Here is a 72,089-nt window from a genome sequence, read left to right as displayed (position 1 = left end):
ACACAGCATGCCATTTCTGGAGCATCCATTCAGTATGAGTTCTTGCCAGTCTTAAAAGGAGTCCATGGTGTTATGGTGTGTGACGCGGTGTCCTCCATCATCGTAGAGAACGGAGATTCGCATCGTCCAATCGCCTCCTAACAGTTTGATGCGATAAATGCTGTCCTGTAGCCTCTTCGCACGTCGAATTCAGTTCTAGAGCACCCAGTCCATGATTACTGTGACTCAAAAGTCGTAGATATCGATCAACCGATGCACCTGCCAAACATGGACAGCCTGTGAGGTGTAAGTCGTCAGCACTACTTGTAAATTGGAGCCGATTCCACGTTGCATCACATCATTTTGACTCCGTTGCAATTACGTGGCATGATGGCTGTTTCAGTTTACTGTTCCACAGACGTCTCTAATGCCTTCCTATTGGCGCTTCACTTTCAACTGAAATGCTGCAATCCATTCGAGTGCAGCGTTCTACTCGTAGATAACGATCATCGTAATTGTGTTCATATTAACGAACAGCCTCAGGGGTGACAATCTGATCGTCGTGCCAGCCCAGAGTCAGCCATAACTTACGTATTTTCTGGCCTGCTTTGTATTGATGTCTGTGTTTCAAATCAGTACAGAGTTCAGTTCCTACAGGCCCTTTGTCACGCTGATCAACAACGGGTAGAGCTTTATGAGTTCACTTTAGGATCGAGGATTTCCTTTGACGTTAAGTGTTCTGTGCCGAGTCTACATTTCATTTAACTGGGAAAGTAAATCTGCACAACGTTAGAATGTAACACACCAAACACGAACAACAGAGGAGTTGAAGAAACATTTATGTGTTTTGCGCTTCGGCACAGAATAATAAATGTGATCAGCACACGACTCTGCGGGTCTTTCTCACGTCAAGGTCATAATCGTTCGAGTAACTCAGTTGGCCTTACGATGCTAATGGCACACCGTAAGAGCCCTTCCCTCAAGAAAAAGTCCCTGGCGGCATCGGGAATCGAACCAGGGTCCTCCATATTAAAGTGAGCCGCCCTGATCGATCAGCTACGGAGGCGGGCTGTTGGAAGATAGAGCATTCTACGGGCTTGGTAAACCTCAACGCAGATCAAACACACTTCACTTTTTGTGAACGATGGTATTCAGTGGTGCTTTAAAACTATATTGCCAAGGCAATGAATGTAAGTAAAATATTATTACCACCTTCATAATGCTGTATTGGTTCACCATTGGTACAGAGCAAAGCAGCCATTCTGCATAACATGGAGTCGATAAACAGTAGGTAGGTTTACGGAGGTATACGTCACCAGACGTCTATACACAGAACGCCCCATTCCCGTAAATTATGGACTACTGGTTTGTAGTGACGGACCTGGTGCACGATAGCGTCCCATCGCATTCAGGACAGTCGAATTTCTTGGTCAGGATATCAGTGTGGGATCACTATCATGCTCCTTAAACCTACGTAGCACGAATTAGTCTTTGTGTTTCGAGCAGTTATCAAGCAGGAAAAATCCATCACGATGGGGTAAGACATCAAGGACGAAGTGAAGCACGCTGCTGCAATACTGTTTACGTAGTCCACAACTGTTACGGTATCTTCGATTACTACCACAGTTCCCATGGAAGCTCAGATGACTATCCCCCAAAATACACTAATTCCCACATCGGCCTACATCCGTGACGCTTAGATGTTTCGAGCAGCTACCCACCCGGTAACTGGTTGTCCAAATGCAACGATCACCTTGTTTAACAACAAACCAGACATGTTTTTGGACAATAGGCTGTCGTCCAGGCCATACTTTTCTGCCTAACGTTTTGTCTTACAACAATGCTGGAGACATCGTCAGAGCCACGCGGGGTACCCCCGTGGTCTAGCCGCCTTGCCACGGTTCGCGCCCCCCCCCCCCCCCACCCCGTCGCCCCGTCGAGGGTTTGGGTCCTCACCCGGGCATGGGTGTGTGAGTTGTCCTTAGCGTAAGTTAGTTTAAGTTAGATTAAGTAACGTGTAAGGCTAGGGACCGATGACCTCAGCAGTTTGGTCCCACAGGGACTTGCCACCAATTTCATTTCATACATCATCAGAGGCTTTAGGAACTCAGAAAGCAGTTACAGTCCCAAAAAAGCTCATTAAGACGAACTATTTGTACATAGTCATGCAGTGATCGGTTCGTGACCCCTTGTCACGCAACTACAGATGGTCACAGACTCGCGCCAACGTATGGATAAAAGTCGGCGCTTTTTCTCTATGGTCAGATGTGACACATTTTGCCACCTACTGAGAAGGCGTGCAACCAACCTGCACATTCTTTCATGAGACGTGGACGTCCAACACCTTACAGCCTACTAATGCTTGCACCGGCCTTCAATCACTTTGCATAAATGCTCGCGAGGGTAGTAAGCGAATAGTCGACCAGCTTCATCGCTTCCAAGATGCTCCTTTCAAGCCACTTCCCTTTTGTTAAAATCGTCTACGTTCTTGGATTTACCCTTCTGCGGGCTGTATTGTCTTTAGAATGATTCCTCATTTGCTCCGCTCCTCTTAGAAAGTTTCTTTACCCACTCACGTGCCCGGAATGCCACCAGGCGGCATTTAATCCCGCGGTCAGTAATGGTCATAATGCCTTGGTACATCAGTGTGTACTGCAATTGTCACTCATCTGAGGATGCTTGTGCCTGATGTAGGAAACTGGTGAATTAAATAATGTGGTTTTTTAGCTGTACATTAATCACAGCGATCGCTGTGTACACTCATGTGATGCGTGATGCCTGCGCTTATTGCCAACACCAAGAATCTTATGACGAACGCCTTTAGTGCCAGGCCGAAAAAGACAATGATGTTTACAACATTCGATGCCTCACATATTGCCTACCATGCAAGCAGATATTGGCTGCTAATGTCTGGGACTGGCGGTATCGAATGATGAGCACAGCATGAGGCTATGCAACTGCTAAATTGATCAGTAACTCACAATAGTGCTCCAGTGATAGTGGGGTTGTTACGAAGGAGAGCAATGGCAACGATAAACAAAGCAAACATTGCAGTATATCTACAACAACAGTTTTCGTAGCTGACGTTTACTATGAAAGAAACCCAAGGAATTTCGCAGATTGAGATAGAAGTGCCAGATGAAATATTACGGTTCTGCAAGGTGAATCAGTGGAATGTATGGTGTCGCATACATTCGACTGTGTGAAAAATGACATTAGGAGTACTGATGATGATATACAGGGTGATTCAAAAAGAATACCACAACTTTAAAAATGTGTATTTAATGAAAGAAACATAATATAACCTTCTGTTATACATCATTACAAAGAGTATTTAAAAAGGTTTTTTTTCACTCAAACACAAGTTCAGAGATGTTCAATATGGCCCCCTCCAGACACACGAGCAATATCAACCCGATACTCCAACTCGTTCCACACTCTCTGTAGCATATCAGGCGTAACAGTTTGGATAGCTGCTGTTATTTCTCGTTTCAAATCATCAATGGTGGCTGGGAGAGGTGGCCGAAACACCATATCCTTAACATACCCCCATAAGAAAAAATCGCAGGGGGTAATATAAGGGCTTCTTGGAGGCCAGTGAAGAAGTGCTCTGTCACGGGCTGCCTGGCGGCCGATCCATCGCCTCGGGTAGTTGACGTTCAGATGGTTACGGACAGATAAGTGCCAATGTGGTGGCGCTCCATCCTGCTGAAATATGAATTGTTGTGCTTCTTGTTCGAGCTGAGGGAACAGCCAATTCTCTAACATCTCCAGATACTGTAGTCCAGTTACAGTAGTCAACAGCGCCTCAAGCGAACAAATGTACAATAAATGAAACTTTATAGCTCCCTTAATTCGCCGACAGATAGTGCTTAGCTCTGCCTTTTGTCGTTACAGAGTTTTAAATTCCTAAAGTTGTGGTATTCTTTTTGAATCACCCTGTATACTTAACAAGTGAAAATGATACTGAAACAGATGTCGACCCATGTAATTCATCATTCTTGTCGGACAGGGAGCCACAAATCCCGTCTCCAGTGAGACGTAGTAAAGGACAATCGCTGTTCAGGGAGCGGGTATTAAAGATAATTACGTACATGGAAGATCGTCCGCAACATAGTAAGAAAACAATTCTGAACAGATTTAGGTTAAGTCCACAGCAGTATGACAGTGTAGTGCATAAGAAAAACTACGGATACTCAAGGGAGGACAAGGCGCACGTGTTACAGAAACTGGTGTTGGCGCGTTTCATGCATGCTCGATATAATTTTCTGCCTGTGCATAACAGTGACTTACTATGTTATGGTCAAATTACGCCCGACATAGACTACAGAGGTCTCAGGGGAAGCGGCGGATGATTTCATAACCTTAAATGGTGCTACAGGATTGGGAGACGTAAGATAACGAAATTTCAAACAAAGTGACAATTTGATCATGCACAGAAGAATTGCCACGAAAATTTATAGATGAGATAAACAGCCTTATCCCGTAGTTCAGTAAGGAATTTGCCTTCAACTCCGAGAAACGGGGTTTTGAAGAGGAAATGCATGTGAAAAGAACTTTGGAAATTAGAAGTACCAACAGAGTTGTATCAAGATGAACTAACACCAAAATCATGACGCATTCTTCTACAATTATGCCGGCTGTTAATCTGGATGGTAAATTCTCTGGGAAGTTAATTACTGTGCTGCGAGAAGTTGGAGATGCTCTTCCTCCTACGATTCTTTGTCTCTTGCATGATCTTTCAAGGGCAGTAGACAATACTGCAAGAAAGATTAGGAAAAATGGGCGTTAGAGAACTGCAACTATGGTATGAGCACTATTTTTGGCAATAGCTAGTGAAAATAACCTGCTTTTGCTTGATTTGTGATATGCGTATTAAAGTCATACTCCTTTAGAACAAACTATCCCTTCCGAAACGTGTGTGACATTGCAGTTCATACCGCTCTGAGCTGGACAATTCAGCCTCAGGATGCTTGGTTTCTTCCGTGCCTATAAAACATGTTACCGCAATATCTGCACCTATTCCTTTAAGAATAACCAGTAATACGATAAACAGACTCCACGACAGAAATTACACATTCGGTTACAGGCTATCACATTCCATCAGTTCTCATCACCTCGTTGCGCCAATATGATTCTCTATGCATTCTTTAAGAGTGGACACCTTTCTGAACCTCATGCGCGGTTTGGAAATCGCCTTCTGTCTTGATGGTGGGAACCTCTGTGATCACTGTGGTAAGAGATTTTTCATTCGGTGTTCATGGGGTAAGTTAACACTTTGTTGTAAACATTTGTTGAATGTCGACGATGTCCATTTTGTGAAGTGTAATAAATACGTCCCATAGAAGATTGATCTCTGCACCTCCGGAACAATCATTTTCTGTCGCCCTCCTGATATACGTGGTGAGTCATTAGCAGCTAATATTTTTCGTGTCACAATCGTTGACACAATTTCAATCTGGCCTTACTAAAGACTGAACTTGCGGCCATGCACTCAAGGGGTCTTGTTAGTTTGTAGCGACAGCTACTCGTTAAGACGGAGAGTATATCACGGCTACGATACTGATTTCTCCATAGCTGTAGTTTCGTTCAGAGAATTTGGCCAATAATAATCTCTTTTTATTATAAAAATTAGTTTGGTTTGTCGTTCATAATGATTCCATTCCCGCTGCCCATATTTATATGAAAATGTGTAACGGCACATTTATTGATATTATTTCTCTAAAATTAAAGTTCTGTATTAATCAGAAATAACTCAACGAAGTAATAAGCTCAATGAATTTAATTAATTAACTTACTACATCGCATATGCGCAGGATAATTAAATAAAATTGTATTACTGTTGTGTAGAGTAACTACTATGCATTATTGCACTGCCATTTTGCAGTGATTCTACATTTGTTATTCTGAATTTCTACACGGAAGTGCATGCCCGCATGTTGCGAAAAGGGAATTATTGGGCCGACAGGTATCACCTTACACTGGTTGACAAATGCTACGGAACAGAGACATTATTCGACAGGAATAATCACAGGAAACGATGGACGACGTGAAACACCGTATGTACGTAACAGGGGAAGAGTGGTAAATTTCTAAAGAAAAATCGTAAGGATTTCACCACATGGAAAAGCAGGATAAGAGACATAGATAACACTCATGTTTAATACATATAGGATTCCCAGTATAAAGCCGATATCGGTCTCTCAGTATGGAATGCACATTTAGCACCTGTCGTTCTTGCTGGCGGCCATACTGTTCAGGGTTCTGGAGGGGGATATTGTCCCAATTCTCTCCCAAAGTGATTTCGGTTCTTGCATGATTCGGGAAGGGGGCGTTCGATGAGAAATACGTCTGTCCCAAGTGCTTATCGGGCTTGCCCATAGGATTTACGTCTGGGTAGTAAGTAAGTGTTCCATACATTCAATATTTTCAGTCACCATTGTGCCCCATACCTGAGCGGTCCTTTGTCGGCGGACATTGTCATCCATAAATAGAAAGTCGTGACGTACGACAGCCATAAAGAGACGACCATGATCTAGAATAATTTCTCTGCAATACCACTGTGTTGTAACGGTACCTTGAGCAAAGGTAGGCAGCGGTGTTTGGCCATTCATTGCGTATAATTCTTGCCCACACCGTGTCCCCTAGGCCATATCGATGACGTTCATGAACATCCGAGGTGTGTAACGTGTTCCCTTCTTTCTCCACACCAACTGGTGGGCAGGATCTCTTGCCACAGTGAAGTGGAGTTCGTCGAAGAACATCATTCTGAGCCACTGTTGTTGACCTCAACCAACATTCCCCCCCCCCCCCCCCCACACACACATACACACATAGGGACTCCTCGACGTTAGCGTGATTCAAGTGGGATGCGTTTTACACGGTTTCGACATATGAACCAGCCTAATTTAATGTACGTAACACTGGCTGTGGTAGAGAAACGGGTAACGGTGACGGTTGTAATGTGTGCTGCTTTTCGCCACTAGGGACACGTATCGATATTCCTGCGGTGTGGTGGTTCGTCTACGACCACCAGCATTCTTTCGAATAGCGTTTCCACCTTCAGACGCCGTCTTTAATCTCGAGATGCCACTTTTGGATACCTCATTACTGTGGCCACAGTAGTGACACTTTGAGCGGCTTCAAGCAGTCCAACTGCTCGTCCACAGACGTAAGAACTCGAGTGACGTTACCATACCAAACAGAATGTCGAAATTATTGGTTCCTCTAGAACCTTCGTCAAACACCGTACTGTATGAACTGTCGGATGCATACAGCGTGTTTGTGCAAGGGATTCGTAGCAGTAAATACGTCCTGCACTGTACATTTCCTTTTACCATCACTGGTCTGCAGTTCGGTGTCAATTGTCAGTTGTACCGCGTCGATAGACAGTTGTTTCTAAGCATGTGTCAGTTATTTCCTAGCAATTGTCAAACAGTGTATATAAGAGATTACATTCAAATTTCATTTATATATGTGTTGTGTCTGGATTTCTGTGCGTCGTTTCATCGTTGTTTTGTCGTTTTCTCCTTAATGTGTTCAAGTAGTAATTTGCTGAGCGTTTTAAGAAGTTTTGTTAAATTATGTCTGTGAATTATGTAATCTCAAGAATTTATTAGCAATGGCACTACCTGTGTTGTTATGTGTCAGTAATCATTTTCGGTCATAAATTTACAGCTAGCAAAAGGAAAAAAAAACCATAATGAATCTATGTCTGTATTCAAATGATCGTTTGCCTATCAACAAAATTTGGCGAGAGTAGAATCGACTTTTGCCTTTTGCAGTAAAGGCTCTCTTGCTACGAGTGCGTTCTGAAAAGCAACGTCTCCGAATTCCTTATGTGAAACTTCTTAAATATTTTAAAGTAAAACAAACCTTATTATCATTCCAATTCTTTATTCTTCATGTCTACACATTTGCAGACCTCTGCAGCTAGTGGTCTCTGAGTTGTAGCTTGTAACATGGCGGTGTGCAATGTAACTATGTCGTTGCGTGAGAAACACCATGCTCTTCAAATGGTTCAAATGGCTCTGAGCACTATGGGACTCGACTGCTGAGGTCATTAGTCCCCTAGAACTTAGAACTAGTTAAACCTAACTAACCTAAGGACATCACAAACATCCATGCCCGAGGCAGGATTCGAACCTGCGACCGTAGCGGTCTTGCGGTTCCAGACTGCAGCGCCTTTAACCGCACGGCCACTCCGGCCGGCCACCATGCTCTAATCGACTTTCAAATTCGAAGAGATCGTCCACACATGGATCACTCTCTCCTTCCGCATTTTACAATGTAATGGTACACAAGAGCGCTGCGACGTCTACAACAGTCTGATGTCTTGGGTCCACTGTCATCAATCATCCTCCATACAGTTCCTAGTTGGCTCCATCCGATTTTTGTATATTCGCAAAACTTAAAGAACACCTTAGATGACTTTACTTCGATAGTAATGAACGATGCAAGCAGAGGTGACGTTGTGGTTCCGTCAACAAATACAGACATTCTACAGTGATGGTATCAACAAACTGGTCTCTCGTTGGGAGAAATGTGTTCGTCGCGGTTTAGTGTTGAGAAATAAATACGTAGACACGGGAGTATATACTTTAAGAGTTTTTACATAAAAAATTCGGAGGCATTGCTTTTCAGCACGCCTTCGTATTAGGAGCACCTCACTGCCCAAAGCGAAGATTCAGAGTGTTATGTTTATATTATAAATCACAAATTGCTGCTGGATAAAAGACTCATGTTGTAAACAACGCATAGCTAATGGTTACTTCTTTCTCTAATATTCTGTTTCGCCCAATAGTATAAGCTAGTAGCGTGTGGGAGACTGTGACAGGTAGATGAGAGGTACTATGCTACCGAAGGTTTGCGTTTGGCATACGGCCTTGTGTGGTGAGCTCAGCCAATAAAAGTCTACGTGAACTATTTCAACTTTACACAATTATTTTAAGCAGTTTGTAAACTGTTCTGTGAATAATGAAGATTAGAAACCGAGAGGTCACAGGATAGAATCTCGGTCGGAACTCGGATTTTTCACTCTGCCTTACCCAAGCCTTGACCTCTTAACCACCATGAACGACACGTGGTTCGGACTCCTCGATAGGATAACTCGGGTAGGTTAGGGACACGGAAGTCGCCAAAGTGACATCCAATTGAAAGACCATCAGGCCGTTAAGCCACACGGAATTACAGTAGTTGGAAAAAGTTTCCGAGGGAGAAGATGATAGCCCAGATTTGCGTACTGGCCCGCCGTATTAATCTGAACTCTCAGGGGAATCTTTATCTGGAATAACAACGCTACATCAGTGTTCTAATCTTGTGTAGCGAACAAAACTTCCCAGGCACAGCAGAAATTGAACATGTGGGTTACGGCATTCTTGTGTTGCGATGTCTTTCAACTTTGACATTTTTGCTTACATTTGATGTATAGTCTGAGATTCAATTTTTATGCTGTTGTAATTTTATCAGTACTATAAAGCACAGCTCCTTTAACTTTGTCGCTCACATGTTCAGACGATTTCCGACCAACATTATAGAAAGAGGCATCGTACCTCACGTAACTGTCATGTTTTCATTTTATGTAACAGAGTGTGTTCGACGTATGTGTTATGCAGTGTATTCCACTTGTAAGGTGCTTGTTGAATTAGATGAAGCATGTGTGATAAAATTTAGACGCGTCTGTTGGTAGAAATCAGTGGTGATTTGGGACCTAGAACCTCTCAGAGGCTTCTGACGTATTAGGACATGCAAAATACATTTTTCCACCAGACATCCCCACTTTTACAAAACTTCGTTGGTCGTCTACTATAAGTGCAATGTCAGCGTCGGGGGTTCTAACCAATGTAGGAATAACATAATCTCAAAAGAAAATATTCTCAATCTAATCCCGCATGAAGAAACGTCTGACTCGGTACAACCTCATGATTTTGCACTTCACAGATTGCTTCATACGAGCAACTACTACGGCACTGGGTCCGTAGGAAAGCTAATTTATAAAACTGCATAGCTAATTAACACTTTTATTCAGAATTAATTTGTATTTGATATGAAATTATCAGTGTGAATACTTATCAGTTTAACAGAATCGCTTATGTGATTATTGGCATGCTGAGTCTGCGAGTGAAGCAGGCAGCTTGCGCAAACGATTGCTGAAGACCGGTCGACACGCACGTAAAATGACAAGTATGCTAAGAGTCGTAGACATTCCACCTTATTAGTATCAAATTGCAAAATTTTATCTCATTTTAAGTTGACAAGTTTGAAAGGAACTGACGAGCTGTACGCTTATGACTAAAAGGAATACTGTATGAAGCGTCAGTATCAACAAACGCTTGTCGTTACAAAATGCACTGGACAAACCTAAACATATCACTCAACTACTTACCTTTCTATGTAATTTAAAAAACAAAACAGACATCGCTGAAGCACTGTATGCCCTGACAAACCTAGGACATATAGGACACACAAAAATTAAGAAAATTATTAAAAAATAAGTAAATAAAAGGAATACACAGATGTGCGTTTTTCGTTTTATTTTTTAATTGTACTGATTGTGTAGTAATAATCTTTCAAATAATTAATTACTCTATATTATAAAATGTCCTTTATTACTGCTGAATAACACAGACAAAAATTTTAACGCCTTGATGCTGCAGTGCGGTCGCAGTCAGCTTGGGCAGGGCAGTGCTGTCGCTGCCAGAGTACTGGTTGTTTATCCTGTTTTATTCGGTTCAAATGGCTCTGAGCACTATGGGGCTTAACATCTGAGGTCATCAGTCCCCTAGAACTTAGAACTACTTAAACCTAACTAACCTAAGGACATCACACACACCCATGCCCGAGGCAGGATTCGAACCTGCGACCGTAGCGGTCGCGCGGTTCCGGAATGTAGCGACTAGAACCACTCGGCCACTCCGGCCGGCTATCCTGTTTTATTGTTCCTGTTAATACATATAAGTGAAACGATATCACATTAGACCAGTTTGGGACCCGTGTACCTAAGGCACGTAAATTACGGCTTGTAAACCATTTTGTCTGCAACAGGAAACAAACCGTCGCTTTCTGTTAACAATGGGAGTCGCACGAAAGACGCGATTAGTAGTATTTGTTTCGACTGACTCCAGTTACACATTGCAAAAAGGAAATTGCAATTATCTGTCAAAACAGCCGTGAATTTTCGCCAGACAGTAATTAGGAGGTACACACAGCATACGCGCATTTAGTGGCGACACGCAGTGCTGGGGTGTTATGTGTTGATTACCAAAACTTGGTCTTGCATGTGATGCATTAAAGTTCGTTGGCAGATTTTTCACTGGATTTTTGCCTGTCAATGTTTTCATTACTGTGTGCTGACATTGTTTCAAAATTTTGATTTTCAAACTTCAATACCTAGGCTACTTCCGTTCGGACTTGATTTTGAATTTCTGTGGGAATGTCATCCTGCATTGACTCCACAGTAGTAGCCAAAGCTTTGAACTGGTTTTCTAATTTATCGACTTCAGTTTGAAGACTATTGTCTTGAACTGGTATGGTTGTTAATGGTTCGATAGTAGTTTTTGTAGCACTGATCTCTTTGTTAAAATGAGTAATGATACCGTTATCGCGATCGACCAATACCTGATTTATTCTGTGAACGATTTCCTTATCTCTCTCTATGAAAATACTGTTTATCTGTTCCACAAATTTCTTTCCACTCTCGTGGTCCCTGAGCTCGCGTTCCTTTTCATGCTCTTGCTCCCTTCGCTCCTGTTACTGTCTTTCTATAGCCCTTTCTAGCTGCTGCTTGATAGTGAACCTTTCACATAGTGACGATAGCATATCCTGTAGTGACACAGCTTGGGGATTGCTAACTTCTGCCCCTTGCCCAGTAGAAATATCATCATTAATTTCTAACTGTTTGACTGAAGGAATGTTTTGACAACTCCTCAGTTTCACTTTCGCTTGGGATATCAGTTAATGGACTGCCATAACCAATTATTAGAATTTCTAGTAATTGCACGAAAGTGTGCGTAGATTGATCTACTTGAGGATCTGATGACATTTCTGCATCCGCCTGCTCATTCGGTTTTATCTGCTTCTTTGGCCTAACGATTTTATCACTAATCTTGCACAATATATAGAGATATCACTGACAATGACAAGACTGACACAAAATAATCTTACATTTATCACATATACATAGATAACAAGCAATAACTAGAATGATTCAAATGTGTGCACAAAATTTTACCAGATAACTATACTTGAAAATATTTTACTCGCAGCCTGAATACAAAAGTACTATTATTTATGGCTGCCGTTAGATTTTCTGAAGCAATTTACGACAATTGCGTGCGTGTGCTTGCAAGCCGTAGACATGGACATCTGTTCCTGTTTCCGTAGCCAGTAATGGTCAACACGGCTTAATCAGTATTGGATGACTCTCGCTTCGCAGCTGACAAGCCCTCGCACAGCAAGCTCAATAATGAAATGAAGATTGGATTACAATTGAAATAAATACAAATCCACGTCTAGACAATAGCGACTCTATTTTTCAGATAATAATTAACAATATAGTTACAGGTTTTCTCTTCACAGACCTCACACGTCTCACGTCCGAACAGTTCATCGGTTAGCACAGGAGGAACAACTGAACCACAATTATCACAGATAACAAAAATTTTAAAAAATATAATTGTCGTTGTATATGAATGTAGTTCTCTGATAACAGTTTTAATTCACACAGAAATTAAATTATTACAGAAATAATGAAATAATTATCGTCATTTTTACACGATACAGTCTTCTTTATACGTAGTATCGATAATATTTGTTGAAGTTTGTACACTTAGTTCATTTTAACATCTTGTGGCTAGAACATAGTGTCGCGGATATTACAAACGGGGAACAAACCATCGCTTTCTGTTAACATTGGGAGTCGCACAAAAGACGCGATTAGCAGTATTTGTTTCGACTGACTCCAGTTACACATTGCAAAAAGGAAACTGCAATTATCTACCGAAACAGCCGTGAATTTGCACCAGACAGTAATTAGGAGGGACACACGGTATACGCGCATTTAGTGGCCCGACACATCCAGAATAGTGCATGTAGTGGTTTTGCGGTTGCACTCTTGCCGGTGATACAACATATGTTCGTCACCATTTTGCCAACACCCGTGAGGTGCAAATGTAGATGACAGGGGCCGCCATCGAATATCGACACTTTTAATGTCGAAAGCGCGGACATGCTGCGGTGAAACACAGTCGTCACCTCCTCGACATGTGGTATAGAATCCTCTACACTTCACAGAGGAGGGGTGATAACATGGGTGAAGGCACCACAGACGAAAGCTCCTACCCTAGGGATAGGTCTACGTTAAAACACGTAGATGGTGACATACGACACGATGAATCTCGTGGATATGGACACATGTACATAATCCCTGTCAGCTCGTACGATTACTATGAAAACCAGATGACGTGATGAATCCCATTAACGTGGCAACGGGAACACTACCGCTGTAAGCTCTTACCATGGAAATCGGTACAGGTTAAAACGTGCAGATGTTGACGACAAGTACTACGAAAACCACGTGATGTCATGAGTCGTATTAACATAGACATACGTTGAAAAAGAGAGAAAAAAAGCAAATGGGGGCTCATTTAAAAGTTTGAAACCTTAATATGTGGTCATGTAAATATCAGGTGTTCACTATTCTTACAATTTGTGCTGTTGCGCCGTCCGCTGTCGCCGAGCGGTTATAGGCGCTTCAGTCCGGAAACGCGCTGCTGCTACGGTCGCAGGTTCTAATCCTGCCTGGATGTGTGTGATGTCCTTAGTTTTGTTAGGTGTAAGTAGTTCTAAGTCTAGGGGACTGATGACCTCAGATGTTAAGTCCCATAGTGTTTCGAGCCATATGAACCATTTTTTGTTCTGTTGCAGGCGATATCGAGTAGAAGAGTCTCAAGCTAGTTTCTCTTCATCTGCATCCACATCTACGTAGGTACTCTGTAAGCCACCGTACAGTGCATGGCAGAGGGAACCCAATGTGCCGGCCGGAGTGGCCGTGCGGTTCTAGGCGCTACAGTCTGGAACCGAGCGACCACTACGGTCGCAGGTTCGAATCCTGCCTCGGGCATGGATGTGTGTGCTGTCCTTAGGTTAGTTAGGTTTAATTAGTTCTATGTTGTAGGGGACTGATGACCTCAGAAGTTAAGTCGCATAGTGCTCAGAGCCATTTTTGAACCCAGCGCCATCACTACTCATTTCCCTCCCTGTTCCAATCTTAAATAGAGCGAGTGAAAAACGTTTGTCTATATGTCGCTGTATGAGCTCCAATTTCTCGTATCTCATCTTCGTGGTCCTTACGTGCATTGAATGTTGGTGGCAGTAGAATCGTTCGGCAGTCAGTTTCAAATCCCAGTTCTCTAAATCTTCTCAACAGTAATCCTCGAATAGAACGTCACCTTTCCTTTAGGGATTCCCATTTGAGTTCCTGAAGCATCTCTGTAACACTTACGTGTTGTTAGAACCTACCGGCAACAAAGCTAGCAGCCCGCCTCTGAATTGCTTCGATGTCTTGCTTCAGACCGATCTGGTACAGATCCCAAACACTCGAGCAGTACTCAAAAACAGGTCTCACCAGCGTCCTATATGCGATTTCATTTACAGCTGAACCACTCTTTCCTAAAATTCTCCCAATAAACCGAAGTCGACCGTTCGCCTTCACTACCATAGTTCTCACATGCTCGTTCCATTTAATGTCCCTTTGCAAAGTTACGCCCAGATGTTTATATGACTTGACTGTGTCAAGCAGGACACTAGTAATACTGTATTCAAACATTACAGGTTTGTTCTTCCTACACATCCTCATTAACTTACATTTTCCTACTTTTAGAGCGAGCTGCCATTCATCACACCAAATGTTGTCTAAGTCGCTTTGTACCTTCCTACAGTCACTCAAACTCGACACCTTACATACACCACAGCAAAATCAACGAACAGCCGGAGATTGCTGCCCACCCTGTTCGCCAAATCATTCATGTGTATAGAAAACAACAGTGGTCCTACCATACGTCTCTGGAACACTCCTTCGAAGACAACATAATCTAGGTTATATTACTTAAGAATTCTTCGAGCCACTCACATACGTGGAACTTATTTCGTATGCTCGTACCTTCTTTAACAGCCTGCAGTGGGGCATCGTATCAAACGCCTCCCGATAATCTACAAATATGCCATCTGCGTGCTGCCCTTCTCCATAGTTCACCGTATATCATATGAGGAAAGAGCGAGCTGAGTTATGCACTAGCGAGGCTTTCTAAATCTAGGCTCATTCGTGACATAAGCTTCCCACTCTCAAGAACGTTTATTATACAGGGTGTTACAAAAAGGTACGGCCAAACTTTCAGGAAACATTCCTCACACACAAAGAAAGAAAATATGTTATGTGGACATGTGTCCTGAAACGCTTACTTTCCATGTTAGAGCTCATTTTATTATTTCTCTTCAAATCACATTAATCATGGAATGGAAACGCACAGCAACAGAACGTAGCAGCGTGACTTCAAAAACTTTCTTACAGGAAATGTTCAAAATGTCCTCCGTTAGCGAGGAGACATGCATCCACCCTCCGTCGCATAGAATCCCTGATGCGCTGATGCAGCCCTAGAGAATGGCGTATTGTATCACAGCCGTCCACAATACGAGCACGAAGAGTCTCTATATTTGGTACCGGGGTTGCGTAGACAACAGCTTTCAAATGCCCCCATAAATGAAAGTCAAGGGGGGGGGTGAGGTCAGGAGAGCGTGGAGGCCATGGAATTGGTCCGCCTCTACCAATCCATCGGTCACCGAATCTGTTGTTGAGAAGCGTACGAACACTTCGACTGAAATGTGCAGGAGCTCCATCATGCATGAACCACATGTTGTGTCGTACTTGTAAAGGCACATGTTCTAGCAGCACAGGTAGAGTATCCCGTATGAAATCATGATAACGTGCTCCATTGAGCGTAGGTGGAAGAACATACTGACGAAACTAAAATGAGCTCTAACATGGAAATTAAGCGTTTCCGGACACATGTCCACATAACATCTTTTCTTTATTTGTGTGTGAGGAATGTTTCCTGAAAGTTTGGCCGTACCTTTTTGTAACACCCTGTATACGAACTGAGAATACGTTCGAAGATTCTAAACAAACCACAACTAGGAATATGGTCTGTAATTCTGCGGGTCCGTTTTTCTATCTCTCTACTGGAGTCACCTGCGCTTTTTTCCAGTCACTTGGGACTTTGTGTTGGACGAGAGTTCACGGTAATTGAAGGCCAGGTAAGGGGCTAATGTGGAAGATTACTCTTTGCAAAACCAAATTGGGACTCCATTCGCACTTGGTGATGTATTTGCTTCCAAACCCATCGGGGATGCTTATTACTATGTCTTCCACACGGGAGTCTGTCCGATGGTCAAATGACGGTAGTTAGTACGATTCCAATGTGTGAACGATACCTTGAACGCGAAATTTAAAACTTCGGATCTCGTTTTGCTATCTTTAACTGCCACAGCAGACTGGTAAACAAGAGACTGCATGCAAATCTTAGACATGCTTAGCGACTTTACGCAGGACCACAATTTTCTCAGATTCTCTGCCAGATCTTTCTCTGAGGTGTGACGGTGGCAGCTGTTGTAAGCTTTGCGCATAGATCTTTTCACAGTCGCAAGAATCTCTATTAACCTTTTCTTTTCGTCATTTGTGCGCTCTCTTCTGAATTTTCTATAGTGATATTTGCGCTAAGTACCGGCGACCTGCTTCCTGGACCCAGGTAGGCGCGCCGGCCCCGGTTCGAGTCCACCTGGCGGATTAAAGACTGTCCAGACAGACTGGATGTGGTTTTTAGGCTATTTTCCACATCCCGATTGGTGAATACCGGGCTGGTCCCCATGTTCCCCCTAACTTACATGACTCGCAGTCATCTTAACACGTTCCCACTATTCCATGGATTCCACTAGAGTCAAACAGCTGGGATACACTTATTCCGTCCCAGGAGATACAGGGTGGCGGCAGGAACGGCATCTGGCCTCACTTTAAAAACTAACCTTGCCAGATCATTCCTAACCATGCCGACCCTGCGACACCGCGAGACAAGGCAACAGCAAAAGAAGAAGAAGAAATTGGCCTACGTACCGGCCTACTTGTAGCTAAAAGGTCTAAGGTATTTTCATTGCTTGTGGACTACCGAGCTACCTGCTGAAGACAGTTTTCAGAAAACGTGTTCAAAAGTATTTCACATGACTGTGTGTCTGCACCCCACGCAATGAATCCATAGGCATCCAATCCCAATCTGTACTCGGTAGGTTGGAGTTTCCTCCAACTAGTATTGCATGATCTGGATATTTACGCGATACTGACCATAGAATTTATTTGCATGACTCCAGAACTGTCTCAGAGGTATAGATGGCCGGTAAAAACATCCAACAATTAACTTGGTTTCACCTACATCTGTTATACGTGACCAGATAACTTCACTGACGCACTCAACTTCGACCTCAATAGAGACGGTATTTGCTTGAACTGCAGTTCACAGCCGGCCGCGGTGGCCGTGGGGTTCTGGGCGCTTCAGTCCGGAACCGCGGGACTGCTACGGTCGCAGGTTCGAATCCTGCCTCGGGCATGGATGTGTGTGATGTCCTTAGGCTAGTTAGGTTTCAGTAGTTCTAAGTTCTAGGGGACTGATGACCTAAGATGTTAAGTCCGATAGTGCTCAGAGCCATTTTTTGCAGTTCACACCCCCTCACAAATGGCCTCTAATCCGGCTTTCCGATATACGTTCCACTAGTTGCTAAATATTTCAGAGCTTCCTGCTTCGGGCTTCAGATCCTTCTAAAAAAAATGGTTCAAATGGCTCTGTGCACTATAGGACTTAACATCTGAGGTCATAAGTCCCCTAGAACTTAGAACTACTTAAACTTAACTAACCTAAGGACATCACACACATCCATGCCCGAGGTAGGATTCGAACCTGCGACCGTAGCAGTCGCGCGGTTCCGGACTGAAGCGCCTAGAACCGCTCGGCCACCGCGGCCGGCTAGCTCCTTCTCAGCCCCAAGAATAATTTGTGCGCGAGAACTTCCCTGGAGGGCAGTAAATTCGGGAACATTTTTACGAAAACTTCGACGACTTAGTGATAAAATTTTGACAGCCAAAGTGTCTTTTCTCTGAAGGCTGTTTGACTTCCCTTGCTGCGTATCCACTTGCGAGTGTTCATCAGAGGACCTCAAAAAATCGCCTACCCTAAAAAAATGTCATGTGGATTCCACAAGTATTCTGTTACCCGAGTGGCGCCTTCCTTTGTGTAGCGCACACCTGACCTATCGAGATGAGTCCGACAAATCCCCACACGATAACGCAGGTCTGGAAATCTGCAGCCAAGACTGTCACAGACTAGACAAAGCCTTTGGTTGAGACACTCCACTCGACTGCAAACCAACGGATTGTGATCAATTCTGGGAAAAATGCCGCAAACTGCAAGCTCTGCTTGCAACCCCGCTCGCGAGGCATGCACTCTTCAGCACCTCCACCAGCCGCCTGTATGAACTGAGGTTGGCCTCAGAACGCATGCGACAGGAATCGTTGGTGCCGACGTGAGCCACAACTTGCAGAAGACGGCGCCATGAGCGCTCGATAGCGACGGGCAAGGCCGCCTACACACCTCGGATGAGGCCCCGCGGCAGACATACCGAGCGCACAATGACCTTCTTTCCAGCCCTGAACGGTGTCTGCCTAAGGGGTTCGATAACGCGCCTAACGTTGGAGCCAGCGATAACTAGTAATCCCCACCCGCTGTGTGCCACTCGAACCCTGTTGAAGGAGCGGCCACCTGTCCAAGGTTGAATGGCCGGGGCCAGGGCGCCAGTCTCCACATTGGTCCTCCGCCTCGAGCGACATGAATGTGATACCACCACGTACTCACCCTGTGGTGGGGCGGATCCACCACGTCGTGTACACCAGGAGGTGCCTCGCAAGAAGGGCCCATGGGCAAAACAAGTAACACCTGAGCTGTATCATGTGACGCGCCAGACTCTCCACCACTGCTGTACCCCGAGGCAGCAGCGTGAAGGTGATTTACAGAAGCCAAAAATTCATTCAGCTGTTCGCGAACTGTGGCCAGCTCCTCCTGCATCCGCATACAGCAAACACACATCCCAAATAGCCTAGCAAGACTAACTGAAGAAGTAAATTATGGAAGGAGACAGAATCCTTGATGCACAACTTGCTACGCGCTTGATGTGTCACAAATGGATGCAAATGCGTTTATGAGCTATGTAGCTGGTTGTTCAGTGAGCAATTATTTTGCTACAGACTGACTGAATTCACCATTACAAAAAAGCGAGATTAAATCTCTTAAACAGAAAAACACGAACGAAATTTAATAAATATCCTACGAGGAAAACAGAAAATATAAGCACTTAACCCGCCGCTCTTAAATGTGTGTAAGCCGAGAGCTGGACACTGACTGACTCACTGCTTACTAGACGAAACGACGGTTGCTTTCAAAAGAAAACAAATGAGCAACTACTACGCTACAGACTAGGAGAGAAAAATAGGACATCTCGTCTCAAGACTGGTAATTTCACTGTTGAAGACGTGTCCCACAGTGGTTGCCATCAAATTGCAACAGACACTGCAACGGCCGATGCTGTCGATGAGCTGCTGCTTCTTCAGGACCGACGAATATCCGCCAAAAAGATAGCCGCGATACTGGAAACTCCCGGGGTCATTTTGGCCTCATTATTACTACAGCCACAGCTCGACATGCTCCAGCTTTCAGCGAAATGGGTGCCGAAATGTTTGAGCTGTGACCACCGGGTGGAGTTCGTTGAGCCATCAAAAGCCATTTTGCACCAGTTTGGAGCTCCAGAGTTCGTTTTGTGAGATGAGTAACTGAGAATGAAACATCATGGCTACACTTTTATTTTTGTCTTCTGACTGATTTGAAGCGGCCCACCACGAGTTCCTCTCTTGTGCCAAACTTTTTTCACAGAGTACCATTGCAACCCACGTCCTCAATTGTTTGTGGGGTTTTCCCCAATATCTCTCTTATTCTACCACTTTTACTCACTGTTGCTTCTTCTAGGACCATGGAAGTTATTCCCTGATGACATAACAGTAGTCCTATCATCCTATCCCATCTTCTTATCAATGTTTACCTTATATCGCTTTCTCCACTGATTCTGCGGAGAACTGCCTCATTCCTTACGTTATCAGTCCATTTAATATTCAACATTTGTTTGTAATACATCTTTAATGCTTCAATTCTTTTCTGTTCTGCTCCACCTCAGTACATGTTTCACCAAACGTTCATTCTCAGAAACTTCGTGAAATTAAGGTATGTGTTTGATACCAGTAGACTTCTCTTGGCTAGGAATGCCCTTTTTGCTACTGATTGCTTTTTATGTCCTTCTTGTTCCGTCCGTCATGGGTTATTTTCCTGCCTAGGTAACAAAATTCCTTAACGTCGCGTAATTTGTGATCAGCAGTTCTGATACTAAGTTTCTCGCTGTTCTCATTCCTGCTACTTCTCTTTACTTTTGCCTTTCTTCGATTTACTCTCAGTTCATGTTCCATATTCATTAGAATGTTCATTTCACTCAAAAGATCCTGTAATTCTTTTTCACTTTCACTGAGGATAGCGAACCTTATCATTAATACCCTTTTACCCTGAATTTTAATCCCACTCTTGAACCTTTCTTTTATTTCCGTCTTTGCTTCTTAGATGTACAGATTGAACAGTAGGGACGAAAAAATACATCCCTGTCTTGCACCACTTTTGATCCGAATGCTTGGTTCTTGGTCTTTCAGTTTTACTGTTCCCTCCTGTTTCTTGTACATATTGTATGTTACCCATCTTTCCCTACACCTGATCCCTCTCTTTCTTACATTTTCGAGAATATTGCACCATTTTACATTATCGACTGCTTTTTCCAGATTAAGTAATTCTATGAAACCATCCGATATTTCCCCTCATCTTGTAATTGTGTATGCGCTATTACTAGCTGAAATTTATTGCAAACTTCAGCTAGTCTTTCATATTGACTCAGTATATGGAACAGCCGTAACAACCTTCGGTGAAATTAAAAGCAGTGGTCTTAAAATTGACAGTGCAATGGAAATTCTATTGCTAAATTCCGGGGATAGAGCGGATAAGTGGGAAAGGTACATTAATCGTCTCTGTGATTGGCAGGACTTGCCTTATGACCTGACTAAAGAAGAAACAAGAGCCAGTAGGGAAGAGATAGAGGAGAAGTGGCAACAAAACGACTGTTCACGTTGGTATGTAGAATGGATGAGGCTGGCGATCTACCATCAGACTTTCGGAAATACATCATCCACACAGTTCCGAAAACTGCAATAGCCAAAAAGTGCTAGAACTATTGCACAATTAGCTCAACAGCTCATGCAACCTACTTGTTCACAAGAATAATATACAGAAGACTGCAGAAAAAATTAGAGGATCTGTTAGATCCATCCAAGCTGTTGACAAGAAATATATATATATAAGATTGGTGAATGAAGTTGAGTATCTGTTGGATGAAGATCAGTTTGGCTTTAGGAAAGGCAAAGGCACCAGAGAGCCAGTTCTAACATTGCGGTTGATAATGGAAGCAAGACTGAAGAAAAATCAAGAAACGTTCTAGAATCTGTCGACCTTGAAAAAGCGTTCGACAATGTAAAATGGTGCAGGATGTTCAAAATTGTGAGAAGAATGTACAAGAAACAGGAGAGAACAGTAAGACTGGATAACCACAACCAAGTGGTCGGATTACAAATGTGTGTCCCTACTGTTCAACATATACATCGAGTAAGCAACAACAGAAATAAAAGATCATAGTGGGGTAAAAATTCAGATTCTGCTCAATGGGATGAAAAGTCTATTGAGTACAGAATATGGATTGAGAGTAAATTCAAAACAAACGAAAATCATGTGGCGTAGCAGGAATGAGAACAGTGAAGAACTCAACATCAGAATTCGTGATTGCAGAGTAGACCTTGTTAAGGAGTTGTGCTATATAGGAAGCAACATAGCCCATGATCGACGAAGCAAGATAAAACCGGTATTCCTCGCCAAGAGATGTATAATAGTATCAAATTTAGCCCTTAATTTGAGGAAGAAACTTCTGAAAATGAACGTTGGGAGGAAAGTATTGAACGATTGTGAAATATGAACTGTTCGGAAACCAGAATAGAAGAGAATCGAAGGATCTGACATGCGGTGTTGCAGGCGAATATTAAAAATTAAGTGGTCTGATAAAGTTGGAATGAGATGGTCCTTCGCAGAATCGGATAAGAAATGAATGTATGGGAAACACTGAGGCGAAGAAAGGACAAGACGACAGGACATATGTCAAGATGTCACAGCATAACTTATACAGTAGTAGAGCGGGCTGTAAAGGGCAAAATCTAGGAGGAAGAGATTTGAGTACATCCACCAAACAATTGAGGGTGTGGGTTGAAATGACTGCTCTGCGATGAAAAGATTGTCACAAGAGGGGCATTCCAGTGGGCCGCGTCAAACCAGTCAGAAAACTGATGGTACAAATAAATAAATTCACCGAAGAGCCAAAGAAACTGATACACTTGTCTAATATCGCGTAGGGCCCCCCTTGAGAACGCAGAAGTGCTGCAAGACCACTTGGCATGGATTCGACTAATGTCTGACTTAGTACTGGAGGGAATTGACTCCATGATTCCTGCAGGATTGTCCATAAGTCCGTAAGAGTACGAGGAGGCTGAGATCTCTTCTGAACAGCAGATTGCAAGGCTTCCCAGATATGCTCAATAATGTTCATCTCTGGGGATTTTGGTGGCCAGAGGAAGTGTTTAAACTCAGAAGAGTGTTCCTGGAGTCACTCTGCAGCATTTCTGGACGAGTGGGGTGTCGCAGTCCTGCTGGAATCGCCAAGTGCGTCGGAATGTGCAATGGACATCAATGGATGCAGTTGATCAAACAGGATGCTTACGTACGTGTCACCTGTCAGAGTTGTATCTGGACGTATCAGGGGTCCCACATCACTCTAACTGCACACTTCCCACAGGGTCACAGTGCCTCCACCAGCTCGAACAGTCCCTTGCTGACATGGAAGGTCCATGGATTCAAAATGTGTCCATAGCCGTACACGTCCATCCGCTCTAAACAATTTGAAACGAGACTCGTCTGACCAGGCAACATGTTCCAGTCATCAACAGTCCAACGCCTGTGTTGACGGGTCCAGGTGAGGCGTAAAGCTTTCTGTCGTGCAGTCATCAAGGCTACACAAGTGAGCCTTCGGCTCCGAAAGCCCATATCGATGATGCTTCGTTGAATTTTTCGCACGCTGACACCTGCTGATGGTCCATCATTGAAATCTGCAACAATTTCCGGAAGGGTTGCACTTGCGTCTCGTTGAACGATTCTCTTCAGTCGTCGTTGGTCCCGTGCTTGTAGGATCTTTTTCTGACCGCACTAATGTCGGAGATTTAATGTTTTACCGGATTCCTGATATTGACGGTACACTCGTGAAATGGTCGTACAGGAAAATCCCCTCCTCATCGTTACCTCGGAGGTGCCACAGCCCGTGCGCCGACTATAACACCACGTTCAAACTCACTTAGATCTGGATAACCTGCCACTGTAGCAGCAGTAGCCGACCTAACAACTGCGCGATGCACTTGTTTTATATAGGCGCTGCCGTGCGCAGCGCCGTATTCTCACTGTTTACATATCTCTGTATTTGAATACGCATGCCTATACCAGTTTCTTTGATGCTTCAGTGCAGTTAGACCTGTTTGTATAGCTTAACGCGCAACACAATAGCTGTCGACATGAGACTTGGGCCAGACCAGAGTCGACGGATTGAATCACCGTTGCACGATTCACAGACAGTTGGCGCTCATGACTTCCCTCCCTTAGTTTAACAGAGACCCTCGGTGAGTGGGTGGGAATAAAAAAAATAAAGTAAACGATGAACACCTTAGTGGGCGATGAACGGTTGGGGAGTAGTAGTAGTAGTACGGTCTTTCCTTAAACAATATGATTTCAATGATTTCACGAACCCACTCCACAAGCTCTTTCCCGTAACTGTACGTCGGCGGTGCATTTGAGGATGGTGGCGTCGCATGCATATCTCCATCACGAAGTCATCTGCGAGGAGTGTGTGGTAGTAGGCCTGTAGAAGCTTTAGCCAGCACAAAACATATTTGTCACGGAGTTTTAGTTCTTTTCCTGCTTTTTAGAAAGACGCAGCTCAATAAATTTCCTCAAGAATAAGGAGATACGAATATTTATCTATTATATTGACTAGCGTAAAATTAAAATTGGTGGAAGATCTGACCAGCTTCGTAGATGACGTTCAAGCTAGCTATAGTTACACCAAAGATGTATAACAATTATTTTTTAGAGTTTGTTTTCTATAAATCTAAATCAATAAAAATGGTTTTTCGCTTGATCCTTCACTTACTTGCCGAATATTTATATTATTGAATCCTGCCTAGTCGTACAAAGACGGGTTGTCTAGGAACCTGCTTTCTCAGATCGCTAGACAACAATTCAAACAAATCGTATTAATGAATTCTATTACGAAAAGCACATAACAATACTTAATTTTGAGAAATACATAGATGTGTCGCAAGCAAAAGGTTGACAGGCAAAGTTAGCAAGTTTCCTCAGTATTGACAATGCTACATAGTACAAGCGTAATGACTAGTCTTGAATCTATTGCAGAACTGGGCCACGACCAGTCGGGCGACGAGCTTAAACTCCTCTTCGCATAGAGGCGGCTACTGTCGTGTTGTCGTCCTGGAGAGGGGTCTATTAGAGTGCAGTAGGTTGACGTCTTCTCACAGCCCTCTCTGCTCTCGAGTTCCCGACTGCCGTGCCGGCGCTTGATTTTACACCGTAACATATATGCATAATGCATCGCAGTTGTGTTTCACACTACGTTAATTGTACTTTATTGTTATTTTTTTCCTTACAAACAATTTAATACAGTCATAACCTATTTAGAATGTGTAGCTTCAGGTTTCAGGAACTATGTAAACAACGCAAGTATTAAAATGCGAAACAAACGTTAACGTAGAACGAGATTCTCACGCTGCAGCGGAGTGTGCGCTGATATGAAACTTCTTACCCTGGCTGTGGCTAAGCCATGTCTCCGCAATATCTTCTCTTTCAGGAGTGCTAGTTGTGCAATGTTCGCAGGAGAGCTTCTGTAAAGTTTGGAAGGTAGGAGGCGAGGTACTGGCAGAAGTACAGCTTTGAGGAAGGGGTGTGAGTCGTGCTTGGGTAGCTCAGTTGGTAGAGCACTTGCCCGCGAAAGGCAAAGGTCCCGAGTTCGAGTCTCGGTCCGGCACACAGTTTTAATCTGCCAGGAAGCTTCAAACGTTAACGTAATTTTGTCAGTTGTTCTGAATCACAATGTAAATGCTAGCCTTTATTTGGGTTATGCTGTTCGTCGGTAATTTATATCGTGCTTCGGAATTTCTCTCTGACTTGCAATGATCAACCAGCGAAAATCTGAAAGCGACATATATATAACGTTTCGGAATAGTGTTAGAGAATTCTAGAGTTACAATTCAATAACAAATTCGCTATATCCATCCCTGCGTGAAAATTCAGGCACCTACATTTTTCTATCCTTAGGCCGATTTGCTTACTTCGTGATCAGCTGAATGCTTGCCATACAGAGTAATGCTACATGGCTATCATAGATTGACATCACTATTATAACTAGCGTCGTATCATTTCAAACCTGTGAGCCGAAATCTTCAGCGCCAGAAAGACGATAATGCATGATTCGCGTAGCTAGCAAACTTGTCACTGTCTCGCTTGGTCTCCTCGGTCCCTTGAAGTGTCAACGCTTATTCAGAACTGCAAGTGAGTGGTAGGGAAGACTAGAAAACATTCTGCTCATCAACATTAACTTACATTTTTCTACATTTACAGCTAGCCCGCTTATTCACAACTGCTAGTGAGTGGTAGGGAAGACTAGAAAACATTCTGCTCATCAACATTAACATACATTTTTCTACATTTACAGCTAGCTGTCATTCACCACACAAACCAGAAATTTTTTCTAAGTCATCTTGTATCCTACAGACACCCAACTTCGACACCTTTCCATACACCACAGCATCATCAGCAAACAACCGCAGATTGGTGCTCACCTATCTGCCAGATCATTTACGTATATAGAAAATGACAGCAATACTACCACACTTTCCTGGAACAATCCTGATGATACACTTCTCTCTGATGAAAACTTCCCATCGAGGACAACTTTACTGGGTTCTGTTACATAAGAAGCCTTTGAACCACTCACACACCTTGGAACCTATTCTGCAGCCACGTGCCCTTCGTTAACAGTCTGCATTGGTCTATGGTGTTAAATGATTGTCAGAATTATAGGATTATGGATTTTGCTTTGAGCCCTTCATCCACACTCTGCGGGATATTTGAGTTAAGGCGAACGTCAGTTCTGCATAAGCATTGCTTTCTAAAACAGTGGTGATTCGTGGACAGAAATATTTCTGTCTCATGGAAATTTATTATATTCGAAGTGAGAATATGTACAAGAATTCTGCAACAAATCGATGTTAAGGCTATTGCTCTATAATTTTGCTGGCCCATTGTTTTACTCCTCATATATACAGGAGTCACCTTCTCTTTTCTGCGGTAGCTTGGAACTTCCCACTGAGCGAGAGATTTGCGATAATTGCAGGCTAAGCAAGGAGCCAATGCCACAGAACAATCTTTGTAAAACCAAACTTGCGTCTCATCTGGACGTTGTGGCTTACTTGTTTCCAACTTTTCCAATTGTTTCTCTACGCAGTGAATGTTTATTACCTTGTCCTCCATATGGGAGTCTGTGCGATAATGAAATGATGCGATGTTTGTATCATTGTCCTGAGTGAATGACTCCTTAAACGTGAAATTTAAAACTTGGGCTTTCCTTATGCTACATTCTACTGCCACACCTCATTACATTTCAGTATTTGAGCTTCTACATGCCGTGAATTTGAGAGGTGACATACCAATCTCTCACGTTAACAACATTGTCAGTGCTATGAAAGTTCATATTTTAGGTCATGTTCTCGGTAGTCCCCCAGTACTACAGTTGGTATGTGTGATTTATGACTTTTCTATGTGTGTGTCGTCTATGACTTATTTACATGGTGATATTGTGGGCAGAATGTTCTTCTACATGCATGTGTAACCTGTAGATTACTTATACCTGAGGGGCCGTAGTGGAGGTGATTGACAACAGGGAGGGAGATGGACTGGGAGCAATAAATTCTGAGAGCAGAGACCGGACTGTGTGTGTAATTCTGGGAAACAGCACTCAGTGGATTGTTCCTGCAGAGGGACTTCTGCTCATACCACTCTCCTCCTTCCATTTAGGGTCGGACAGGAGGGACTCATTTCACAAGACATTTTACCTGGAGCAAGTGGCAGTCCATTGCGGCCTGTCGGTGGACGATGGGTGGAAGAAGACATTTAAGAGAGACTGCTGTATACAGAGTCTTTGTGCAAACGGTGGGAAGGCCATAAAACTCTAAGGGCATAAAACAATCGGCATTCTCGTGTTAGAAGCCGGGACGATACCGAAAGGTCAGCTGGTGCATGTGTTTCGTAGAGTCAAAACTGTAACTGTCTGGATGCCAGGAAGTCACCACATTCTTTTAGCGATGTGCAAAAAACATATATTCCACGGGCAGGACTGTCTGGGAAGCTTATGCATTCTTTTACAAATTGGGAATTGTCAGCGTGGAAAGATTAGATCTCTTCATAATTGAGGGACTGTGGTCCCATCTAGGCATATGTTTTTTGCCAAAAACGTGGAAATGCTTATCGTGAGAATGACGCCTCCCTAGTCTAAAATCTCCTTTTTTCAGACAAGAGAGATTCGGAGTCGCTGATTGGCTTCCTCCAAAGATATGCAAAGTAGAGGCTCGCTGCCCCAGCGTGGGAACCCCAGTGCTGCTTCTGGATTGGCTCCCAGGCCTACAGAACAGTCAAGAGGGGAGTTTCCATGAGAAGGGGATAGTTCGACTGGTTTGTGCAATGTGGGGGCTGTTTCATTTTAGCTCGTTTGGCTCCCGCATTGAGGCTTTGTGGAAAGTGGGTCCTCACCTGATGGAGGACTTCAGATTTTTCCCTTGCGGGTTAGAGTTGTGGTCTGTAACCTTGTGATGGACTAAGAGCCAGTGGCAGTTTAAAACTACACCAACAGTGGAACTGCACGTCATCTCGGACACATTGTGTGTCACCAGGGTGAAATTATTCGTCCTTCGTCGGCCATTTGACGTTTGACAATTCCAGCATACACCATCGTGGCTACGAGTCAAATTTGTTTGGCCTGACCAGCGAACGGGTGCGCCTCACACTGAAATCTGCCGGAATTTCATGGATCTGATAGGGAATTTTCGTGGACGTGTCAGAACAATACAGCTGTCGCAGCGTGCCGTTCCCTGCTGCCGCCTGAATCAAAGTGAAAAGCTAAAATACTGCTGCAAGGGCAGAGGGTTGTTTTCAGGTGAACCATAGCTGGTCGTAGTTGATTCCATTTGAATAAAGTTGTGCTCCACAGTGGACTTTGGGCCTCACAGTGGACTCATGTAAGTCAGACTGCGTGTTGTAAAAGGAATTAATTCAGGGGAGAATTTGTATAGCATCTATCCCAAAGTACGCTTTTCCAATCAAACATCATTCCTTTTCTGATTTGTGCTTGTCATTTTTGTGTAAGATTTATCACAAGTTGTAGTTACAAAAGGATTAATAAAACTTGTCGTTACCTTGTAAACTTAAATACACCGCTGTTATCGTTCATACTTCCTTAATCATTCGCTGTTTTTACTTTATTGTGGTGGTACATAAGTACACCAGCAATTTAAGGTTGAATCGTATTAAATTAATTAACTGATTATTAATCTGAGTTGTGAAAGTGACTGTAGGCATAGGAGACAAAACGGCCACGAGTTAATTCACTAATTTCATGTATAAAAATTAAGAGTGTAACTCACGATCTGAAGGTTACTGAGAAGATAATACTTTTCTTTATTTAAAGATAATAACATTTAGCATCATTCAGGCATCACTTGCAAACGATACAAGAGAAATCTTCTGTCATCAGCTGCGAGTTCTCTCTGTGACAACAGTTTCCCTTCGATTTCCGAAGCACGCCCCTAAACCTATGTTCATACAAAACCCATGTACCATTTTCCCACACACAGATGAAGTGCAGAAACAGTGGGTTGAGAAATCACCTTACAGAAGAAATGAAATGCCAATCAGAATGGGTCAGTGGAGTCTGACCATTTGTGTTGAAGATGATCTGGTAAGAATAATGTGTTAAGAGAGAAACAGTTTTCCATTATCATTTTTATTTTGTTCTTCATCTGTTGGCCATGGTATTAGAGGGTTGGTCATTTTATGTGAACATTTATTTTGAATAATCGTTGGATTACATTTTTTTAAGACTAGGATATGTAACAGTAGACTCTGTGGATTTTTTTGAGTATTCTGATTGATTGGGTCATGCGTTAGAACGCAGTTACGTGCACATGGGAGATCAATGACATAGTGCCATTAAGTGATTTTTGTGTGATGATTAGTAAGGCATTAAATGGTTTACGAAAAGTTGAGATTTGAGAGTGATTACGTGGATTAGTAAGAACCAGTGTTAAGTGTTGTACTTGGTTATGTCCAATTTTTCTGGGGAACAATGTTTATTTTGATTTGTCAGTGTTCTTGAAATAATGGTGTTTTATGAAGAGTAAATGTGAGGATTGACTGGACTATGAGCCAAACGTAAGATACAACTCAATAAGACCATCTGCTGTGTAGAAACGATGTGTTAATAAAGGTGGGTCGAAGGGAAAGAATTACCTAGTATTATTAGCAATTTGTTACTTGAAGGGCCAATTAACTTAATTAGGCTTACACACTGTTTAGACACGGGTAAGGACTTCCCTGATCGCCTTATTGTTAAGTAGTTAGTAGGCGATGGTAAACAAGTGTGAGGAATCTGTTGATATTACCTCGTTAGTCTGTAAGTGGACATCTAGAGAAGTTGTTTGATATGGAAAAATCCTGAAAGCCTGTGGGCTCGAACTGTAGGTCAAATATGCAGTCAGCTAACCTTGTGCCATAAATTGAGTACTTTGAGTAGTTTAAAGGGAAATGTACTGTACACAGTTATCAGTTTGGGAACGTAAGCAGAATTTCTCTAAGGCCCAGAGGCTGGATTTACGAGAGAGGGGCGATGTGTAGTGCTTCTGCGCTACTGACTGAAATGATGATGGCGCCACAGCTGCTACAAAAGGCCATGGGAGCAGGCGATAGCAGACCAAAATTCCGTTAAATTGGATCCAGCAACGCCACTGGCACGTTTTCATATTGCCATTTGAGCCAGCGCCCAGCAGTGCAATGGCCACGACACAGCAGATATGCAGGGCGACTGTTACTACACACCCAAGCCACATGCTTGTTATGACTTGCGTGGATGAAAACGTTGCTTTGGCAAAACAAGTATCTACCTAACCAGTATACACTTCCTTTCTAGCCAAAGAGTTTACAGTCTGCCAACAGTCTTTATAATAGGAGGTCGACGCTGGAGCAGTGATACCACCGCAGCGCATGCATTATTAATAATGAGGTTTCTATGAGCGGCCGTCAGTCATGATCATTATAACAACCCGTTCACGTCTACTAAGTAAAGGGTTCTGTACAGTGCTCCTCCCACCGATGAGCCAAAACATAATGGTTACTACCCGGCAGATTATTATTACGTAGAGCCTGTGAACCAAGAATATGGCGAAGCTGGTATACCGTTCATGTGCTACTGTCCTAACCTTCTGCGGAAAGAGGTAAGAGGACAGTGAAACTACCACTAGGCGCTAAATGGTTATACATGTACGACTATTCACAGAACGCGGGGCCCAGAGGTCTGTCTGCTCTGTAATGTAGGGTAGGGGGTGACACAACGCTGGTTCACGCACAAGTGTTTCGGAACACACCGTTGATCGTACATTGTTGAACATGGAGCTGCGCAGTGTTCACATGTTGATCAACGACATCGTCAATTACGGCTTCAATGGGCACGGGACCACCGGAATCCAATCGTCCATAAATGAAACGTGTCGGCTGTCCGGGATCACACTTTTGCCACACTAAGTCAATGCTCGTCTCCACAGACGCCACCGTCAAGGTGAACGGCGGCTCGGAAAGTGTAGCGGGCGTACAGACGCACGCTGGTGGGAGCAGTGTTATGCTATGGGAGAAATTGTCCCGCGCTTGTATGGGACTTGTGGCAGTAATCGAAGATACGCTTACACCTACGGAGTACCTGCACCCATTTATGCCTGGTGTTTTCCCCTACGACGATGCCATCTTTCAGCAGTATAATTCTCCGTATCTCGGAGCTAGAACCATATGACAGTGGTTTCAGGAGCATTGATGTTTCGGCGACCAAATTCGTCTGGTGTATATCCTACGGAACTCATTTGGGTCGGTACCAGGTGACATCACCGCGTCCGCAAGTCAGTGGCCCCTTATTTACGCGAATTACATGATCTGTGCGTAGACATCCCATGCCATATACCACCACAAACCTGTTATCAAAGTGTCCCATCCCTAGTACGCAGAATCAGTGGTGTATTTCGTTCCAAATACGGAAAAACAAGCTATTAAGCAAGTGGTCATATCATTTTGGGTTATCAGTGTATTTGTGGACGATATTGCGGTTTTTTGTTCGTCCTCTAGCGTTGCAACAGCAACCGACCAGTTGCATATCACAGCGCAGAGGTTAGAGGAGCAGGCTACAAAGACGGGTTCTCAGTTTTCTGCGGATAAGTGTGTGTGTGTGTGTGTGTGTGTGTGTGTGTGTGTGTGTGTGTGTTCTCCTTATATTTTTCGTTTATATGACTTGCTTATGAAGAACACCGCTCCACCTTTTAGAGACTTAGTGAGTCTTCTACGCCTCATGTTATGCTCCGAACTATCGTTATTGCAGCATCTAAGACTGCTAAAAGCCAGAACCCAGAAGACACTGAATATCGTGAAGTGTCTTAGCCACAGATCTTGAGGAGCTGACAGGGTGCGTCTGTTCCTGTTTTATAAGGCTTTTTTGCGTTCATGTCTAGACTTTGGATCCACGGTGTACAGGTCAGTGACGCCTTCTTACCGGAAGAGTATTTACGCCGTCCACCCTGAGGGGATTAAACGGTCCATAGGGTATTGCAAGACCAGTCTCTGTGCTGACGCGGGGGAACCACCACTCACCATCTGTAGGCAGCTTCTCTTGGTGCATCAGGCATGTAAGTTCCTCGCAGCTGAGTCTTCACCTGCATAACATACTGTTGCTCGTCCACCTCTCGAAACTGTTTTCTCCAAGGGCCAATAAGCAACATTGTCTTTTAGAATCCGCTTGCAGCTCGTGCTAGAGTCACATGATGTGGAGCACATACAGTCCAAAATTCCAGGGTTTAACCACAAGCCACCCTACTTTCTGACGAGGCTCAGACTGCATTCCTGCGTATGTTTTTAACACAGAATCTTATGACATTTTAACTGAGCACCACAACTCTACAGCTGTTGAGGGACTCCATTAGTTTCTCTGTTGTTTTCCCTGATCGTGTCTTCATGGTCCAACTGCCTACCGAATTTACTGTCTTTGACGCGGAATTACAAAAAATCGGGCACTGGAGCAGATGAGATGTACTTCAAGTGCTAAATTCCTTGTCTGTTACGATTCTCTGAGTGTCTTCACCCTCTGACACGCTTGTACCCAGCTGATAAAGTAGTCCAGAATATCCATGACGCCCTCCTCTACCTACAGCAAGGAGGAAGGAGGTGTTTTTATGCTGGGTGCCATGGGTATTGCGGGGATGAAAGGGTAGATAGAGCAGCCAAGAAAGATTGCGAAATACTCCCCTACTTCTGTTTGCCTCTCCCTGCATGCTGTCGCCTCGCTGTTGAGATAGTCTTGTGTCCATGGGATGATGGTTGAAAGAGACAGACAATAGGTCCCGTCTAGTAAAGCAAACAGCGCAGCCATGGCGTACGTCCTTCGAGCGACGTCGATGGAACGAGATTCTCCGTACTCGTCTCCGCGTAGGCCACAGCCTTATGACGCATGGCTTCCCGCTCCGACCAGAGGACCCACCAATATGTGATGCTTACGGCGTGCAGATCATTGTGTTTTGTTTTCCGAGCGGCGGGCAGCGACCAATTATCTGACAGATCTTCCCTCTAATTTAAAAACCGAATGTGGTCAGAGTTCTAATATTTTATGATGCATTCAGCTTGTTTCCGAAAATTTTAAGACGATGTCTTTAACGTTTTGACAGGGTGACTGACTCGCCCATGTTTTTTGTAAGCAGTCAGTTAGTCAAATATTCTGTCGCCTTCTTTTTCCTATTCTGTGGGTTTACTTCCGTTTTAATCCCAGGTATAGCATCTTCCGGCCTTCCTCTGTTGTCTTAAGGCGTGTGAGGTAGAGTGATTGTGTGAGTGAATGCGAGTGCAATGGGTGAGAGTACATTTGTGTCGTTTTTAAGTTTACGCCCGTAAGCTCAAGAAACCGATGATATCAACCCACCATCTCAACTCAGACCTGCTAATTGGTTATCAACCCGGGACTGTGTACTAATTTTCGCGTAAGGACCACGAAGACAAGAAATTAGAAAGTAGAGCTCATAGGAAGGCAGATAAACAGTCTTTTTTCCCTCGCTCTATTTCTGACTGGAGCAGGAAATGAAATGACTAGTAGTGGTATAATGTGGCTTACGGATTATGTAAGGGGACGCAGATGCAAGTGTAGACGTAGATAACTGAATTACTCATATATTCCATTTTAATAATCAGAATTGGCATTTGAAAATTGTATGTATATATTTTACCACACGAGTTTGCATAAACTGAATAAAAAACACAAGTGAAAAATAAAACTGAATTTAGCAATTGCTAGTTAAACAATTGTGTACATCCTGCGCTTTTGTAAAGACCGAAAGCAACGAAAGCGATCCGTACATTGTTAGCGGTTATTGATGATACAATGTCGGCGTTTTTTAAATACTTACAAGCAACGGAACAGATCTAACAGATGTTCCCTTGTCATAACACGCTACTGAATATACGTAGTGCCTGTTCACCAAAAGTGTATCGTTGATTACAATCCGCATTTTAGCCTTCCCAACCTTAAACTGAAAGAACCAGAGGTTGTAGAGAGTTTCAGGGAGAGCATAAGGGAACAATTGACAGGAATGGGGGAAAGAAATACAGTAGAAGAAGAATGGGTAGCTCTGAGGGATGAAGTAGTGAAGGCAGCAGACGATCAAGTAGGTAGAAAGGCGAGGGCTGATAGAAATCCTTGGGTAACAGAAGAAATATTGAATTTAATTGATGAAAGGAGAAAATATAAAAATGCAGTAAATGAAGCAGGCAAAAAAGAATACAAACGTCTCAAAAATGAGATCGACAGGAAGTGCAAAAGGGCTAAGCAGGGATGGCTAGAGGACAAATGTAAGGATGTAGAGGCTTGTCTCACTAGGGGTAAGATAGATACTGCCTACAGGAAAATTAAAGAGACCTTTGGAGAGAAGAGAACCACTTGCATGAATATCAAGAGCTCAGATGGCAACCCAGTTCTAAGCAAAGAAGGGAAGGCAGAAAGGTGGAAGGAGTATATAGAGGGTTTATACAAGGGCGATGTACTTGAGGACAATATTATGGAAATGGAAGGGGATGTAGATGAAGATGAAATGGGAGATAAGATACTGCGTGAAGAGTTTGACAGAGCACTGAAAGACCTGAGTCGAAACAAGGCCCCGGGAGTAGACAACATTCCATTAGAACTACTGATGGCCTTGGGAGAGCTAGTCATGACAAAATTCTACCATCTGGTGAGCAAGATGTATGAGACAGGCGAAATACCCTCAGACTTCAAGAAGAATATAATAATTCCAATCCCAAAGAAAGCTGGTGTTGACGGATGTGAAAATTACCGAACTATCAGTTTAATAAGTCACAGCTGCAAAATACTAACTCGAATTCTTTACAGACGAATGGAAAAACTGGTAGAAGCGGACCTCGGGGAAGATCAGTTTGGATTCTGTAGAAATGTTGGAACACGTGAGGCAATACTAACCTTACGACTTATCTTAGAAGAAAGATTAAGAAAAGGCAAACCTACGTTTCTAGCATTTGTAGACTTAGAGAAAGCTTTTGACAACGTTAACTGGGATACTCTCTTTCAAATTCTGAAGGTGGCAGGAGTAAAATACAGGGAGCGAAAGGCTATTTACAATTTGTACAGGAACCAGATGGCAGTTATAAGAGTCGAGGGGCATGAAAGGGAAGCAGTGGTTGGGAAAGGAGTGAGACAGGGTTGTAGCCTCTCCCCGATGTTATTCAATCTGTATATTGAGCAAGCAGTAAAGGAAACAAAAGAAAAATTCGGAGTAGGTATTAAAATTCATGGAGAAGAAGTAAAAACTTTGAGGTTCGCTGATGACATTGTAATTCTGTCAGAGACAGCAAAGGACTTGGAAGAGCAGTTGAACGGAATGGACAGTGTCTTGAAAGGAGGATATAAGATGAACATCAACAAAAGCAAAACTAGGATAATGGAATGTAGTCAAATTAAATCGGGTGATGCTGAGGGGATTAGATTAGGAAATGAGACACTTAAAGTAGTAAAGGAGTTTTGCTATTTAGGGAGTAAAATAACTGATGATGGTCGAAGTAGAGAGGATATAAAATGTAGACTGGCAATGGCAAGGAAATAGTTTCTGAAGAAGAGAAATTTGTTAACATCGAGTATAGATTTAAGTGTCAGGAAGTCGTTTCTGAAAGTATTTGTATGGAGTGTAGCCATGTATGGAAGTGAAACATGGACGATAACCAGTTTGGACAAGAAGAGAATAGACGCTTTCGAAATGTGGTGCTACAGAAGAATGCTGAAGATAAGGTGGGTAGATCACGTAACTAATGAGGAGGTATTGAATAGGATTGGGGAGAAGAGAAGTTTGTGGCACAACTTGACTAGAAGAAGGGATCGGTTGGTAGGACATGTTTTGAGGCATCAAGGGATCACAAATTTAGCATTGGAGGGCAGCGTGGAGGGTAAAAATCGTAGAGGGAGACCTAGAGATCAATACACTAAGCAGATTCAGAAGGATGTAGGTTGGAGTAGGTACTGGGGGATGAAAAAGCTTGCACAGGACAGAGTAGCATGGAGAGCTGCATCAAACCAGTCTCAGGACTGAAGACCACAACAACAACAACAATCTTTCTGATCGCAGAAACGTTACCTTAAGTTACTGGTTTCACTGCTGCAACGAGACTTCGCCTCTAAACCAGTTACAGCTTCGCACACGCTACCAGTTTAATTAGGTCACTATATATGACCAAGTTTAGAGGCTATTCCTGTGCGTGCACCGTAATAATGAGCATTTAAAGCGCCAAACGCGCTGTTTAAATGAACACAGCTGATTACATTTCAATGTTTGAGCTTCCACGTGCAGTGAATTATACAAGCGGAAGCTTGGGTCAGCAGCTACGTATTACTGTATAGGCTCGGACTGTTCCATATGAATGCGTTGCTCCCGAAACTCTGTGTGACGTACAGCACGCGAGGAACTTTGAGACAGTTAGTGGGAAGATCAACTGACAAATTTTTATCTTTCACGTGATACGGAGTACTGATGGCGCATGCTGTTCTCAGTTTCTTTTGTACAATCTCATTCATGCCTAATATCACGGCTATAAATACATGTGATTCAATTTTGAATCGAAAAAGCCCACTAGCCATTCGTTATTTCTTTCTTCCCTTACCGACATCTAGAGTATTACAAAGAACGGGACTATTAGATGTGTTCTTCCAAAGAACTTAATATAATTATACATGGTGTTCCGAAACTATTCTCTCATAATAAAGGAGGTAGAGAACATCAAACAATTTTAAGTCGATAAGAGATATATGGTCTTTGAAGTCGTAGTCTTAAGGAGCATTTTGTTGTTGGTGCTGACGTAAGCTGTTGTGTCGTTGCCGCTGACTGAGAATGTGTACATATATTCAAAACTGCTCTGTGCACGGATGCTTGGCTCTGAGGTCTGCTTGTAAACACACCGATTCTGTCGCAATCATTACTGCCTTGTGACGACAATGATGAACATGAAGCGGTTAATGTATGTTGAAATGGGTGACACGCGTCTGTTATCAGGGTCTGTGAACGGAAATGGACAAGCTGCAGTGAGAAAAATATCAACCGTGCTTCCCCAACCGACGGGTTCCACAGCATCAGACATTCGGACGTCTGCATTGCTTGCTATGTGAAACAGGTCTTGCAGTGCAGGTATGCACGATACAAATAGGAATGTGATAGTGCGAACTCCCGATATGGAAGACGAGATTCTCTGCATGTTGAAGAGATTCCCTCTACAGGTACGTATTGCGCAAATCGTTGGCGTCAGGAATAGCTTTGTACGGAATGTATTACTTGACCAGCAGCTTCAGCACGTGGCAGCACTAGTAACTAAAGATTTTCTCCTATGATTGAAGTTCGCATAATGGCTTTACAACAGACTTTGTTTCCGAGCGAGGTCCTGTACACCGACTAAGCCTTATTTTCTCGTGAAGGCTGTTTAAATATTCGCTGTTCGCGTATTTGGGCACATGTGAACCCAGAAGGTACTCGACCTCGTGCTCATCGGCAGTGGTTCGGTGTTAATGTGTAGGCAGGCATTCATTAACTGGATCACACATTCTTCCATTCCGCTACAAAGGCGAAGCTGGCCCTTTAGCCTGGCCATGCAGGTCACTTGACCTCAAGTGTCTGAATTTTTTCCTCTGGGGTTGCATGAAACAGCTTGTGTACGAAACCATTTTGGAAACAGAAGACCTCGTCGTTAGAATTTCCGTCGCTACTGGTACCATTGCGGACATGTCAGGAATCTTCGAACGGCTACGACATTCAATGGTCTGACGGTGTACTCTGTACATACAGCCCAGCGGTTGCGCATTCGAGCAGTTTTGTGAATACCACAGCTGTTATTAGCGTTCTAAACTACGTTATGTGTAAATCTTCTTTGCGTCAGAAACTGTTGTCAGGTATCATACGTACCGTGATTAAATAAATTTATTTTTATGTTCTTTACCTCCTATAATAACCTGAACGAATAGCTTTTAAATATCCTGTATAATGGATGCATTATTGACTGACAAATGGAGGTAATTGAAGTCTAAAATTTTCTCAAAACGTGAAATAATCGTTACAGATTCTGAGTAATGCAAGACATAACAATAGCAAACATTCCATTCCGTTAAAAAATTCTTATGGAGAAAACCAAGAGGGGTAGCGATTATAGTAATTCAAGTGTTGTTCCTATAAGTCGCTGTAATATGAGCAAAACACGTCAGTTACGGCTTTTTATTGAGAACAAACATTACTTAACTTACTTTGTGTATAATAAAACTTTTCCCCTTTTGTCATTACATATTCTATTAAAACGGAAATTACTGCTGATCGTCCGATCGTTGAGAGTAGTAATTCACAAAGTTCTAAAAAAGAGGTAATTATTTGAACAGGCATTTTAGGAAAGAGAACCCTCTAGGAAACTTCTTGTGCGTTACATACAAATAAAATCATAGATTTGCAGATAGGCGTAACTTAATTGATAGAACAGCAGTGCCTTTTTTTTACTATCATGACAGATTTCTGTCACAGATTCTCTCCACATACGCACAGAAAAACTTAATCCCTTAAACATTTTGTCAAAATACTTGTTGATGATTGGGGAATCGAAATAGGAAACAGAAAGATGAAAATACAAATACAGTAATCTATTTAATATCTTCATTCACAAGAGATAATCAAGGAATAACGACGCCGTCCATTACCCTACAACAGTAGGCACAGAAAACATGAACGCCAATTCCTGGAAAGCTGAAACATTGTAGGATCGATAAAAATGAATGAGGGGCAGAAGCGCGTTGTGAATCACTATGTACTTTCTCCCTGTCATTCTTCGCATTACTTTCTCTTCCTTTTCTTGATTTATTTTAAGACAGCGACATTAATTTTCTGTTGTTATTATCTTTTACAACTACGTGGTATTCGAAATGTATCTATTGTAGGTCCTTGAGAAGACATCTTTAAGAGAAATTTTCCCTCCTCCCTCTTTCCAGGTGCAATATACTACAGAGATACCTTTACATATCCGAATTATTCCTTTGTGATGTTGTTACCAACTGTAACTTTAACTGAACTGGAAGGCTGCTTTATAATACAGTATGATACTTACACTGGATGTATGTTTCATTTCAAACAATTGAGTATATCTGCATTCACTGGAAACTCTATTTATATTGCGTAGGGAATTGTAAGGGAGAGTAGCAATGGTTTGACGTTATGCTCAAGCACAAATGAAATGCAGAGCTCAGCGGCCGTGCATAGAAGACATTCGCAAACTACAACCTGTTATTTCCTACTTGCTGAAGTAGGTCACACATTTCTGAGTCGCCTCCGTTTATGGACGCACAATATCCAGTTACGTCACGATGTCCGCCTCTCGGCGGCAGAAATGCAATAAAAAAAAAATGCTACACCTCTGGATGATGGCCCCTTCACAACGAGGACGCTGTCAGGAGTTTCGTTCTACTTTACTGATTGCTGTGGAGGAGACTTCCATATTTTTCTGAACTAACGCCACAACCACACTACAGTAAGAGTGTTTTCGGTTTAAAGCTTCCCGTCTCCGATAAGGTACTCTTAAGGAAGTGCTATCAAATCATGAAAGTAATCATTGTAGTTTGAATTCTTCAGCGAGATGTCTGCTACGGCAATGGATTGTGACATTTCAAAACTCCGAGCTGGATGTGACATGTAGTAACGGTTTACACTAAGATTATGAAAAGCCAATGACTTCGCGACCATGCTTCAATCAGAGCCTGAGACGACTAATAGTCCCGTTCTATTTTTACGACACCTACCCCATCCGAACGGCTACCACGAATGTAAGATTAAACATCATCTTCAGTAAGCAAGAACTGATCGTCTCTATCTATCCTTAGCACTACTTTATCCAAACTTAGCAATACTCACGTTCCACTCCCAGCACTTGTAGAGTTTACGATCACAGTTGTTCTGTATATGTAGTGCAGACAGATTACGTCTACGCGGATTTATTTTAATTTTTTTGGTTGGATTTATTGTGTTCAAAATTGTATAGTCGTGTAACATGGTTATTAAAATATAACTTATTTTATATACTTATAACTCAATTTGAAAAACAGTGGATTGATGAGACAGAATAGAAACTGCTCAAGAAATAAGGAAATTCTATATGAATGTTAAAGATATAGGGAAATGACTCCAACCCAGAGCATTTTTCTGTAACGATAAGGAGGAAAATCTGATTGGAGGAAAAGAGCAGATTTTAGACAGATTGTAAGTAGGCTGTTTATGTTTTCTTATTGGCAACGTTACATAGCGCTCTGTATGAAAATCACTGGCTGTGCTGTGTGCAGTCTGTGATTAGTTTGCATTGTTGTCTGCCATTGTAGTGTTGGGCAGCTGGATGTGAACAGAGCGTAGCGTTGCGCAGTTGGAGGTGAGCCGCCAGCAGTGGTGGATGTGAGGAGAGAGATGGCGGAGTCTTGAAATTTGTAAGACTGGATGTCATGAACTGCTATGTATATTATGACTATTAAGGTAAATACATCATTTGTTCTCTATCAAAATCTTTCATTTGCTAACTATGCCTATCAGTAGTTAGTGCCTTCAGTAGTTAGAATCTTTTATTTAGATGGCAGTAGTGGCGCTCGCTGTATTGCAGTAGTTCGAGTAACGAAGATTTTTGGTGAGGTAAGTGATTTGTGAAAGGTATAGGTTAATGTTAGTCAGGGCCATTCTTTTGTAGGGATTTTTGAAAGTCAGATTGCGTTGCGCTAAAAATATTGTGTGTCAGTTTAAGAACAGTCGTGTATAACTGTTCAAAGGGGACGTTTCAAGATGAGTGGAGTATTTTAGAGAACTACTGAATGCAGAATCGGAAAATGAAGGTGAGGTAGATGCCGGTGTGGCAGAAGAGGTAGAGCAGGAAGTAAACAGAGATAAAGAGCACCAGAGATCAGTAGTAGAGTCCACACTGGCAGAAGTTAAAGTTAGTATAAAGAACCTTAAAAACAATAAAGCTCCGGGAGAGGACAATATTACAGCAAATATAATAAAATATGGTGAAGAAAAACTAGTATGGATTTTGGTTGAGATTATAGTGGAAATATTGTGGAAAGAAAATATGCCGGAACAGGGGAATACAGCAATACTGTGCCCTATACATAAGAAACATGACAAAGCTGACTCGGGAAATATAGAGGAATTGCACTACTCTGTATAGTATACAAAGTATTAGGAATAATTATGGCTGGGCGGTTAAGAACAAACGCAGAAGAGTATCTAGGAGACCACCAGTGTGGTTTCAGAACTAACAGGTCCACTATAGACCAGATTTTCGCTATCAGACAGATCCTTGAAAAATGTTATGAGTACAACACCGATGTACACCAGTTGTTCATATGACTTCAAACAAGCTTATGATAGTATCAAAAGGGATCAACTTTGGAAGGCAATGCAAGAGGCGGGAATCCCTAAGAAACTGATAAGATTGGTTCAAAAGACATTGAGAAGAACAGTATGCAAAGTAAAGATCGAGGACACCTCATGAAAGGCATTTGAAGTTAACGAAGGACTGTGGCAGGGTGATGTGCTCTCCACTATTCTGTTTAATGTCGCATTGGAGAATGTAATGCGAAAGATGCAAAGCAACAACCCTGGAGGAACACTTTTTAATAGAGTGACTCAGGAGCTTCCATATGCGGATGATATTGATTTGTTATCCAGGAGGAAACAGGACCTGGAAGAAAAGCTTGAAAAAGTAGAAAGATATAGTACTGAGTTGGGGCTGACCGTTAATCAATCAAAGACCAAGTATATGTTAAAATCTAGGAAAAGATATAGTGAAGGAGAAAGAAGCAGGACTTTGAATGGAAAAGAATATGAACTCTGTGAGAGCTTTAAATATCTTGGGTCACTGGTAACTGAGAATAATGATATCAGAGACGAAATACGTGCAAGGATTGCTGCTGGTAACAGGAGTTAGTTTGCACTGGTTAAAGTGTTTAAATAAAGGAGCCTTAGTAGAAACCTGAATCTGACGGTGTATCGTACAGTAGTTAGACCTGTGGAGATGTATGGTTCAGAGACGTGGTCTATGATTCAAAACGATGAAGAGTTGTTGCTGAGATGGGAAAGGAAGACACCTAGGAAAATCTCGGGCAAGTGAATGACAGGAATTTTTCGAGAAACAGAAATAATAAGGAGATCAGAGAGTTGTAGAACAAACCAGATATCGTGACTGCAATAAAGAGTAATAGACTACGTTGGTTGGGATATGTAGAAAGAATGGTGGAGAACAGCATAGTCAAGAATGTCTTCGAAGGAAAACCCGGTGGACGTCGTATAAGGGGCAGACCAAGGACCAGATGGCTAGACAACGTGGAAGAGGACTTGAGAAGGACGGGTGTGAGAAGATGAAGAGCCAAGGCAGCCAGCAGAGAAGGGTGGGCAGAGGTTGTCCGGGAGGCCAAAGCCCTACAAGGGCTGTGGCGCCAAGGAGTAGTAGTAGTATAATTCAATATTACATTTAAGAGCCCAAAATTAATTTATGTAGCCCCAAGTCGCCTGCGTAAACGTCCCCTGCTGTGGGCCAAGTTACCGCACAGAACGTGGCATATTGACGCATGTGTACCAAATAATAATCTATATATATAAAACAAAGTCGGGTTTGTTACAACACTTATTACTCGAGATCTGCTGGACCAATTTTCATGGTTTTTGATTTGTTCGATTTGTCTCCGCCCCGAATAGCAGAATACATCTTAAAAATAATGAAAAATTGACGAATAAAAATTTTCATGGTTTTTGATTTGTTGGATTTGTCTCCGCCCCGAATAGCAGAATACATCTTAAAAATAATGAAAAATTGACGAATACTTGAAAAATGTGTTATTTTCCCTAAAAGTACTTTAGTTTCGGAGCTGTCAAATTTTTTTGTCAAAATCTGTAAGTAATGATTGACATTTATGCATGCGTTCATAAACTATTTAAAATGGATGAATAAACTATTATGTGTATTTTTTTTAAAAAAAAAGATTGAAAAATATTACGCGTGCGTTCATAAATGTGTAATGAATACTTAATCATTTCAATAAACGCTCATTTGTTTATTACATGTCAAACGTTTGTTGTCCAATCCTGTCAAATACTGTAACAACTATTTATGTGTGCGTTCAGAAATTTATTTTGTGTAAAATGTCTCGAAAGTTCAGGTAGGTACTGCTATATTTGTTTGTTTTAGACATTAATTTGTGTAAATTATTTATTAAATTAATTAAAGATTTATTCTACAGGTTAACAAAAGTGTAAATGTCTTTTCATAGGTTGTCTATGATTTTTCTTGATAAGCTATTGTCTATGTCTCGATTGTTTTATGTGGTTTTGTGCGAGTGCATATTCAGTATTACTATTAATAAAAATGCCGCGTCCTAGAAGATCTAATCTTTCCCAGCGGAGCCGTAATGCAATTAGGCAACGGAATATCGCGAGTCAATTATCTGACGAAGAACGAGAAATTGCCCGAGAAGAACGCCGCGTTAGGATGGAGCAAAGAAGGGCCTTAATTCGTGCTTCTCAAACACAAGAGCAAACAGAGGTAGCCCGTGAAACGGCTAGATTAGAAACGAGAAATCGTCGAGCTTATCGTACAGATGAACAGAGGAATAATCTTCGAAGTGCAAGAAGAAATGGTTCAAGTACTGATTTGAATCGAGCAGCGTTTCGATATGATTGCACCATCGACTACAGCTTGCATCGTTTAGTTTGAATTGGTCCAATGGACGTTGTTTGCCAGCATTGTGGCGCATTGAAGTTTGCTGGTGAAACGCCTGGTTTGTGCTGCCTTAGTGGTAAAGTGACATTGCCATTAGTGGTCCCGCCACCAGAGCCATTGCGTTCCCTGCTTTATGGCGAAACACTAGAATCGCGACATTTTCTAGCGAACACTCAAAAATACAATGTCTGTTTCCAAATGACTTCATTTGGGGCGGAAATTATCGAAGAACACGGATATAATCCGACATTTAAGGTAATTTACGTTAAAAACTTTATTTTCTATGATTGAAAAAAAATTTGGAATGTAGTTTGTTAGATTTCTGTATTTGTCTCTAAAATAAAAATGGTATGTTATTATTTGAAAAAAAAAGTGTTTGTAAATCTAACTATAACTATGGCTTTGAATTTACAGATTCAAGGCCAGATTTGCCATCGCATTGGATCATTGCAACCTATTGAAGGTGCACAGCACAAATTCTTGCAAATATACTTCATGGGCAATATGGAAGAACAACTTGACTGGCGTCAAGGGATCAACACAGCTACGAAAAGAGCAATTCTCCAAGATTTACAGCAAATGCTTCATGAACATCATGCATTGGTCAGGCTGTTCAAGACTGCTTTAGAGCGCATGCCAAGTGATGACTATAAAGTTGTAATCAGAGCAGACAAAAGACCAGCTGGAACACATGAACGCACATTTAATGCTCCAACAATCGATGAAGTGGCAATCCTGATTGTTGGTGAAAACTTGGAAACACGTGATATTGTGCTTACACGACGCAATACTGGGCAACTACAAAGAATATATGAAACACACCGTTCATATGACGCGTTACAATACCCGGTGATGTTTTGGCAAGGAGACGATGGATATCACTTTAATATCAAAATGATTAATCCATTGAATGGTAAGATCAATATCATTGTTTTCATTTTAACTTGATATACATTTTATTCTGTTTGCTTTTGGTACACAAAAAAAGTTGTCACTCCTAATTTAGTAGAGAGTAGCTGTAAGAGTCGTTAACCTATTAGGGGTTCTAAAATACAATTTTCACTGTATTTGTTTCAGGTGAGGAAACTACCAAGAAGGTAAGTTCGATGAATTATTACGCATATCGTTTGATGATTCGTGAAAATTCTGACAATTATTTGTTGCGATTTCGTCGACTGCTTCAACAATACTGCGTTGACATGTACGTTAAAGTCGAAACGGAGCGCCTGACTTTCATCCGGTTGAATCAAGCTAAATTGCGTTCGGAAGAGTATATTCATTTACGCGATGCAATAAGCACAGAAGGAGATTCAGAAAATGTTGGTCGATTGACTATTTTACCAGCGACATACACAGGTAGCCCGCGTCATATGCATGAATATGCGCAATATGCAATGACATATGTTCGTCATTATGGTCGGCCAGATCTATTCATTACATTTACATGTAATCCGAAATGGATGGAAATTATTCAATTGCTGCTTCCCGGACAAATATCAAGTGATCGACACGACATCACCGCATGGGTTTTCAAGCAAAAAATTCGGTCACTAATAAATTACATTGTTAAGCAACACGTCTTTGGGATTACTCTATGCTGGATGTATTCAGTCGAATGGCAAAAACGAGGCCTACCACATGCTCACATTCTAATTTGGTTAGTAGACAGAATTCGGCCAAATCAAATAGATGACATCATATGTGCGGCGATTCCTGCTCCTGAAACCGATCCAGACCTACATGATGTTGTAATCACGAATATGATTCATGGTCCATGTGGCACTATCAACCGCCAATCACCGTGCATGGTTGACGGCAAGTGTTCCAAACGGTATCCGCGAAAATTCACGGCAGAGACCATTACAGGCAACGATGGTTATCCATTGTATCGGCGTCGATCGCCCGATGATAATGGTAGAACTATCACAACTAAAGTGAAAGGAAACGATTTCATAGTTGACAACAGTTGGATTGTTCCATATTCGCCACTTCTTTCCAAAACATTCAAGGCACATTGTAATGTTGAGTATTGCAATTCGGTCAAATCTATTAAATACATTTGCAAATATGTCACGAAAGGGAGCGACATGGCGGTTTTTGGTATCCAAACACCCAATATCAACGATGAAATCACGCGCTATCAAGTTGGTAGATATGTGAACTGCAATGAAGCAATTTGGCGTATATTCTCATTCCCTATTCACGAACGTTATCCCACTGTTGTACATTTGGGGGTGCATCTAGAGAACGGTCAGAGAGTATATTTCACAGCGTCGAATGCTGCTCAACGTGCCGAATCACCTCCAGCGACAACACTGACAAGTTTCTTTGCGATTTGTCAAAACGATCCGTTCGCACGAACGTTGCTTTACTCGGAAATGCCACGTTATTACACTTGGAACGCTACATCGAAGAAATTTCAACGTCGGAAGCAAGGCGATGCAGTTCCTGGTCATCCAGATATGCGTTCTGCCGATGCTCTTGGTCGTACGAGTATTTACACAGTTCATCCGAAGAATGATGAATGTTTCTATTTGCGGTTGTTGCTGGTACATCTTCGAGGGCCAACATCATTTGAATCACTACGAACTGTTAATGGTATTGTGTGCCCCACATTTCGTGCAGCATGTCAAGAGCTGAATATGCTTGAAAACGATACTCATTGGGACACGACAATCGCTGAAGCAATTATTTCTGCATCTCCAAGTCAGATACGCACATTATTTTCTATCATCATTTAGACATGCTTCCCATCGAACCCACGTGACCTGTAGAACAAATACAAAGATAACATGTCAGAAGACATTTTATATCGAATTCGTGTCAGCTCAAGAAATCCCGATCTTGAGGCGAATGAGGAGATGCATAACCAGGCTTTGCTCTTGATCGAAGATATGTGTTACCTCATGTGCGGCAGTTTGTTAGTTAGGTTAGGAATGCCAGCGCCAGATCGCGGAATGAATGACGCATTTAATAGAGAATTGGAACGTGAACGTGAATATGATCCACATGAACTAATCCAATCAGTTCAAACGAATGTACCACTGTTGAATCCTAAGCAGAAGGAAGTCTATGATGCACTGATTAATGCAATTGATGATGGAAATGGTGGCTTATTTTTTTTGGATGCCCCCGGTGGAACTGGGAAGACATTCCTCATGTCATTGATTTTGGTCACTGTACGTGCGAGATCCGAAATTGTGGTAGCAATTGCTTCTTCTGGAATAGCGGCCACATTGTTAGACGGATGCCGTACGGCTCACTCAGCGTTAAAATTGCCATTAAACCTTCAAACTACTGAACAACCGACATGTAACATTTCGAAACACTCCGCAATGGCCAAAGTTTCAGTAGCATCAAAAATCATCATATGGGACGAATGCACAATGGCGCACAAACGCGCATCGGAAGCACTAGACCGAACATTAAAAGATCCGCGCAATGACTCGAGATGTTTTGGTGGTTCAATGATTTTATTATCTGGCGATTTCCGACAAACACTACCAGTAATTCCAAGATCTACTGCTGCCGACGAAATAAACGCTTGCCTCAAAGCATCAAATCTGTGGCGATATGTAAACAAACTTCAACTGTCTGTAAATATGAGAGTTGCATTGTTGAACGATCTATCTGCTGATGATTTCTCGAAGCAATTGCTGACTATCGGTAATGGCCGTGTTCCTGTTGACGAATCGAGCGGTTTGATTTCATTTCCTCCAAATTTTTGCAATTTCGTCTCATCAAAAGACGAGCTTATCAACAAAGTATTTCCGGATATCATTGCTAACCACAAAAATACTAAATGGTTAAGTGAGCGAGCAATTTTGGCGGCTAAAAATAAAGATGTAGATGACCTCAATTTTATAATTCAAAATCAAATCGTAGGTACTCTGTATTCATTCAAATCTATCGACTGTGTAACAAACGAAGAAGAAGCCACTAATTATCCAACTGAATTTTTGAACTCCTTGGATGTGCCTGGTTTACCACCGCACAATTTACAACTGACGGTTGGCTCGGTAGTCATCATGCTTAGAAATTTAAACCAACCAAAACTGTGCAATGGAACGCGTTTGGTGATAAGAAAACTGATGAGCAATGTGATTCACGCGTCGATACTTAAAGGAAAATTTAAAGATGAGGAAGTTCTTATTCCAAGGATTCCGATGATCCCAACAGATATGCCCTTTGAGTTTAAACGAATTCAATTCCCGATTCGTCTTGCCTTCGCCATGACGATCAACAAATCACAGGGCCAATCCTTGACTATTTGTGGTCTCAATCTAGAAAATGCGTGTTTTTCTCATGGTCAATTGTACGTGGCATGCTCACGTGTCGGCAAACCATCCGCATTATTTGTTCTTGCGCCTGACCAAAAAACAAAGAATGTCGTTTACCACAAGGTGCTTGAATGAAAATCCGATTAATGAATTAATCAGAGTGTATCCCAACCCGCACAACATAGTTTTCAATGATTTTTTTCTGACATGTATTTGAAATACTTAATTATTATTATTTTTTTAATTTTTATTCTCATTCTGTATGTATTCATCATCATTCATCAAAATAAAATACTTTTATATTTTTATCTATATTAATATTATTTTGTATCATTGTATTACGTTCATCAAAGCCTAAATTAGTTCAGCTAAAAGGTAACACGACATTCATTGACTGTTAGGCGGTACGAAGTTCGCCGGGTCAGCTAGTGAGTAAATAAAACAGGGTAGTAAGATTTTCAAACTACGTTTCATTGGCAGTAAACAAAGTTACAAGCTGACTTACACTATTTAACATGGTAAAATAAAAAAGCTTTAGTGCCTGTTCAGGAATTTAGGCACACCTCTACCTGTGGGTAATACGGTCTACACATTTAATAAATGGCCTATTTAGCATCATTGCCAGAGTTGCAGCTTATGCACTCAATAAATAATGTTTTTCCTGTGGCACAATTGTCATGAGCCCACTTTTTACGTCTAAGAGACTGATTCTTGATTTCCTTTTGACTGGTTGTAACATTTCAAGTAGTAAATACAAAAACTATGTCCATAGTCTTCATTAGGCTCCTGCAGGATATAAGAGAAAAGAAGGAGAACTACTGGATCGGACATTCGTTGAGACGGCAGTACTTTAGTCCGGAACCACGCAGCTGCTACGGTTGCAGGTTCGAATCCTGCCTCGGGCATGCATGTGTGTCATGTTATTAGGTTAGTTTGGTTTGAGTAGTTCTAGGTCTAGGGGACTGATGACCTCAGATGTTAAGTCTCATAGTGCTTAGAGCCATCTGAACCACTCTGAGACGGCTGTCGTTGCTAACAGACGCTGTGGTAGAACTAGTTTGTAATGTGAGATTGGGAGGAAGGAGGCGATACAAGATGATACACGACTTCAATGGAAGCGGAATACGTGGTCCTAAAGAGTATGGCAAAAGACAGGAGAGCACTGAGAGTAACCATGCGAAAACCTACCTAGGGCACAACGCTGATAAAGGAATCAGAAGTCGGCCTATCCACATTCTTCCTTGTTCTGCGTTTAGCAATTTTGTGCCCTTTTTCAGTCTTTACTCTCATATAATTGATTCCTTCATTGGGTTCCTAGAACATATTAGCAGTCTGCATTTCATTCATCTGTGTTTTCACTTTTTAGATTGCGTTCCCAACTGCTATAGTGTGCTTGAGTGGGGTATCAGTTAGAATGGCAATCCAAAATAGTGCGTAAAGGTGCCAATCAATTTTCAAACTACAGTAGTAACATACAAGCTTTCAAATTATATAAATGTACGTTGCAAAGCAGAATAACCTGCTGTATACAAAAATATATTTATCTATACTCAATTCTAGAAGATGTACTCCGAAGAGCTTCGATATCTGGGTAACAAAACTAACCGAGCCTGCACAAAAACGAAAATATGTTCCTCGTGCTAAGACGTCCACTGAACTGGTACCCGTGAAGTTCCTGAGAGTCCTCAGCAGATGGCAGTAATGATAATCCATTGTCGGTACCGCTCTAGCAAGATTGGTTCCTGAGAAAAGTTCTCTGCGTAAACCTGTCCCTGACAACCCTGCTCTTTTGGGCGTAGGCATGCCATCCAACAATTAATCAACCCATCCAGCTGTTGCACATTCCACCTACACGTCATGCCCCCCGTGCTCTCATAATCACTCCCATTTCTTATTAACCCACCTATGGGTCATTGTCTATTATAGTAGATACTCACCCTTGAACAGCAAATCCCATCCTCCTGTGCCTAGTTCCCTCCACATGTACAGCTGGATCATTTTAAACTACCACTTATCTTGCTAAGTTCAGAGACGAAGTTCCTGCAGAAAACCATTAGCTCTCATTCCCAAAACTCAAAAACATATAATAACGAGTATGGAGTTCATTCAAGATTTCAACAACTAAGGTGAATATTGGCCCATTTTTTATTATCATTTAGCATTACAAAACGAACTCATTTGAGTTTCGCTAATGGGTTTGTTTACAGGTAACGTTTTTTAGTAACCTTTAAGTCGCATCGATCACATTGTCGTTGTAAAGAGAAGCCAATAGCTGTGTACCTGTCTCCTAAGCCGAGAGCGATAACGCACACTTCTGGGATGAAGCTAGATCGAGAGGTTGCAGGTTCGGTCGTGTTAGTGGAAGAAATTCTTAATCCCGGGATATGGCCAGCAAAAGGAGGAGAGTAAGGTTTGTGCTCACTAGACTCTGAGCCAACGTGCTAGACTTAATTTCAAAACTGGTCGCTGAGCTCCACGTGGGGTGTAATCTCACAGTAAGTGGTCCGTTCATCTTACGGAGGCACTACGATCTGCAGCATCAATTATAGTGTTCAAGAGGAATTGTTCCTGTTTCGACACGGATTTTTAAACTGTGCTCTCTCTCTCTCTCTCTCTCTCTCTCTCTCTCAAACACACAGACACACCAACCTGAAACCTAAATAAGGCAGCCGTGATGTACTCAGACTCATCACAGTCACCTACACTAATCTGTGTACTTAAGAGATCCCTCAATCCCTCACACTTGACCTCACTGTCTCCCAGGAAACAATTTCACTCTACTATACTTCTCTTTACCATTATTCATCACATATAGCAATCCGATAATTACTAAAGCGATTGTATTGATTTTATGTTCAGTAGCATGTACGTACTACTTGTTTTGTTAAGCAGACTTGAAGTAAGAGCACCAGCATTATAACATGTGATTTACACATACGTGTCAACAAATACACCGGACTGTATGAAAAAGATTACTTTCTATTGCCTTCATACAAAAATGATGTTTAGTCCAAGAGAACTATTGAATATGTTCATGGTGTGAATAATAAAATTATGTCAAAAGTAGGAAGCAAGTAAAGTATCGTTATTCAAGAGGGGTCTATTTGCTGTTAGGCAAAATATTTAATCGTCTTCTTGTACTATAAGATTCTTCTAATTATATATGAAAAACACAGCAAAAGAACGTACCGTAATAACACACGAAACTGTTTCTTGCTTCAAATGTCCGAAATGTCTCCGTTAGCAATGATCAATCGACCTATCGAACTATCAAATACCCACTCAAACAAAGTCTCCTGGCAGTGTGTTTGGAGAATGGTAAAGAACTGATCCAATTCTTCATATGCACGTGCCACGGGTTGTGTTATTTAGAAGCCGACAGACAGTAACACTGAAATGGGTAGTATGCGTCAGAAAGCATTACGTTCAGTACGCTGGTACTTTCTTTTCCCTTTGTTTTTGCTATGATGTCCCTGTAGCATGCGAGGGTCGTACAATAAATTTGTTCCAAATTATTGTTACATCCGTTAATTCATGAAATGCGAACGTTCTTTTAAGTGCTTCAAATTTGATGTTTCTTCTGCATATGCGCAAAATTTTGAACAATTCCGACTGTTGGCAGAGTCGTAGTGAACCATCAAAGTGGAGTATACGCAAGACACTCTTTAGAAGCAATGTGCTGTGAGGGAATTCTTGGTTGCGGAAAATGAAATTGTCTTAAACATCTAGAAACGATAGTGTTTCTCTGTATGGTAGTGATGCAACTGATAAGACTATTGTTTGGCGATGTATAAAGATAGATCATGCGCGATGAAGCGAACAATGTGAGCTCCATGATCGATCACGTTCTGAATGTCCTGTCTCAGCCACTGCTCCCGACGTTGCGAATCGCGCGGATGTCATAACTAGAGGGCAGACTGCCCACTTTGAGATTGCGTGTGCGATGACTGAGACTTTTGAATATCAAAAGCGTGCTCGAGATGGATACCATGAATGCTCACAACAGGCCACAAGACTCAAAGAAAAGCCATTTCACCTGAGCTGTTGGTGCAGTTCGAGGTCAATGGAGGTGCCTTTCTATTGCAGACAATTACAGATGACAAATCCTACATGCAGCACTTTAAACTGGAAACAGGGAGCTCGTTACTGGGGCGGCACGACACGCAATTACCAAAAGAGAAGAGATTCAACGCAGTTCCCTCTGCTGGCAAAATCACGATAACAATCTCCCGGGATAGTGATGATGGATGTATTGCTAAAATGTTCAACTATTAATTCAGAAGCAAATCTGAATTCTGTGAACTAACTTAAGAATCGGTGTGTTCGGTCTGACAAGAACCCAAATGAAATTTTGCTCTAGCACGACACGAACGTTCACACAAACGTCCCAGAACCTAGGAACACATTGGTAATTCGGGACGTACATCGTTGCCTCACCCACCGTGTTACTCAGACCTGTCGTCTTCGTAATTCCATGTGTTTGGGTCACATAAGGATTTTCTACGTGAGACACATTTAAAAAATGATAACAGTGTAATTAACGCTGCGAGGACATGGCTACAAGCACAGGAGAAGTGTTTATACCATCAGGGAGTGCATTCTTTCACGCAACGCTGTCTTACAGTCAAATAACGTGATGGAGATACATGCAAAGTGTCACCATATTCAAAGTCCTTACGTTACAGCGCAGGTGCTTTGTAAAAAGTATGTATGAAAACGTCGCGCGGAGAACCGCGGTTTGAGGCAGGGATGGGGGAGGGTCTCGGTGCTCGGTTCCCGTTCCAGCTATGAGCAAGGTGTAAGAAGTAAATAATAAATAACTGAAACCCTCAGCTGCCGACAGGTGTTGTTGATATACCTCGATGGGGACAGCTGCAACTGTGTGCACCGGCTGGGACTCCAACCCGGGATCTCTTGCTTACATGGCAGACCCTCTATCCATCTGAGCCATTGAGAACACAGACAAATAGCGAGACTGCAGGGACTTATCCCTTGCACGCTTCCCTTGAGACCCACATTCCCAACTGTCCACAATCTATATACGTAATGCACCTAATAGATATTTGCCCATCCACTCGTTACTCGCGAACACTAAGGTGACGATTCTCGTAAGAGTTCGGGCAACCTGTGCGCATTCGCACAGGCGAAGTTCAATGGCTGGGTCCCTGCAGTCGCGCTATTCGTGTGTGTCCTCGGTGGCTCAGATGGATAGAGCGTCTGCCGTGTAAGCAGAAGATCCCGGGTTCGAGTCCCGGTCGGGACACACATTTTCAGCTGTCCCCATCGGAGTATATAAACAACGCCTGTCGGCAGCTGAGGGTTTCAATTAATTATCATTGATTCTAGAGAAGCTGCACGGTCATCACTGATATCTGTTCTTTCGAGAACATTTACTATCTCCATATGTTGTTGTTGTGGTCTTCAGTCCTGAGACTGGTTTGATGCAGCTCTCCATGCTACTCTATCCTGTGCAAGCTTTTTCATCTCCCAGTACCTACTGCAACCTACATCCTTCTGAATCTGCTTAGTGTATTCATCTCTTGGTCTCCCTCTACGATTTTTACCCTCCACGCTGCCCTCCAAGACTAAATTGGTGATCCCTTGATGCCTCAGAACATGTTCTACCAACCGATCCCTTCTTCTGGTCAAGTTGTGCCACAAACTTCTCTTCTCCCCAATCCTATTCAATATTTCCTCATTAGTTATGTGATCTACCCATCTAATCTTCAGCATTCTTCTGTAGCACCACATTTCGAAAGCTTCTATTCTCTTCTTGTCCAAACTATTTATCGTCCATGTTTCACTTCCATACATGGCTACACTCCATACGAATACTTTCAGAAGTGACTTCCTGACACTTAAATCAATACTGGATGTTAACAAATTTCTCTTCTTCAGAAACGCTTTCCTTGCCATTGCCAGCCTACATTTTATATCCTCTCTACTTCGACCATCATCAGTTATTTTGCTCCCCAAATAGCAAAACTCCTTTACTACTTTAAGTGCCTCATTTCCTAATCTAATTCCCTCAGCATCACCCGATTTAATTTGACTACATTCCATTATCCTTGTTTTGCTTTTGTTGATGTTCATCTTATATCCTCCTTTCAAGACACTGTCCATTCCATTCAACTGCTCTTCCAAGTCCTTTGCAGTCTCTGACAGAATTACAATGTCATCACCGAACCTCAAAGTTTTTATTTCTTCTCCATGAATTTTAATACCTTCTCCGAATTTTTCTTTTGTTTCCTTTACTGCTTGCTCAATATACAGATTGAACAACATCGGGGAGAGGCTACAACCCTGTCTTACTCCCTTCCGAACCACTGCTTCCCTTTCATGTCCCTCGACTCTTATAACTGCCATCTGGTTTCTGTACAAATTGTAAATAGCCTTTCGCTCCCTGTATTTTACCCCTGCCACCTTTAGAATTTGAAAGAGAGTATTCCAGTCAACATTGTCAAAAGCTTTCTCTAAGTCTACAAATGCTAGAAACGTAGGTTTGCCTTTCCTTAATCTTTCCTCTAAGATAAGTCGTAAGGTCAGTATTGCCTCACGTGTTCCAGTGTTTCTACGGAATCCAAACTGATCTTCCCCGAGGTTGGCTTCTACTAGTTTTTCCATTCGTCTGTAAAGAATTCGTGTTAGTATTTTGCAGCTGTGACTTATTAAGCAGATAGTTCGGTAATTTTCACATCTGTCAACACCTGCTTTCTTTGGGATTGGAATTATTATATTCTTCTTGAAGTCTGAGGGTATTTCGCCTGTTTCATACATCTTGCTCACCATATGGTAGGGTTTTGTCAGGACTGGCTCTCCCAAGGCCGTCAGTAGTTCCAATGGAATATTGTCTACTCCGGGGGCCTTGTTTCGACTCAGGTCTTTCAGTGCTCTGTCAAACTCTTCACGCAGTATCGTATCTCCCATTTCATCTTCATCTACATCCTCTTCCATGAACAGTCAGATGTCTTGCAGCAGAAAACCTTGCAGAGCTTGAAGAATGTGCTGCTTCTCACAAATCAGCGTAGTGCTACAGAGCCACTGAAAGTGGACACTAGTGGCCCTGCCAGCATGGGAGAGGGACCTCCCACTCCTACACACTCGGAGAGCCAGAACTGTGTGGACTGTTCCATATAAGATTTTGACTGGTCTGAAATTAATATTCAGCTAATGGCACGATTTGTATATGCACTGTTCGGATTTTAACTGCGGAAACAATCACCCTTAAATAACACTGGACTACAACGAGACTGATAGTTCTAATGTGGTCCACAGGTGTATCTGCCGCTGGTCTATGATAAGTTACAAACGTTTGAAAAATCTTGCTTCATTAGGATTTTACGCTCAAAAACATGTTTTTTCTGGGAGGTTTCTGAAGCGTGCCACTTCTTGACTGTCAACTTGTACGAATCGGTAGAATATTTGTGCAAAGAAAAATGGATGAAGTAGAAACGAATTATTTTTAATGCAATAATCTTTGTCTGTTGTCAAGATATGATGCTTTAAATCCGAGCTAAATATAGCACGTAAAATTTATTTTTTCATGAACTGAATGTGTGGAAACGGTTTAAAGTGAATCAAAAAAATAAAATACGCATTCTGGCGATAAGATTGAAAACTCTCCCAAACAAAAAACTGGCTTCATTCGGATTTTACGTGCAGAAAAGTTTTTTGCGGCACTTCTGTGTTTCATACTGGTGCGATAGGTTTACATTTTGTATGAAGGTAGACAAATGTATGTAACTATGGTCGTCCTGGTGTTTACTACAAGCTTTGTCCGTTGCCATGATATAAGCAACACGTTTCGAAAGACAATAAAAAAATCTGTACCGTTTAAGTCGTAGCCAGAGACAACAAAAATCTTCATCGGTTCGGTTGCCTAACTGTGGCAGGCTGATGTTGAAATTGTGACGCAGTAAAAGTTGGGAACCAAAATAAAAAATCCTCCTGTCCGGTCCTTAGCAGAATTAGGGATTTAAAAGAAGGGAACTAGGTTTCCGATTTCCCTGACAGCTTTATCGACATTCAAATGAAAACTTTTTGACAAATTTGCGCTTTTTTATGAGTTAATTCTACTTGTCGAAAGCGGTGAACTCTCTTATACCCGCGCCCTGTCGCATGTATGGTGGGAGTGGGTGGGAGTGCAAGAGCTGGCTCTGAGCACTATGGGACTTAACATCTATGGTCATCAGTCCCCTAGAACTTAGAACTACTTAAACCTAACTAACCTAAGGACATCACACAACACCCAGCCATCACGAGGCAGAGAAAATCCATGACCCCGCCGGGAATCGAACCCGGGAACCCGGGCGTGGGAAGCGAGAACGCTACCGCACGACCACGGGAGTGCAAGAACAAATATAGACAAATATATGTGATTCTAGAGATTGGGATGCAAATACAAAGCAAGTGTCCGAGAGTAGGAGTGCATCTATCATAAGAAATATCCCAGAGTTTAGACGCATGCGTCCTAAACTTCAGTAACACATTTTGTAATATTGCACGACATGACAAACACCATGTTGGTTGACATGATGTGTTATGTTATAGCACATGAGATCATATGTACATTACTGGCCATTAAAATTCCTACACCAAGAAGAAATGCAGATGATAAACGGGTATTCATTAGACAAATATATTATACTAGAACTGACATGTGATTACATTTTCACGCAGTTTGGGTGCATAGATCCTGAGCAACAACCAACTCTGGCCGTAATAACGGCCTTCATACGCCTGGGCATTGAGTCAAACAGACCTTGGATGGTGTGTACGGGTACAGCTTCCCATGCAGCTTCAACACGATACCACAGTTCATTAAGAGTAGTTACTGGCGTATTGTGACGAGCCAGTTGCTCGGCCACCATTGATCAGACGTTTTCAGTTGGTGAGAGATCTGGAGAATGTGCTGGCCAGGGCAGCAGTCGAACATTTTCTGTATCCAGAAAGGCCCGTACAGGACCTGCAACATCCGGTCGTCCATTATCCTGCTGAAATGTAGGGTTTCGCAGGGATCGAATGAAGGGTAGAGCCACGGGTCGTAACACATCTGAAATTTAACGTCCACTGTTCAACGTGCCGTCAATGCGAACAAGAAGTGACCGAGACGTGTAACCAATGGCACCCTATACCATCACGCCGGGTGATACGCGAGTATGGCGATGACAAATACACGCTTCCGATGTGCGTTCGCCGCGATGTCGCCAAACACGGAGGCGACCATGATGATGCTGTAAACAGAACCTGGATTCATCCGAAAAAATGTCGTTTTGCCATTCGTGCACCCATGTTCGTCGTTGAGTACATCATCGCAGGTGCTCCTGTCTGTGATGCAACGCCAAGGGTAACCGCAGCCATGGTCTCCGAAATGATAATCCATGCTGCTGCAAACTTCGTCGAACTGATCGTGCAGATGGTTGTTGTCTTGCAAACGTCTCCATCTGTTGACTCAGGGATCTGTTACAGCCACGGGGATAAGATGCCTGTCATCTCGACTGATAGTGATACGAGGCCGTTGGGATCCAGCACGGCGTTCCGTATTACCCTCCTGAACTCACCGATTCCATATTCTGCTAACAGTCATTGGAACTCGACCAACGCGAGCAGCAAGGTAGCGATTCGATAAACCGCAATCACGATAGGCTACAATCCGACTTTTATCAAAGTCGGAAACGTGACGAGGCATCACAACGTTTCACCAGGCAACGCCGGTCAACTGCTGTTTGTGTATGAGAAATCGGTTGTAAACTTTCCTCATGCCGGCACGTTATAAGCGTCGCCAATCTTGTGTGAATACTCTGAAAAGCTAATCATTTGCATATCACAGCATCTCCTACCTGTCGGTTAAATTTCGCGTCTGTAGCATGTCATCTTCGTGGTGTAGCAATTTTAACGGCCAGTAGTGTAGTATACTACATGACATGGGTACTTGTGCTAACAAACAAAACTAGATAATATTGATTTAAACGTCTGTGAAGCTGCCTGATAAGTCGGAAAGCTAGTCTCCTTCTTTTAAATCCCTAATTCTGCCCAGGACATATTGGCCTTTTTTGTCATAGGAAAGGAACATTTTTCATTCTGAGAAAAAGATTGTGGAGCATTATATGCTGAAGTCGTATATTTGTCATTTATATTTGATGTTTACAAATTAAGTTCTGTCGTACTTTCGCTGACCGGTTCGTCGGGGCAGATCAAGGCTTCTAAGGAAGTTGACCGCAGGTAGTGGGAACGTCTGTTACTGTGCGCCTTTGTGTGGCGCATGTGGTACTCTCGGCCTGCGGAAAGCCGGCCAGAGCCGGTACGTCAGCAGACCGGAGCAGGTGGCGCGCCCGAGGTGGGATTGGCGAGCACTCCAGGCGATAAGGTAACAGGGCGGGTGTGGAGCGTCTCTGACGGCGCCCGGGCGGCGTGCCAGCGGCCCGGCAGCCGCGCCAGACGTGGTCTGGGGCAGCCGGGCGCCGGCTTCTCAGGAGGTCACGGCCGCCGCAGGCCGCGGTGCCGGCTAGAGGCCAGACACCACGTGCTTCCAGCTGCACCACCGAGCCGGCTAAAGTACGGTACGAGCGACTGCAGTAGAGCAGGCCAGCAAACGAGGGACAGTGAGCAGCGCTGATTGTTACTGTAGAACCAAGAGACTGACTTCACACTGAACCCTTGTGGTGCCAATGGTTCACTACCGTTTATACTGTATATATTATGGATAGAGCGTGTGGGCACAAAAGCCGGGGCGAACGCACATTAAATCCACTTTTCTCACTGTCAGACAGAATTTCTGTAAGTTTAGTGAGCGCATTTAATCGATTATTCGATTATTTAGGGCAAGTAAAGCAAAAGCTAAGTTCAAAAATGTGTGTGAAATCTTATGGGACTTAACTGCTAAGCTTACACACTACATAACCTAAATTATCGTAAGGACAAACACACACATCGATGCCCGAGGGAGGACTCGAACCTCCACCGGGATCAGCCGCACAGTCCATGACTGCAGCGAAAAGCTAAGGTTGTTTGGAAGGGGTACGACTTGGTTACCCAGAGTAACATTTATTTTTATCCGGAGACGTATTACAAGGAACGTCAGCACATTATCATCATTAAAATCGAAATGCAAGGATAATAAATCACTCATGTTCAGGAAAAGGAGAACATCTTGAACGACTACAGAGAGGACGTTCATATTGTCAGGACGTGTATATTAGTATATTCTGCAGAAACGATTAGCATTTCATTCATCTCAGTTCAGCATGTATCCTGTTGCCCAGTAAGCACAAGGTCCGCCATGGGCGCTGATAGCTTGTTCCATGCGTAATGGCATCGACGTGTATAAGGCCCAAATGACATCATGTGGTATAGCCACCTATACTTCATCTGGTTCCAAAGTTCATCTGTGATGGTTGGTGTTGGTCACAGCGCCGCACCCATCGTTTCACCATATCCCACACATTATCGATTGGCGACAAGTCTGGTGATCTGGCGGGACAGGGCAAAAGGCTGACATCTTGTGACTCCAAGAAGGAGTGTGTTCGTGCAGCACCATGTGGTCGTGCATTGTCTTGCTGAAAAATGCGTCTAGGATGTTGTGCAGACAGGGTATAGCTACGCGTCGCAGGATGTCATTCGCCTAGGTCACACTGGTCACAGTGCCTTGGACATGCTCCAGCAAGGATTAGTGGTTGTACCCCACAGCACCCCACACCGTAAAGCCGTGAGTTGTGTGTCTTGTGTGAATGCAGTCACTGTGATGCCATTTCTCTGTCTCCGTCGAACCAAAATGCGGCCATTATTTTCTGACAAACAGAATCTGGATTCGTCCTAAAACACTATCGGATGCCATTCCTGTGCCCCGTGGCGTTGATCTATACACTATTGCCATCTAGCATGTTTCTGCATATGCGCGAAAGGTAGGTGGAAAAGTGGACGACGCCCACGTAGCCTACGCCGTAATAAACGACAACGGACTGTCGCCTCTGAAAGTATATGATGTGTTACACTGTTCCACTGTTGTGTCAGAGCCGAGGAGAATACATATCCGTCTTGAAACACCATTCGGATGAGGTGTCAAGCTTCTCGGGGGAATGGTCTGGGTGGTGCAACCTGACCATCTCGTCGTGTTCTACGTTCTTCCATGAACCATTCTACATGCGCCACTTGCACTGCCGAATCACTTCGTCCCACATGAGGTGCAATTTTCCGAGTGGATGCATCATATTCTCGCATGCCAATAGTGCCTCCTCTTTCAAACTCGCTAATTTGATGGTAGGTTCGCGCATTCGTCTGCGAGGCATCCTCCACGGTTGTTCAAGTCAAACTGATCCAGTACCTGCGACTCATAGCGACAACAACAGCCGCAGGCACAATTTACTGGTACGTGGGTTGCGCTGCGATATCAATGTTGTCCTCGAACCTGCGGGCCGTGATGGCTCAAATGCTAATCATTCCTGGAGAAGATACAAATGTACATGTCCTGTGAATGTGAACGTCCTATCTCAAGTGGTTCGAGGTGTTCTGTTTCTTTCTGAACATGAGTGTATTTTCTTTTCTTCTTAAATCATTCGTACTGGTGGTAAGATAATCATTAAAGAGGAAACATGCCTCAAATCCATACTGTGTATCTCGAACTATGAATAACTCGAATGTACATGCATCGAATTTAAAGTCCAGGATGACCTGACGCAGTGCAACGATTTAACTTTAAGTGAAATTTTGTCACAACAATATTAATGTAGCAAATTTCAGAAAACAGCGCTCATTTTATTAAATTTCAAAACAAATCTTAACCTCTACGTTAAATTCAATCAATAAATTCTTATTTTTTATGGTCGTATTGTCCGTAGTTGCTTTAAATTTCTGAGAATATTTCTGCTCCAGTATTGTAACTACAAGAAATTGACTGTTTTTCTCAGTCAATATAAAAAAAAGAGCAAAATTAACCCCTAATGTCTTAAAAGCCGACGAAGTTAGATATATATTTTACTACACAAGAAGTGTGTGATCCGAATTGCTTTTAAAGGGAAAACAAATAAGCGGAGGCAGAGTCAGCCTCTACAGAGAAGATTACAGTATGCTTCTCAATGTCAAATCAAAACACCATCCAACAGTATAAATTTTAAAGTGGATATTTCGTTCAGCAAACTGTCGGCAGTTGATGTTTGAAGTGATCGCTGTCTGAAAAATCTACGGATACCAGTCACTCAATGCTGCCCACTATTTTCGCTAGACCAGAGGTGGGTACTTTGCTCACGTCTGAAGATGGCGTAATATAGCGCCGAAACTGGGTGCTCAATAAAATAACAACTTGGAAATTTAGTGGCCTGGAAGGTGTTTTAATTTGACATTTTATACTGAACAGTCAAGCGCCAGCAACTATCTGTAAAAATATGGACATGCGGAGACAATATGCTTCTCGCCGGTACTAAATCAATTCTCCGTATCTCAGATATAGGAAACAGCAGCTTGACAGTGATAAACAATGATTGAACGCTTCTTGGTACTGCAACACACCAAAATCACAATTATACAAACACAGCGAACAGGTCTCTCTAACATAACAGTTGAATATACACTGAAGAACCGAAGAAACTGGTGTAGGCATGAATATTCAAAGACAGAGATATGTAAACATGTATAACACGGTGCTGCGGTTGGCAACGCCTACATAAGACAACAAGTGCCTGGTGCTTGATCGGTTACTGCTGCTACAGTGCAGGTTATCAAGATTAAGTGAGTTTGCACGTGGCGGTATAGTCCTCTCACGAGCGATGGGGCACAGAATCTACGAGGTAGTGAAGAAGTGGGCATTTTACCGTACGATCAATTTACGAGTGTACCGTGAATACCAGGAATTCCATACGACATCAAATCTCCGACATCGCTGCGGCCGGAAAAAGATCCTGCAAGAACGGGACCGACGACGTGATAGAAGAGCAACCCTTCCACAAATTGCTCCTGATCTCAATGCTGAGCCATTAGCAAGTATCATCGTGCGAAGCATTCTACGAATCATCATCGATATGGGCTTTCGGTGCCGAAGTCACTCGTTTACCCTTGCTGACTGCACAACACAAAGCTTTAGGCCTCGCCTTGGCCCGTCAACACCGACATGTTGTCTGGTCGGGCGAGTCTCGTTCCAAGTTGTATCGGGCGGATGAACGTGTACTGCTATGGAGACAACGTCATGAATCTATGGGCCCTGAATGTCTGCAGGGGACTGTTCAAGCTTGTGGAGGGTATGTAATGTTGTGGGGCGTGGGCATTTGGAGTAATATGGCACCTCTGATACGTCTAGATACGACACTAACAGGTGACACGTACGTACGTATCCTGTCTGATCACCTGCATCGATTCATGTCCATTGTGCGTACCGACGGACTTCGGCAATTCCAGCATTGCGACACCCCACACGTCCAGAATTGCTACAGAGTGGCTTCAGGAACATCTGAGTTTAAACACTGCCGCTGCTGACCACCAAACTCTTCAGACATGAACATTATTGAGCATATTTGGGATGCCTTGCAACGTGATGTTCAGAAGAGATCTCCACCCCCTCGTACTCTTACGGATTTATGGACAGCCCTGCAGGATTTATGGTGTCAATTTGTTCCAGCACTACTTCAGACATTAGTCGAGTCCATGCAACGTCGTGTTGCGGCACTCCTGCGATATTAGGGTGGTGTACCAGTTTCTTTGGCTCTTCATTGTAATAAGATACCCTCCAACAACACTTTAACTAGAACCTACAGAACTAGCAACTACAATGTATGTTCAAAAAATTTCTGAGTTGTCCACAATATTTTTCTACGCCTACCTTATACTAATATTGAAAGGTCTCCTTCGAAATAGTCTCCTCTACAATTAATACACCGCTCCCAACGCGACGCGTTGTGAAGTTGAAAGCTGATCTCAACATCATAACCGTAGAACCGCTTCTCGTCGCCATTTATGATTAAGGAAGGTCTTGCTCTCATTTGCGCGATCCAAAAGCTCTTCACAGATTGCGAAGCGACGGTATTCTTGGTCTTGACTCATGAGCCGTCTCACGAACTTGGCGGCAACAGAACGCATTCCAAGATACTGTGTCAGGACTCCATGACATGATTCAATTGAAATGTTACATTCTTCTGCATTCCCTCGGATAGTCATTCTTCGGTTGGCACGCACAATTTAGTTTACGTTCCTGACGTTAGCGTCGGCGGTAGACGTCGAATGGCGTCCTGAACGAAGGCCATTTTAAACATCCTTCCGGCCTTTTTTAAACCGTGTGAACCATTCGTAACAAAGAGTGCCGCTTAAGCACTCATCACCTTAAGCTTCTTCCATCATTTGGTGTGTCTCTATAAAGGTTTTCTTGAGTATCAAGCAAAACTTAACGTAGACGCTTTGCTCTTCTAACTATGCCATCTCGAAATTCGCAAAGAGTGCGGCGCAACGTTCTAGTCTATACAGCACTGAACAATAACTAACAGACATACAACAATGGAACTTCCGGCACTAAACACTAGCGTGTGCAGGGATGCCAACCACATTTCGCTCCAACACATCATCGGCACGAAATTGCCAATGTTCCGGAATTTTTTGAACTGACCTCGTATATTCAATTACACTCTGTGAATATCGGACAAAAAATTAGATATGTTTCTATGGGTTTCAGCCCGTTTCCAAACATATGTGAGTTTTGCGTCCTTAGATGCAGTTTAAGTTTTATTCAAAGTTAACGACTAATTCGAACGGCTCACAGACACACGGAGCAGACCAGATTACACTAACACCAGTAGTTGTGTCAAGACAACGCGAGCACGACCAGGAGTTAACTAGGAGTTACTAGCCAACACAGTTACCAGCTTTTAACAGAAATCGTCACCAGAAATAATGCTCAGTCGCAGCAACCGCTTTAGTTTCTTCCGACCACCTTACTTTACTCACACGGTGACCGGGGAACAGCGCATCACGCACTAAACAAAGAGCTCCAATGTTTCAAAAAATGGTTCAAATGGCTCTGAGCACTATGGGACTTAACTGCTGTGGTCATCAGTCCCCTAGATCTTAGAACTACTTAAATCTAACTAACCTAAGTACATCACACGCATCCATGCCCGAGGCAGGTTTCGAACCTGCGACCGTAGCGGTCGCGCGGTTCCGGACTATAGCGCGTGGAACCGCTCGGTCACTCCGGCCGGCACTCCAATGTTTGAAGAACGATTTGAGCCCACCGCAGCCCATTTACTACACCATCTCTCTGATCATCACGTGATTAGACGATACATTCTTACTTTCGAATGAAACTTACATTGCGATAATCATGCGTGACAATTTAAACTAAGTGACCAGAATTCGAATACGGCTCCAACGCACGATAAAAGTATGTCTCATGGGTTATTCCAAGTTTCAAGTTGCCAGGAGTTTGATTAGGCTATACTGCAAGTCTGGCAGCCCTTAGAGAAGCGACGTAGCATGGACTTAGCCAATCAAATACGCAAGTATCTCATGGAATTGAAATAAGAACACCGGGTTCCTAGCGGACATCACGTTAATACCATTTAGCACAGCTTTCAGTATTCATAATGACGTCATTTCAGCGGCAAAGGTAGTTCAGACGTTTCATCAGGAATGAGGCAGAAAGCTGAAGCCACTCATCGATGATAAGATAACGTAGAGCCACCGAATTTTAGGGACGTTATCTGCTGACTTAAATCCACTGTTCCAAACATTTCATACATTCAGACTAGTATTTTGTGGCAGAAGGTGCATCTTACTGTTCTAGGCGCTCAGTCCGGAGCCGCGCGACTGCTACGGTCGCAGGTTCGAATCCTGCCTCGGGCATGGATGTGTGTGATGTCTTAGGTTAGTTAGGTTTAAGTAGTTCTAAGTTCTAGGGGACTGATGACCATAGATGTTAAGTCCCATAATGCTCAGAGCCATTTGAACCATTTTTTGCATCTTACTGGTGTTCTCTGGCAGAATGGAGCTTGTGTATGTCGACCTATAACTACCGGTAGAGATAAGCGACCGTTATTATTAATGTAATTGAGTGGATTTTAGAAAAGCTGAGTAGTTTCAAACAAACAGGTAATAACAGGTAGTAACCGGGTACTAGCAGTAATAGGCAGCCCGGGTGGCTGACTAGTGGGATAAGGATATCATGTAGAACAAAGCGGGAATTATATCAAAATGTTAGAAGTAGTCACAATCAAGCTACAGTAGCCCATTACAGACAATACTGTAAGGTGCTTAAAAATGTTATTAGGAAGGCAAAGAGTATGTGATATGCAAAGAGAATAGCTAATTCACAGGATAAAATTAAAACCATATGGTCAGTTGTGAAGGAAGTGTCCGGTCAGCAGCGCAAGGTCGACGATATAAAGTCAGTTCGCAGTAAAAATATTTCTGTTACTGATAAAGCAGATATATGTACCGTATTTAAAAATCTTTTGTGAGCATTGCTGGTGAATTAAATAAAAGTTTAGTTTCTACAGGGAATCATAACTCTCTTTGAAAATTCATTTCCAAGATTGACGTCGGAAATAGTCCTCTGTGATACAGACAAGGGGGACATTGAGTCAATAATTAAATGACTGAGGACACTCATGGATATGATGGCGTGCCTAGCAGAATATTAAAGTACTGTGCCGCATATGTTAGTTCTGTGTTTAGCCATATTTCTAATTTTTCCTTTAGGAATGGTCAGTTTCCTGAACCATTAAAGTACTCAGTAGTAAAGCCGCTTTATAAAAAGGGAGAAAGGGATAATGTAGAAAATTTAGACATATTTCTATGCCATCATGTTTGCTAAAGTTATCGAAAAGGCTGTGTATGTAAGGCAAATTGATCATTTTACATCACACGATTTGCTATCAAATGTACAGTTCGGCTTTAGAAGTCGCTTAACAACTGAAATTTCTATATTCTCTTTTCTCGGTGAAGTACTGAGTAGTCCGCAGCTCGTGGTCTTGCAGTTGCGTTCTCGCTTCCCACGACCGGGTTCCCGGGTTCGATTCCCGGCGTGGTCAGGGAATTTCTCCGCCTCGTGATGACTGGGTGTTGTGTGCTGTCCTTAGGTTAGTTAGGTTTAAGTAGTTCTAAGTTCTAGGGGACTGATGAGCATAGATGTTAAGTCCCATAGTGCTGAGAGCCATTTGAACCATTTGAAATACTGAATGGGTTAAACAAATGGTTTCGAACGCTAGGCATATTTTTTGATTTTACTAAGGCATTTTATTGTGTTGATCACAAAATATTGCTCTAGATGTTGGATCATTACGGAACACGAGGAGTAGCTCACAACTGGTTCATCTCTTACCTTAGCAACAGACTGATAAAGGTCATTATTCACAATGTTGAGAATGGCTGTGATGTGGGGTCTGAGTGGGGTACGGTCAAATGAGGGGTACCCCAGGGGCCACTCCTGTTCCTTATTTATATAAATGATATGCCCTCTAGTATAACGGGTAACTTGAAAGTATTTCTGTTTGCTGATGACACTAGCTTGGTAGTAAAGGAATATGTGTGCAACATTGGCTCAGTTTCAAATAGTGCAGTTCATGGCTTGTAGAAAATAAACTAACACTAAATCAGAGTAAGACTCTGTTTTTACAGATTCTAACACACAATTCAACAAAACCTGACGTTTTAATTTCACAGAATGTGCATATCATTAGTAAAACTGAACAGCTCAAATTTCTAAGTGTTCAGATAGATAACGAACTCTCGTGGAAAGCCCACGTTCAGGATCTTGTTCGAAGACTTAATGCTGCCATTTTTAATAGTCGAACACACAATTCACCAAAATTCTGAAGTGAGTGATCGTTCGACACAAAAATTAGTCTACTTGGCTTATTTTCATTCGCTTATGTCGTATGACATCATATTCTGGGATAACTCTTCCCATTCTAAAAGGCTATTTTTGTCTCAGAAACGGGAGGTACGGCAATAAGTGGTGTAAGTCCACGAACCTCTTGACGACCCCTGTTCACCAGTCTGGGTATTTTGACGTTGGCCTCTCAATGTATGTATTCCTTACTGTAATTTCGTGTTAACAATATTAGCTTATTCCCATGAATAAGCAGCTTTCACTCGGTTAGTACTCGGCAGAAACCGAACCTGCATTTGGATCGGACTTCCTTAACTCTTGCGCAAAAAGGTGTGCAGTATGCTGCTACATCCATTTTCAATAAGCTACCACTCGAGTTCAAGAATCTTAGCAGTATCCACGCACTTTTAGATCGAAACTGAAGAGTTTCCTAATGAGTCACTCCTTCAATTCTGTCGAGGAGTTCCTTGAAAAAGTAAGCTGATTCTTGTTGTATTGTTGATTGCGTTTACTTAAAATTACGGATTGACTTTTTTCTGGTTCATAAATATTTTATTTTTATCTGTTGTTACTTTCATATTGTAATTTCATGTGCTGACATGTTCCATGACCTTGGAGATTTGCTCTTCAAATTGGTTCTACGGTACTTGAGATGTAAATAAAAATAAATAAAATAAAATTGTTTTTCCATACATTTATTTGAAACGAAATGTTTCAGGCTCTGCCCATCGTCATATTTCTTGGCGTAACAATATAACAAACAATTGGTCATACAATTTAAAAAAAACACCAAATATTAACAAGAAAGCGCAAAATCGAACTAAGTGTGAGAACATACAATTTTATAGCAAAAGTAACTTTGACAGCTTGTTCCTTACCCACAAATTCACTAACCAAAAGGTGTGGCATATAACTTAAACATGGAAAGAGGGAATGTTTGTCATGAGGAGGACTACGGAAAACTGCTACTTTAGTGCGCTCGCACTTGGTAGGTAAATCACGTGGAGTAGGAGGGTACCGGCTACGGCATTTTGGCTGTGCAAATGCCGATATATTAAAATTAAGACAGCAACCAATAAAAACTAAAAGTATATCTTGCGTACTTGCACATAGGCACATTGAAACAAATATCGCAGTAGTACAAATTACAAGGAAGCACATTATAAAATTGTAGAGAAAACATTTTATTTTACGAAGACATGACTTGTCGAAGATTACAAAAGGATTTGTTTAGATTTGCATTTACGGTTCTTGACTATTCGTCAAACATGAATTCTTAAGACATTTGTTCCATCCTGTGGTTCATTATTGCGGCTATCCATATGCCAAAATGTTTACTGCCCGTAAAAACAGTAGTTTGCCTGCACGTAAGAACAAATAGAGAAGCATCACTGAAGTATGGCACATGGGCACGGGACCGTACTTTTCAACGGATTAAAATATTTATTTATCTTAAAAGGATAAGGTGTCAAAATTAGAGAAAAATTTGTTTTGATTCACTGATCAGAGTTGTACATAGGGAAGTGACTGTACATTTCAACGTTAAATTTTTTGTATTGAAAGGATAGCATGTCATAATTACAAAAGAACTGGTTTTCATTTGCCAGTGCACTTGTTGACTAAACATCAAACATGGAAACCGAAGACATTTTCCTCCTGAACGACTGATGAATCTAACTAAGGTGGTATTCACCGACTACTGTAGGGCACAAAAAATAGTACAGGGAAATGTGATTGCTATATACTCAAATTCAGTAAAGCGGGTAGGATAATGATTTTTGTTTTTACATACCTCTCACAACAAATTGTCACAAAGACTAAAAAGGCCATTTCCTACCACTATTAACTTGCTCGTTCTTTAGGAGTTCCGAAGCCACTTGGCTGCATTCATGTATTTCCATTGAAAACTGGTAACATAGGCGAATTAACCGTAAGAAAGCACTCTCAAGTAATCTGATAATGAATTACTAGTTCCAACTGCAATGCTTACTTGTGCTGCTGTCGGGAGTTTAGCCTGCTCACAACCATTCCGCACTTAAGCTAAAACTTTTTTCAGAACCATATCATCAAATTTGTTGGAGGATGAAACTTTCATACTTTACTCAAGACTCTCATTTCCCTGTTTGAAAAGTCACATTCGGTCAAGTTGACAACCTTATCTCCAAATTTGTGTTGACATACTTGCGAGGCGGATGCCGTTAGGATGGAGGTTCTTGCTGTGATTAAGTGATCCAATTTACGTCAATGCTTACAGCGTATAATATCTCGTTCCCAGTTTACGTAGTATTGAACAGGATTAGCAATTTCATTATCTTTGCGAGTAATGTTAAAGAAGCGGAACACTTAGCCCAGAAATTAAATTTCGTGCATGAAAATATTAAGTTTACGAATGAATCTGAAAAGGAATGGAGCCTTAGTTTTTTAGATACACAAATAAACAAGGAAAATTCAAAGTTGAAACTAGGGATTTTTCGGAAACCAACAGTATCAGATCTTATCATTCCGACAGATTCTTTTTATCCTGAAAAAAAGTCTTTTTTGTATCTATGTTTTACAGGTTAGGAAAGTTTGATTAGGACAATAATGCGATAAATAAGGAAATCTGGATAATTGTACAGATCGGTCTCTCAAACAGGTACGATGAAGCTAATATTAGGATGCTAGGTCAAAATGTTTTTACTAAGGCTGTCACAGGCAAAATGGAACGTAGAGAAGAATTAAAACACATCGAGTTAACGTTTTCTGGACCATTTTCACAAAAGGTTTCAAATTTGTACAAAAATTTTAGCGTTTAGTTAGGACGTCAAGCAGTTAACAATTTTGAGAACCTGTTGAGGCACAGTATGGAACCCGTGTAAAATGAGTTTTGTAAGACGGGAGTACATAAAATAAACTGCGGATCATGTGAATGCTTTTACGTGGGACAAGAAGGGAAAGAGTTCAAAACTAGGTTTAAAGAACATGACCATGCGAGCAACATTGACACATTAGGTTTCCATATAAAAGATAAAAGCCATACGCTAGCAGAATTAGAAAGTAGCATAACAATTCTGCACACAGAGAGGAATGGAAATAATCTGGACATTTTGGAGGCATTGGAAATACGTGCAATCAGTCTGAACTGCTAATGAACTAGCAAATTAGTAGTAATAGGAGATGGTTTTTTTAAGTCTTTTTGACGGTTTGTTGTGAGAGGCATGTAAAAGCTATGAGAACTTTCGTAACCAGTTTTCTGGAATTGGGTGTATAGACAACCACCTTTCCCGTTACTGTCTTCTTTTGTGTCCTACAGTACACGTCAGTTACGTTCATCAGTTGTTCAGGAGGAAAATGTCTTCGGTCTCCATGTTTGATGTTTCGTCAGCAAGTGCAATGACAAATCAAAAGAAGTCAATTTGTAATTATGACATGTTATGCACTAACAAGAAAAAGTAACCTTGAAATTTATAGTCGGTTCCCTATATACTACTCTGATTAGTGAAAGAAGCCAAATTTTTCTGTGATTTTGGTACCTTATCCTTTTGCGATAAATAAATATTTTAATATGTTGAAAGGTGCAGTATCGCGCACATGTACTACAGTGATACTTCTTTTATTGTGTTTACGTGCGGACACACTACATATATTTTTGATGTTGTATTTTACTGTTTTAACGGGCAGTAAACATTTTGGTATATGGATCGCCGCAATAATAAACCATAGGATGGAACAAATGTCTTAAGATTTTATGTTTGACGAATAGTCAAGAAATGAAAACAAATCCAAACAAATCCTATTGTAATCTTCGATAAGTCATGTCTTCACAAGATAAAATATTTTTTCTATAAATTTGTATCGTACTTTCTTGTACTTTGCACTACTGCGATGTGTGTTTTCATGTGCCTATGTGCATGCACACAAGATGTACTTTTAGTTGATATTGGTTACTGTTTTAATTTTTAGTTAATATATCTGCATTTGTACAGCCGAAATGCCGTACGTGGCGCCCTTTTGCCCCGCTTGGTTTACCTAGCAAAAGCGTGCTCACGGAAGTAGCAGTTTTCCGGAGTCCTCCTCACGACAAACATTCCCATTTTCCAAGATTAAATTATGTGACACACCTTTTGGTTCTTGAATGTGTGAGTAAGGAACAAGCTGTCTTTTGTAAACTCTCGTCGACTATTTTGTAATGGCCTCGTCGCCAGTTTTATAAAGGCGGCTTTGCCACAGCTGTGGAGGCCAACTTGCCGCTGTTGTTACGGTATGCCGAATTTGTGAGTTCTTGAAACGGCTTGCGGTGCAGTACACCTCTACCACAATTTCTCCCTGCCATTATTACACAGGTATGCCCCCGGGTCAGACAACAGGATAGGAGAACGAAGGTTCTACAACACCCCAACGAATTAGTAACGTAGTCACACCAATGCGTTAAAGAGGTTTATTTGTTTTTTGTGATTTGTTGAATAATTAAGTCTGCAACGCTGCACGTAGTATAACACAACTAAGGCCCTTAATGGCTAAGTGCAAATTATCGTAGGTATACTTCACAGCATATAGCAAATGAAAATTACAACTGTTTTTTCATTTCTAAAATTTACTAAAGGACGTTCCCTGTGTAAGTCAGCCCTGGTCGATGATCTATAACCAATTGGAGGAGAGCTGCTCTTCTATCTTCCGAGTAGTCCTCTGTCCGTTGTCGTCTCGTCGTTGGCGGGTTGTACCTCGGCCAGCAGTTGGTCGAGGCGAAATCGATATCTTCATCGTAAGCGCCATATGTGGCGCTAGAGGGACTCACGCAAGTGCGAGTCTCTATGGCACTGTTACCAGATCGCGTCTTTGCTTCTTTGGTGCTTTTCCCCTGACTGTGTCTTGTTCGGACGACACAGCGCCGTCAAAATTGTGTTCCCTATGCGATGGTATGCTCTCACACATAGTTCGATTTTGCGCTTCCTTGAAACATTTGGTGTTTTTTTTTAAATGTATAACTAATTATACGTTATATTGTTTACACCAGGAAATGTGATGACGGGCAGAGCCTAAGACAAGCCAATTGGAATAAATGCACCAAAAAACAACTATTTGCTGTTTGCT

At 42.3% G+C, this 72,089-nt stretch overlaps 1 non-coding gene across 1 annotated transcript; it reads left to right on the top strand.

Annotated features, from left to right (window-relative positions):
* The first annotated feature begins 53,405 nt into the window (after window positions 1-53,405).
* Trnat-ugu lies at window positions 53,406-53,480 on the top strand. The gene has a single exon. It is a non-coding gene; the product is annotated as a tRNA-Thr (tRNA).
* Window positions 53,481-72,089: the final 18,609 nt, after the last annotated feature.

This window comes from Schistocerca piceifrons, chromosome 1 (genome assembly GCF_021461385.2).
Source record: "Schistocerca piceifrons isolate TAMUIC-IGC-003096 chromosome 1, iqSchPice1.1, whole genome shotgun sequence".
Lineage (NCBI taxonomy): Eukaryota > Metazoa > Arthropoda > Insecta > Orthoptera > Acrididae > Schistocerca > Schistocerca piceifrons.
This window is presented reverse-complemented; position numbering and strand designations above follow the sequence as displayed.